Source organism: Mytilus californianus, unplaced genomic scaffold, assembly GCF_021869535.1.
Source record: "Mytilus californianus isolate M0D057914Y unplaced genomic scaffold, xbMytCali1.0.p SCAF_5, whole genome shotgun sequence".
Classification (NCBI taxonomy): Eukaryota; Metazoa; Mollusca; class Bivalvia; order Mytilida; family Mytilidae; genus Mytilus; species Mytilus californianus.
The window spans coordinates 24,377,985-24,438,932 of NW_026262701.1; the positions used below are offsets into that span (position 1 = coordinate 24,377,985).

The window sequence follows — 60,948 nt, forward strand, 5'->3', positions numbered from 1 at the left end:
GCCATGAACTTGGAAATCCTGAAATAAGCAGTCAAACTTCAATAGATATGGTATATGAAATGCTTGTTCCTACAATCTATTGGTCTACGTATTATATTGCCATCAGCAACCCCGTGTTTGATTCAGGAGAAGGGGAACTTATCCGAGTCTTCACTTCCGGTGACAATACTAATATAATGATAAACACATCCGGAACTCTTGACCAAATAAGTATTAGTACAAAGGCGTCATACCATGAGTTCCACTTACCTTTATCCGAGGCAGCAGTTATAACCTCAGATAAACCAGTTTTAGTTTCTCAGATTACAGCCGCTAAACAAATTGCTGGAAGTTATACAGGTGATGCTAGATTAGTTCTACCTAGCCCAGTGAATGCATGGCTAAGTGAATACAGTTTCAATACACCCGGCGAAAATATGTATAATGGGCTTGTCCTTTTGACTGACAGTAATTCTTTGATCAATATCACTCTAAACGAAAAGAGTCTTAACTCGTCTATTCTATGGAAGAAAATCGAAGGTACAAATTTTATATATACATCTATACAACTTTCTGAAGGTGTACACACTTTGACTTGTATATCAGCTGCTTCAAAATGTTGGGGATATGTATACGGAATTCACAGCTTAGAAGAATATGGTACATCAATTGGCCGCAGTTTTAGTCAGGTAAACTTTTGATATAAATATAGTTATCTAATTTCAAGTTAATGGACTAAAATAGTCGTATTTGTAATTCCTAGTAACAAAAGGACAGTTTTCTTTATTTAAAACACTCAGAGGTATTTTCTACTCACATGCACTAAATAAAAGGCAAGGAGGTGGTCAGACTGCTGATATGTGTTTATTATTTATTCGCCGATGTTGATTGTTTTGTTTTATGATTTTATTTTATGTAGTTGATACTTATACTCGAATACTGTTGATGTATTTCTTTTGTAAATCGTACCACAAGTCCCTGTACTTTGTTGGTTGGTTTGTTTGTGTCAACTCATGGTTAAATTCAATTATTCACATTTCTTCTGTTTCCTGTAAGCAAAAATTGCAAATAGACGATATTCCTTGTGAATAATTGTGATTGAAGCCATTTATGTTTTATTCACATATTAAATAATCGCATTGACACTCGTATTTGTCATACATATAAACGATTTTTATGATCTGTTACAGTATCTAAATATGACACCATGTCATATTGCACATTTTACAAGTATACGTTAATTAAACTTGATGTATATATGTTTTATTTTAGAAAACGGCAGACAGTTCGAACTTCAATCGTAAGTGTTAACAATAACACAAAAATTAAATACGTATGTTTTTTACGTATATATTATTCTTATGAAATATCACTAAGCAATGGCAAGAAAGATCAAAATTACAGATGAGTTGTTTTAAACATAATTTTTTTTTTTTAAACACTAAAATGTGATGCCATACTTTGCACTTGGTCAAGTATATATCCTTCTATGATATAGGTGACCATCATCATGCCATACTTTGCACTTGGTCAAGTATATATCCTTCTGTGATATAGTTGACCATCATCATGCCATACTTTGCACTTGGTCAAGTATATATCCTTCTGTGATATAGTTGACCATCATCATAAACGTTAGACTAATTTACATCAATACACAATTCGCCAAGCAAAGTCTATGTATTAACTAATGAATTAATGACCGAATGACCTTTATGCTTGGATTTTCATGATTTGGTAAAATGAGAATCAAGTTAGATGGCGAGACCAATGATGAACTAAATGTATTGCAATTTTATCGTTTCAAACTGTTTAAAATAGAAAAAAAACAGTTGAAACATTTACCTTAATTAGCTATATAGATTTTGGTTGTTACATTCTTCTTGTTTGACATTGATTTCCAGATTTTACAAAGAGTAAGATTAATTATTTATTCCAATACCTGTGTGATTTGAGACGGACCTCTAACTTTTGTATCTTTATAACATGCGTCAAACTTAATATCTTAACAACAGTTTCTATAACTTGTATCATTTCTGAAACTTTCATTAAATCAAAATCGATTATAGATGCCAAAAAACTGCAATCCTAATCGATATAAGTAAATATGAAGAATTTGCAATTGGCGAATTGAATTGCAAGAATGCATTCGGGACACTGTGAATACACCCAATGAACAAATTAAATGCCATTAGTGATAACTGTGCAAGCTTAGTTTATCGACGACGTCACCTGTTCTCATAAATAAAGTATCTTATTTCTTATGATTCTTTTTTGGGTTAACTACCCGGTTGTAAGTAACATCCCAGGCCCAGCTAAGCTATTGACACCTGGGTATGTTAAAATGCTAACAACATTTTTTTTGGCCAAAAATAAAAGAAAATACAAAATTTACAAAAAAGGAAAATTTGCAAAGTCCAATTATTTTCCAAAATCAAAAGAAAAAAAAAAAGAAAAATTGCCAAAATTCCAACAACAAAAAATTCGCCAAGATTCCAAAAAATATATTTATATAAAAAAATATTAAGTAATATTTGACAGCGCACAGCAACATCGGTGTTGAAAAAATGTGAAGTTGAAGTTCTTAATAAGAATTTTTTCAAATATACTTCATGGTATAAAAATGAGTAAAGGAACGCTTCATACGAAATGAATTCGTTATCTTGGTATAATCAGTGGTGTACGAAATTTTACACAGGTGTAAAATTCCGTACACCCTGATTACATCAAGATAACTATTCAAATCATCTACATAGTTATACGTTATCTTTCACGCCATAAAAATGTTCTCTTACACGTTCCTGTTTCTGTTTAAAGTTTTACTATTTTACCCAAAACCCTCCTTTTTCACAAAGTAGAATATAAAGATTGGTCAATCCTCAGCTACTTAACAGAGCAAATCATTTTACACAGTATTTAAAATGTAAATTAGCAAAACATGCAATTCAAATGACTGGGGTCCGTGTACACCTTGAGATGACCCATTCTGAAAGAGGTTGCTTGTCGCACTAGCCATATCTGTAAGCGTCATTAGCGATTAGTTTTCGAAAATGTCTAATTAGACAACTATCCATCAGATATCACATGGAGTGGATATAAGCAATCATAAGTTTTAATTTGTCTTCAACAATGAGAAAACCACACATAAAATGTATAAAGGCCCCAACATGAAAAATATCACCGATGGATGCCATATTTAGAATAGGATCTGCTTACCCTTCCGGAGCACCTGAGATTAACCCCAGTTTTTGGTGGGGTTCGTGTTCCTCAGTCTTTAGTTTTCTATGTTGTGTTTTGTATATTGTTGTTTGTTTTTTATTCGTTTTTTTGGCAGGGCATTGTCAGTTTGTTTTCGATCAGCATACCCTTCCATAGCACATAAAATCAAGCCCGGTTTTTGGTGAGGTTCTCAGTCTTTAGTTTAATATGCTGTGTTTTGTATATTGGTGTTTTGATTAGTTTTTGCCATGGCATTGTCAGTCTGTATTCGACTTATGAGTTTGAATATTCGTTTGGTATCTTTTGCTTCTCTTGTACACGAACCACTCTTCTATTTGCCAATTTTTAACAAATGTTTTAAATCTGTTAGCGACAGATTATCTTCCGAAAATCACCTACTTCTAAAAGAGCACTTCGGTTTTTTTGAACACATGTAATGAGAATACAGTGTAGCACAACACATCTACCCTAAGATTTCAATACAAAAGCATGGACAAGTAAATTGGCTTTAAAGTTTTCCGAACTTTTGTTCTTTCAACAAAACTTTCATTTTTGCAAATCTGTTAGTTTTAGTATAAAAGCACTATGTTTTGACAGAGTAGGCTTACTTGTTCATTTATTTGTCCTTAATACTGATAAGTTGAATTGGGGTGTTATTGTTCTGATCACATTTTACCAACATATATATATTTAACTTTAACATGGTTTCTTTTTAGAAATAAAGAGTTCTGTATTGGAGTTTAAAGATAATGGACTGTTATTTGACACACCTATATTTAACACAGTATCAAGGTCACTCGTTGGGTGTATAAAATTGTGCAGAATATATTCTTGTTCTATTGTTTCATTCCGATCAGCTGATGGCTCATGCTTTTTGTACACAGATGAAGATAGATGCGGTTCAATAAAACTGTCTTCTGATTTCAAACTGTATTTTGTTCGGAAAAGCAATTTTTAAAAGACAAATTAAAGTAATTAAAACAATGCATTACTTGATGTGTTTACCTTGGTTTAGACATGTCTCTATGAAAAGTTTTATGCACAATATATTGTTTGAACAAGGCCCCAGATAGCTTCAACTGGTTTGAAAAAAGTTGTGTAATTTAAGAACTTATCCGGATTGGCATGAATAGCGATAAGGTGTTTTGTTTGCATTAATCATAGTACTATACAAAACTCATCTGTATTTGTAAAGAGTTAAAAGTCAAAGTACTGAAGTACTGAACATCGGATGACTGCAAGTTCTTGTGGATGGTCACAAGCACTTGTCTCAGAAAAAAAATCACATCTCCATACCTGAAAGTGAGGTTAATATACAGATTTTTTTTTCTTAGACAAGTTCGTGCGTGGATGATATATAAATGACAGGGAATTCAACCTCACCGTAATAAAAATGATATTGAAGTGATACAAATCAGTATACTCTGGTTTGTTGTTATATATTATATTAATATTTGTATATTACTGTTGCATGTATATATAATTTTTATCCATTTGTATATCATTCTATTCTACTATATAAATAATAGTGCAGTGCAAGTGCATGGTGGACACTCTTCTGTAATAATTCGATTTTTCTAATAGATTCGATTTGAGTAGGCATTCATATTTTCCCGCCAAACTTTCAATCTCCCATGCAGAGTTATCGGTCCATGAGAGAGAGCGAGGACCGATAACTCTGCATAGGAGATTGCAAATGTTCTTGAGATATTCTTCCGCATGCGTTAACACACATTTTCTGTACGTGTGCATAGATATTAAGGATTTTTTACTTATATATATATATATTTCTAACGACAAAACATTTTCATATTATTAATGTATGTTCTAAAAAAAATATTTTTAGGAGTATACATTGAAAAAATTAATTTATAACAAGCAATAAGGAATGTTATTTTGCACTCGATAATGTCCGCGTATTTATCATGTTTATAGATCGGTTACAATCCCAATACGAAAGATACGTAATGGAAATCTAGGCGACAGCAATACACCGGAATGCCCTCACGGTCATCCGATGTAAAAATGTTATTGAACAGGGATAAAGCATAACAACTATTAAATATTTAACAGAATGTGATGATTTTCTTTTAATCTGTTACCTACAATATTGCACATATAATATATAACAAGATAATCTTCCATATTCTCAGATTATTAATAGACATATACAATACATGCAAACAGAGACACAAACAGCAAATATATATCAATAAACAAGCATTATTAGGCAGAACTAAAGCTAAATAATGAGCCCTTCTATAATACATAAACCTTGTAAAGCTGAAAAAGAAAATATAAGCTTTCTGGACATAAATAAACAAAAGAATAAAACATGATTCCATCAAGACCTGTAGTAGCAACATTTTCATGACATGAGTCAACATTCCATTTGCTTATTTAGATTTTAAACAAGTTCAAGCTGGAGTGGTCTAAGTAATTCATTTTATCAAAATTAAAAAAGGTTCATCTTCTGTATCACTAGCCCGTCAATACTGAGTTTGAGAGTTAAACCACGCACGTGAAAGATGCTTGCGACTCCAATCTTACTTCACTAGGATTGCCAGTTTTCCTACCGATGGTCGGTGATTATCGCCGGGCACCCTGACAACCTCCATAAATAAAACCTGGCCGCCACGATATAGCCAACAGTACTGAAAGTGGCGTTAAACACCAACAATCAATCAATAGTATAAACTGGATGTATTCCTACAATTGATGGGTATCTCATTCATGAGTGTGACAATCGCATATCTAAAGGAATTCAAGCCATCATGGTAGTTGTGTTCTTACCTGAGGTACTTCCACATTACTTTCCCTCCTAAAAGAGTAAAAACCATATTTTAAACAGAATGGATATGTAAAAGCAAAGGCCTTTTTACAATTATAATTTTTGAAACTTTTCATGCTAAAGCTATGAGCCTACCTATTTTTAATAACTATTTGTTATCTCACATTAAAAAGACAGAAACTCATCAATATATGCCACCTAATAGCTCTCTTCCACAGAGTACCTTTAAAAGTATCACTGTGGGAGAAACTATACTGCACATTAGAAAAAATAATAATGAAATTGATTTGAACAAGCACCTAGTTAACCTTGAACTAAAACTAGTAGCCAGAGGATGTAATGAACGCATAACTAGAGATCTGATTTCAGACACCCGCAACAAAGTTAAACGTTGCAATACATTAACATAAAAGACCACCAAGAAAGATATACCTTTGACTCTTATAACTAAATATAACCCGGCAGTTAAAGGGCTGGGCAGAGCATTAAGAAAGATAATTTACATTCAAATGAGGTATGCAGACAAATATTTAAAAGAGTGCCTATATAAACGCAGAAGAAATCTTTAAAGAATATTTTGCCGAAACTCGGTATTGGTTCGGAGACTTTTGGAAAGAGACCCAAGGTAGGCCTCTTATAGAGTGAGCCAATCTAAAAATCCCGAAACACCGTTATTTTAAAAGAATTCATACCTTAGGCAATCAGAAATAAAGAAAGACGGTGTAAAGTCTTGAGTTTAGCTATGTATGTTGGTTGAGGGAACTCTTGTTTAAAGGTTGCACTTTGTAAATACAGCTGTTTCTCAAACCACGCCTCTTTTGGGGAGATATAGAATATTCATAGATAATTAATTTTGTTTACATACTGGTTCCCAGTTATAATCTCTAGGTTTCATCTCATAGAGACATAACTTGGGAATGTTACCAGTAAATATACATATATTAGGAAGTACACCACTAATTCATGGCCCCATTGCTTTTTGTGTTAAATTCCTCAATTTCAAGCAGACACAGCTCTTTTGTTTCAAGTTCAAATAAAATGACAATCATTGCATGTCAAAGCAACACTTTATGGTGTCTTGTACTGGAAAAATCAACATACCTTTAATGGCATATAAGAAAGAACTGGTTCCCGGAACTTCGGATGTACCGAAACAGGTACTTCAGATCTGACATACAGGCAAAAAGTACCCTCTTTATAAAATTTGGTGCAGTTTTTTTAATATTCAAAATTATAAGTCAAAAAGTGTTCTACAATGATCACCAGTCATTCAGCTTTCATTTGATACCAACAATACCTAAATATTCTACATATTTTGAAAGTAACACTCATGCGTAGGAACTATTTTGTGTTAAATATGTACTACTTTCTATTATGTGCTTTCTGGCCGGGCCGAATTAGTGGTGTTACACCTCCATATTATCCATATAGAAATCTGTGGTAATCCTACAGTCAAGGTAGGGATAGTTAAGAAACTTAGTGTTAGTTTAAACTCTTAGAGGTTCGGGGCATATAAACGTTGAAAATATGCCGCACAGCCCTATATTTTGACCTTAGAAAAAAATTGTAGTGCATATGAACTTTCCATTCTAGGATATGATTTTTTTCAAAACTTCATAGTAAAAGTGGTACAGTTTTAGCCGTAAAAGAAGTTCCTATGGGAAATTGCATTGTCAATATTTACAGAAATGCAACCTATAACATCTTTATTACGTTGGTGATAATCATATATAAATAAAAGTGCTCTTTCTTGATTAAAAATATTTGTATTGTTCTCCCCACAAAAATTACAGACTACAGGACAATTTAGTAAAAATTATTAAGGAAAAATAAAAAGTAACTTTTACAAGTTTAGATAAATTCTAGTAAATTCTTATCAACACATTTAATATTCGAGATGCTGTTTAAGATATGCTTGAGAAATGGCGAGCTCACACTCTCATTGGTCACTACCAGAAGTTTGACTTTATTTTCACATTTCATAATATTTCAATATGAATTAAAACTGATGCCCTCTTTTGAAGTTTTAGACCAAATGGCAAGTGCGTGGAAATTATCAGGGTTCGATTTCATTTGATTGTGATGAAAACAATGTAAACTCTCTGCTTCCAAAACTTCCACAACCATGTTCAGGTCATTGGTTGGATATGAACAAGAGTTGTCGTCAGCATAATTATATGGATCACTATAGTTTACAAAGTTAACCATATCATTTAAGAAATATTAAAATGTAATGCTCCGGGGAAAGATAATTCGGTATTTACTCCCTTATATATATTTTCCCATGCACTTAAATTAATTCCAACCCTCGCACATAGTTTTCTATAGCATAATCAACTATCAATGAGCGTTAAGGCAGACTCTGATAAGCCATGAGCTTTCAACACAAGAATCAAAAAATCATGTGGCAGGTAGTCAAAGGCTTTCTAGAGGTCTAAGAAAAAGAGTCAATATATGTACTACTATCAATTGCAAACGTCCAGTCTTCCGCGGGAAAAATATAAGCATGAGTAGCAAATGCAACAGATGAAAATAATTTTTTGAATTCAGAAAAAAAAGTCTTCTCCCCCATAGGTCCTCTTTATGAAAAACTTTCAAATACTGCTAATTGAGCATTATAGCATATTCTTAATTAAGTTCTCGTTTTTATTTAAAGGAATATAATTCTGAAAAAGGTCAAACGTCTTTAACTTTATGTTGCTTCAAAACAAAAAGATAATTGCAGGTTTCCAATTCAGTGCACACGATATGCATTTCTTGAATAATCTTCATCTGGCATGCTCTTGACTAAAAGCATAGAAGCCAAATACGAAACCAAAAAAGTAAAACGCTTAAAACTAAACTAAAAGTGTGGAAAGTCAAATGGGAAACCCAAACGTTGCGACAATCAAATACGAGACCAAAAGTGGGAAAGTCAAAACATAAAACATTAAAGAGCACTTTACCAAAAATGACCAACAGAATATTCGATATCGGCTAATTCACTTTACCTAGGGAAATGGGACCTTGAGTAATGAGTAAAATAATATTATTGAGAAAGGAAAATTTACAAAGGGAATGGATCGTGTAAATCATAAACCTAAGCACTGACTATATGACGCACTGTTCACGAGATAGAAATAATGACGTATGGGATCGAATTCAGTGCAGAGGACAAGAGGTAGTGAAACAACGTTCAATGTACTAGATCAAAAGTTTGTAAAGTCAAATTAGAAAATCACTGCAGGTCAAATTTTCAATAATGTGTGATTGTCTATTGGGCTTAACATATTGTTTTAAACTTTCATGTTATTTTGAGAAGCATGAAATTTCCATTTACTAGTATATATAAAATATTTACCTGGTTATTGTTAAATGACAAACGTTCCAGACAAATACAAATAAAATGTTTTGACGAATGATCATAAAGGTACAACATGCTAAGTTGAACCTATAGATAGGTCAATTAAAAATAAAGAGATGTGACATAATTGTAAAAGAGGATCTATCAATTAAAGATCAGAGGACAAGAATGTGAACAAATACGATTCAATGTACGGCCTTCAACCATGAGTAAAACCCATACCGTATAATTAAGCTATACAAAGACCCTAGGATGACACAAATTTACTGTACTGAGTTGCTTCCTGACCTTTTTTTTATCACTGGAAGTAGAAGGAAGAAAAACAAACAGAATTTTAAAAGCATCAATTATATAGTTGTAATGGTCTATTGATACACGTGCTTATACTTTTAATTAAGTCAAAATCAATAACCATCCATTACATTCATAATTATTTTAACTTCACGGTGTTTACATTACAATGTTGAAAACGTTGAAATCGCTTTAGAACAATCCAAATAGATAAAAACTTTAAAAAGTAAATTACAGAATACAGAATGAATTGACGTAAACTATCTTTGTGGTCAATTATTTCAGACGAAATGATATAACAAATAACCTGTCTTCGATACGGCCGATCTAGAATCGGAATAGATAATTCATTATTTATATGTTTATTTATACAATGTATCATTTGTAATTTTTAGAATAAGTGTTTATAGATGATTATAGATAGTCTCCTTTTGATTAATTCTTAACTTTTAAAAATACTAAATATAAACATCTGTCTGTAGTTGAAGATCGTATGTCGACCTCTAGATCAACAAAATATATATAAGCAATTATAGATCATTGTACGGCGATCAACAATGAAAAAAACAAAAAAACCATACCGTATAGCCAGTTTATAAAGGTCCTCCTGACATGAAAATGTGAAACAATTTAAACGATAAAACAAACGGCGTAATTGATAACAAGACAATTTACACAAATATGCTAGACATTAACCAACTACAACTACTGAATTTCTGGCTCCTTACTTGGGACGTGTACATAAAGTCTAAGAATGTGGCGAGATTAAACTTCTTTGTGAGCGCTCGACCCCATAACCTAGGACAGTGGTGAAACAGCATAACATAAGAACAAACTGTAAAAATCAGTTTCGGATGTCTTGACTCAATAGATTGGTACGAAGCACAAAAAAAAAACCCCAAAACAAGTAACATAACGACAATAACACAAAGCACAGATATAAGAGTATTCGCAATTACGAAAAATTAGTTCAAAGCCAATTCCAACTAGTAAACTTAATAATTCACCAGTTATACATAAATTACTACTGACACGGGCATATCGATCAAGTTGTGAAAAATAAACATCGAAGGACGGTGTAAAAAACTATATCGTCCAAAAAGGGGAAATTAACAACAGGGAACGAAAAATCGTCTCCTTTGTCGTAAATTCTTGTGTATACTTTACAATGGGAAACTGAATATCCAAATCTAGAAAAGGACAATTATTGCTAAATGTTTTATAAATAAACTATTGATTTTCCATCCAGTTTACTCAGGGTAGTAAGAGGTGACATTATGTATCTTGTCATGAGCAACATAACGTGTGCATATAGTGGAGTAGGAACAGGTCCCACATCCATGACACCTAAAAAAAAACCGAGCTTTTGGAGAGCTCGAAAAGAAACTCATCAAAGATACCAGGCTGACAATTTGGTACACCATATGCGCGTTTCGTCTACAAACTCACCAGTGACGCTCGCATAAAAAAAAGGCAAAAGGCAAAAAAAACGACGAAGTTGAGTAGCATTGAGGGCTAAACATTCCGAAAGATTTTACCAAATACGAAGCTCGTGTTGCTCATTATTTATTTTAATGTTGTACATGCTTATCCAAACGGAATCTGAGAGGGAATAGAACATAGTAACATCAACTGCAATTCGATTAAACTGTTTATAAGAAATATGTTTGTAGGTTTAGTTTATGAAAATGGGTAAAATATGAGTTGTATTAAGTATAGTTACAGATAAAACTGTCAGTGAACTTAAACATAAATCATATTCAACGATATGAGTGACATCTCTATTCGTTTCGAATCGTATTTACTTTATACAACTAAAAAGTGAATAGATTTGTAGTAACAAGTACATACATACAGTCAGATGACGTATTTTAGGACAATAAATAAAGCGCTTTTTGGAGAAAAAATAAACAAATAAAAAGCCTATTGAAAATATCTAGATAAGTAATATTCCATTTTTTTTTTATTGTAACTGGGTTTAACAAGTAAAACTGGAAACTGAGTATTTGAAAAGCACGATAAGAGTTAATCAGAAGTGTTCCGACGTGATTTAACATGCATAAACAATAAATAAAATTGAGAATGGAAATGGGGAATATGTCAAAGAGACAACAACCCGACCAAAGAGCAGATAACAGCCGAAGGCCACCAATGGGTCTTCAACGCAGCGAGAAAATCCCGCACCCGGAGGTGGTCCTCAGCTGGCCCCTCAATAAAATTGTGTACTGGTTCAGTGAAAATGTATATCACACTAAACTCCAAAACATATAAAGGAACTGAAATTAAAAAAAAACATACAAGACTAACAAAGGCCAGAGGCTCATGACTTGGAACAGGCGCAAAAATGCAGCGGGGTTAAACATGTTTTGTGAGATCTCAACCCTCCCCCTATACCTCTAGCCAATGTAGAATAAAGAAACACATAGCAATACGCACAGTAAAACTCAGTTTAAAAGAAATCCGAGTCCGATGTCAGAATAGGTAAAAAAAAGAAACTAAGCAAAATGACAATGATACATAAACTAACAAAGGACTACTAGCAGTTACTGACATGCCAGCTCCAGACCTTAATTAAACTGATTGAAAGATTATGTCTGCATCATATGAAAATCAGGTACAATCCCTCCCGTTAGGGGTTTAGTATCATACCATCATAAAATATATGAGAAGAACATAACCCGTATCATGCCAACAACTTATTTCCGATGCAAAGACCCTACGAGTGAATCAATATTAATAACAAAATATGCAATCCTCAATGATCTGACAACAGTATCGTAACTATATCCCTTCCGAATAAGTCTGTTTAAAGGTTTGGTTAGCTTTTGAGGTGAATGCCGACATTTTTGTGCTTTGTAAAGAATATTACCATAAAATATTGGATGTGAAATACCTGAACGTATAAGATTTCTGCATGTTGGTGATTTATATTTACGAATGATGTCCTTGTACCGATGATTAAATTTAGTAAATGTTTTGACTAGTTTGTGATATCGAAAACCCTGGCGTAATAACTTTTCAGTAATACAGAGATTTCTTTCGTTGAAATCAAATACGTTGTTACATACACGAGCGAATCGAACAAGTTGAGATATATAAACACCATTAGATGAGGACAAGAGAACGTCACCATCTAAAAATGGATAATTAACAATAGGAAATGAAAAATCATATCTTTTATCATAAATTTTGGTATTAAGCTTCCCGTTAAAGATATAGATATCAAGATCCAGGAAAGGACAGCGTTCATTGTTAGTATTAGCTTTATTTAAAGTCAGTTCGGCAGGGTAAATCTCTTTAGTGTACATACTGAGGTCGTCATTATTGAGAGCCAATATATCATCTAAATATCTAAAAGTGTTATTAAATTTTTGAATCAGATGTTGTTTCGATGGGTCTTTGCTGATTTTAGTCATAAATTGTAACTCATAACAATACAGAAACAGTTCCGCAATATGTGGTGCACAGTTAGTTCCCATGGGAATTCCGATAACTGACGATATACAGATTCTACATAGCGAACAATAGCGAACGATAGCGAACAATAAAGTATGATTTATACAGAAATATTGAACACTAATATTCTACAAATATCATTTTCTTAAGAAATTTATTCATACTTTTTATAATGGCATTATGCTTGAAAATTTTGAGAAAATTTAAAGATAAAAATTATCACATTATGCACTAACTTTTCAATAATCACTTTCTCTCACGTCAGAGAGGGTTGCGCTCCCGCAGACATGTTTAACCCTGTCACATTCTGTATTTGCATGTTTGCTTGCTATGGGATATGGGTTTTGCTCATTGTTGAAGGAGAAAGATGATTAACATTTTGCTAACTTCTACGTCATTTGGTCTCTGATGGAAAGTTGTCTTATTGGCAATCATATAACATTTTCTTATTTTTACAGCTTGACGCCAACTTTATTATCAATTTATTCTTGCTTAAAATATTTATCAAGCAAACTACACATAGGAATAATGCTTTTATTTTGCACCAAATAATGATTTAAAACATTCCTTAAGTTTGAACTAAATTAAGATTTATGACATTTTCTAAAGTTTGAACCAAATAATGATTCGGAAATATGTTTGTGTTTGTTTTTGGCAAAACACCAAAATCCTATCTGCGACCAAACTAAATAAATAGAAGGGGGAAAAACACAACTTTGGCCTAGTTATTTAATTTTGAAGTCCAAAATTACCTGCTCCTTATCAAATTCTCTTCATTAATTCATTTCATGTTAAAACACTATACTTTAAATTTTGGTCGCTAATCAATGGATATTTCAACTCATACAAATATAACCTTCTCCTAAAAAAAACCCTTCTCCTTACAAAAAGTCTATATTCTAGTTTATGTTCACCCTTGTGCTCATGCAACCATGAGGAATATTCAAATTAAAACTTAAATCTATATCTAGTTGAAATAACTTGAATAGACGTTTCTAAAAATTGTAACTTTAGGATATGGCATCCGCCTCAGAAGAAGCCACAAATAAGATTTAACACAGGATATTTCAACGTCAACTTAAATTAAGCATTAAAATGTTTTCAATGTTTTTGATTAAGCAGTTAAATCAATAATTAAACGATCTAAAAGGTCAATATAATAATTACATTTTTTTTGTAAAGCCCATAGATGTACAGAAGGTTCCCAACAATGTTATCTATACCTTATGTTTTTAACAGAACTATAGAGAGCAGTCATAGTTCATAATCGAAGAACGGTTAGTCGATTTACCTGAGATTTTTCTAATTGGAATAAAATACCAGTATTGTACATATATTATACCTGACTCTTTTATGTGAAGTTGTTCTGCCTCTAATAATCATAATGTACATGCGTGATATTTTCCGCCTTTTTCTGACGGAAATTTCTCGATTGTTTTCCTTTCCATATAAGCATTTGACTTGACATCTAAGTTTCTAATAATGTATTTTATACTATACAGATTGCATGGCATTAATTTCTTAATAAGAAATACCTCTACCCTGCACCAGGCCTTGCCGTGGTCTAAACCGTCAGACGGTCGAGATCTGAGTTAGAACTGATGGAAAAGGCGGTGGCGGGCAACATACGGTTTAAGTCGTCGCAGTGGAATATCTGTTGACAGTTGACGATGAGCCTAAGCTTATAACACAAATCAATATATACAAAATAAATATCAAGTTTTAAATACCTTTTGTCTACAAAAAGCCAATACAATACGGGATGCCTAGGAATGTTTTTGAATAGTTAAGGAATATTTTTATTTTTTTCCCCAATTTATTCAGATAACATCTGACAGCAAAAGGACCACATGTTAGCCATTAACATCAAAATAAAAAGATTTGGTATGATTGCCGATGAGACAACTATCTACTATCGAATTTAAGTTCATATATGCAAAGTTCTTTTGCACTAGAAAGCCTCTATCAATGTATGTATCAATTTGATTAAAATACTGATCCTGTGTCCATGCTTTGTTGGCAAGGATCTAGAAACATCCTGTTCTACTGTCTGTTCTTGACATTATTACAACAGCCAATGAAATTTCCGCCTCCAAAGTTTTGAAGGTGTGTATCATTACGACAAAACCAGAGGTCCCAACATGTCTTTAAAACATAAAGTAGAACGAAGCGTTTTCTGATCCGTGTAAGCAAAGCGTGGACACAGGATCTGTAATTTAATCAGATTATTATAAATGACTTATCGGTACGATCAAAAGTTCTGGTGGAACAGATTCGATTATTTAGGAAAATCTGGTTGTAGGAAATCTGTTCTGTAAAGTGTTAATAACAAACAGCTACAGGGTAAAACATATTGTCGTTTGTCTGTTAGCTTTCCGAACATATCTTTTAACATGACCCCTTCCCTCACTTTTGTAGAAGTGTCAAGCTCTGAATATGATTTTAGAGGATATCATATCTGTTGCATGCCCACCGAGACTATATTTTTAACGTCATGGATATTCGCTTCTAACATTGTTAGTTTTTCCTCGATATTTTGCAATCCCCCGAACATGGTCATTACATTAAACATTAATGCACAGTAACCATTATATTTTTCAATAATGTTAAAACTCAATTATATCGAATACATGTTTTTTTGTTTGTTTTCTTTTTATAAAGTTTTGTAATTTCTACTTCAGATTTCGTATGATTTGACATTTATTCCCCCCTTTAATTTCTTTAAAATCTAGAGATAACCTGTCGCATTTTTTTTAAACGCTTATATCTCAAAAACAATCAAACATGCTTATCTATATGTTTTGATAATTTTGATGTAATGATAATTTTGTATTGAAAACATTTCCTTATATAAATTGTTGTTATTCTAATTAATTTCAGCAGCCACAGCCAAACAAGCTGCAATGTTTCAGTGATCTTTTGGCTGAAGTCATGAATACTTATTCATTATCATATTTGTCCATGAAGACAACGGCGCTGTCTATAGATATAAGAAGATGTGGTATGCGTGCCAATGAGACAACTCTCCATCCAAGTCACAATTTGTAAAAGTAAACCATTATAGGTCAAAGTACGGCCTTCAACACGGAGCCTTGGCTCACATCGAACATTAAGCTATAAAGGGCCCCAAAAATGACTAGTGTAAAACCATCCAAACAGGAAAACCAGCGATCTAATCTATATAAAAAAAAAGAGAAACGAGAAACACTTATGAACCACATCAACAATCGACAAACACTAAACATCAGGTTCTGTCTGGTTGTGTAGTGTCTACTTCTGAACAAGTCTACCGCTACCTAAGTAGGTTACACGGTGTAGGACAGATGGTGATTTATTTAAGTCGTTCGGAATGTCTTCATTTATTTAGTTGCAAAAATCTTGCTTTATTTTGAATAATCTATCAAAGTTTTAAAGATTATTTTACAATATTACATAATCTGTTTATCTCGGCTAGGAGAAACAGTAAAAACCTGTAGATCAGGTTTTTTTTCTGTTTCTGTTAGATTAAGTGCAGAGTTATGTAAATTATTGTTTTCTCTTGAATCCATCATTCTGGAATTTTTGGCAGTTAAATGACTGGGAGCTAAGATGGTCAATCTTAATTAATTTATGAGAAAACAAGATGGATTTGTTATTTTGGATGAATTGCATAAGTGCCGAGATCTGTAATTTGTGTAGAATATGTGATTACATAATCAACATATTACGTAGTTTTAGTTTGTTTGTTTTCATTGCCGCAATTTTTCTCTGTAAACCTTTGCATTTTTTGAGTTAGGTTTGTTTTTGGTAATTTCTAATCATTAAATTGAAGGTATTTTCTAATTTGGCTTTTATTGCTCGTGTATGCATTTATCTTCTGTATTTCCCTTGATAGAGCTAATACAGAAGACGATAACTTATTAGACCTCATCACTTGTCCATGGGCACGACTCATTGACTCGAAGTCAGATTGTATCTGATAGAGATAATACAGAAGGTGACAACTTATTAGACCCCATCACATATCCATGAGCACGACTCATTGACTCGAAGTCAGATTGTGTCTTATAAGCATGACAAGTTTTCCTGCCGAAGATGCTATTAGAGTAAGCATGTTAGAAAACTGACTCAGCATCTCGGTTCCAAACCAGTATACATTCATATCAAATAAACATGTAATCATCCTGTAAAATGCATGACATATTTGTAAGCTGTGTGGAATATTTTATCGTAGCTGTTGAATTATATAACACCTTGTATAGACTCGGGGACCTATTATCCTTCTTAGAAAACTAAATGGTTATTTCTATGAGGCTATTTCGAATAGCTTGTATTGGTCTTTGGTTGGATTCGTGTTGCTGAATCTTTAGTTTTCTGTGTTGTTTTTTTTTGGACTGTTATTTGTCTTTTTCGTCGCTTTTCTTTCGGTCATGTTTTTATCTGTTTTATCTTCGACGTATGTTTTATGATATATTTTTACCTGCTGTTTGTATTATGAAATTGCTGTCTCGGAGGAAATAATTACAATGTTATATCAATCATGATTTAACAATAGGCGCAGAAAAATAGAGTTGTGAGTACTTGTTTCGATCATTTGAAAAACAACTACAGATGATTCCATTATAAACAACAAAATAAGGTAAGCAGATCCTGATCCAAATGTTGTACCCATTGTGTTGCTCATATAAGTACAAACCCAGTGTAAAGTCTAATTCGGTAGGACACATTCAAAGAAAAAAGGACGGGATTGTGGTTACAACAATTGGAACATATCCGTCGTCATCTGTGAAAAAGATATTCCATAACGGGCAACTCTCTATCAAGGAAATCATATTAGGAAATAGAGCTCTGGAATATCGTAACTTGGAGATATATACACCATATGCAGACGTTGCTGGAATTTTGCTACATAGAAATGGAAGGTTCACAATTGGGAAGCTGAAATCATCTCTTTTGTTGTAAAGTTTTGTTCTCAATCGACCCTTAAAATGCCAATAAAAATCTACTGAGAAGAAGCACGTGTGTAATTTGAAAATAAAAATGAAATTGGTATTTCTAATGATTCCTAGATATGCCTACCACTGTCATTCAACCGATTTGGAAAGTCATTATAAACACAGGAATAAGAAACTGCAGAAATCCAAAAGCAAACAATAGTGTAAAAGAATTCCACAAAGTCATCAATATAACTGGAAGACATTGCAAGTATAACAGAAAACCAAAACTCACATATTACAACAGAAGAAAATATTAATGTTACAGCAAACTAAAAGTCACCTTCAACAAGAGAAGAAAATACAAGTGTAACAGAAAACATAAAGTCATCAACAACAACAGAAGAAAATGCTAGTGTAACAGAAAACAAAAAGTCACAAACAACAACAGAAGAAAATGCAAGTGTAACAGAAAGCCAAAAATCACCAACAACAACAGAAGAATATATTATAAAACACAGTGAGAACATATTAGAACATGATGTATTACAGACAGATTGAAGAACAAGAGATTATTTATTGAGACGAAGGAAAAACAGATTAGACCAGGAAAACATACAAAAATCATAAAATTTTAAAGATACAGAGACAGGGCAATACAGTATCGATTTTTATAAACTTTAATGATTGACAAGTGTTATATAATGATTTCAGATTTTATTTGTTGTTGTTGTCTTTCATCATAATGTCTATCCAACCTTTAAATCATCATGATACAGTAGTGCTTGATATGTGTAGATATACATCTTTACATTAAAAGACCATTTTGATCTTCGTATTACCTGAAATGTCTGACACTACAACATTAAGACTTATAGAGAGTTTTAATTATTTTTTTCTGATATTTTCTTGTAGTAAATTTAGAACTATTCAGACAATTTGTTTGCAACCAATCCAGTACTGTTCAGTACCTTTTCAGACAATTCCGATTGTTATTGCTGTGTACAGGTAAATAACAGCTACTGAACAATGACTGCAAGCGAATTGTCTGAACAGTGCTGAAGTTTTTGATGTGGATAAGTCTAAGTCTAAAAATTGACTGGGAGATTGAAAATGAATTAACAATTCATTCTTCAGTCTTTTAGTGCTGTTCAGTTTAAAATGACCGTTTCAGTTAAAAACTGCTTTACTAGTGCTAGTTAGGTCAACAAAAACATTTATGTTTTGTTTTTTGTTTTCATTTTGTATTTTGTGTTTTATGTTTTGCTTTATTTTGTTGTATTGTATCGTGTTGTGTCGTATTTCGTTTTGTTGTTTTACTGTAATTTTGTTGTTGTTGTTTGTTTGTTTTTGTATTTGTATTTGTCTTTTGTTTGTATATGTATATTAAATATTTTATTATCAACGGTGGTGTTCATGGGTGGAAATGTCAATTGAAATAAGAATTTTAAGCGCCGACTGTGCATCATTCTATCCTGATTAAGAGCTTGTAGTTTTTATATATATGTAAGACTCAGATCGACGTCCGGTCTCTAATCGACGTCCAAATATGATGTCATAATGAAATAAGATTCTCTAATTAACGTCCCTTCACTGATTTGCAGCAATGAATTCACAACTTCATTTAAAGAAAACAACTGTCCTTTTCCTGATTTGATAAAGGCATTTTCCGAATACAAATGGTTGGTTCAACCTTAAAACTCAGGTTTAAAAATGTTGTTTACAAAGATCCCGCAGAGTCCAAATGATAATACTTTTCAACAATTGGCTATACTTATTATTTTTGAGACTGTATATTGCCCCTAGATATGTCTTTCGGGTATCTTTATGTTTGGGTTTCTGTCTCATTGTCTTATATGCACTTGTCATTTATTTATATGAATATGCAAGGAATTAAACAACGTAGATCGACTGGATTAATTTTTTTCGCCAATATATTAATATGCATGTCGCGTAATATGATGTCGGTGTATGTCTTATTGTCATTTATAAATTTTTGTCCTTTGATGTTTATGAAGTTGATTATTTTGGACCGGATGTTGCTTACTTTGTTGTTCCTTCTTTTATACGTCAATTAAGTCTGTATGATTTGTCAAGTATATAAAGATATATGAAAACAGTTATTTTCTTTAAGCAGCTTTAGACAAAACGATAAAGATAATATAAAAAAGATCAAACTCAGAACAAATAATAAACTGATATATATATGACATCGATGAGAGGAGATTCCAATCGATCGGACTTCGTTTTTTGAAATACATGACGTCACATTGAACGTCGATAAGAGGGTAAAAATATTGGACACTGATTTGAGAACGTGACTTTACATTGGACGTCGACTTGAGGAACGGACGTCGATTAGAGATCGGACGTCGATCAGAGTCTAACATATATGTTAATATTTTCTTAATTGTTCAAAACGTGCATCTATTGAAGTATTATTAAAATATCAACCTTCAACCATTGATCTAAATTGTTAGCAGTTTCTAAGTTCTCCTGCCAAAGGAGTAGGTCCAAGAAGGTTTTAGATTTGCACCAAATTAGAAGTTATGATGTTTAAATATGGACGTGTTCAGTAAAATCACACCCTATTGTTTCTTACAGTTCAAAATGTCTATTTAGCAGTTTCTCTCCGAAACCAGTAACTAACTGATTCAAAATATGTTTCGTCATTTCATGTTATTGTACTGTCAATTTCAAACAATATCATGTTTTAAAATTTATTTGTAGAGTGAAATGCGCATATACATTACGCAATTGCCAGTAAAAGCATGAACATAAAAAATGAGAAATAAATTATAATGTATATATATTTTCCATGTAAATGGATTGATGATTTGAATTATAGAGTTTGCACGTTTTTCTGCACCTGCAAACATGTTTTACATTCTGTATATGTCTGTCTGAAGTCGGAAGCCTGTAATTCAGTGGTTGTCGTTTTTTGCTGTATATCAAATTTGTTTTTCGTTAATTGTTGTTTTTTTTTTTTACATAAGTCATGTTTTTCTCGTTTGAATTGTTTTACATTTTGTCATGTCGGGTACTTTCAGTAACTTCGAGTACTCTTAGATCGGCACTTCGTGTTTTTTGTCCTTATGTTAGTTATTTTTGTGCTTCGTGCCTATCAAATCAGTCAAGCCATTCCCAACTGATTTTCGCTGGTTGTTCTTATGTTATGCTGTAAGACCACTGTCCCAGGCAAGAGAGAGGGTTCAGCTCTAACACACATGTTTAAACTTGCTCAATTTAATATGTGACTATCGCAAGTCAGAAACCAGTATTCAGTGGTTGTCATTTGTTAGTTTAACAATATTTTATTGTTTAAAAGGACAAATCGATCAAACACAAGTTTTTCCACTTAGTCACGTCTTCTCCAAGTAGAAAAATAGTTAAATTACATATGTTAGTTATAAAAAGAAAAAATATAACATTGTGTCTTTTTTTCATAAATGCTGCAATTTTGAATCTTTGATATCTAGAGTTTTGCGGCCATCTAGAAGTTTTAGTAGAATATTTTGAAAAAAAAGATAAAAAAAAGGAAAATAATAATTAAAAAAAAAACAACACAAACGATTGCATACAAAACATTACATAGGGAAACAAGACGATGTTACAATACAAGAACCAAGATGGAACTGATGTCCCGGAACGAAGTAGAGTTTATAATTTGAAGACTTCCTCTCTTGATATATTGATCAGTACCCATCAACAAAGATAGACAGGAAGTGCCCAAATTCACTAACATGGAATGTGATAATGAGAATGAATAAAAGGAAATAAAAAGACATCTAGAGGTCAAAATACGGTCTTTAACATTTGACAGGTGTCTATTCATAGTACCAAGCTCTAAATCGCGTCGTGTATAAAAGGTTGCGAATTGATTTCATAGTCTATCAAAGATCTGCCATCAAAAATAAATTCAGCGAAACACAAACCATTTAGATTCAAATAAAGACAGCCACTAACAGGGTTCCTGATTAAGCGTAGGCACATGCACATATATATGGATTAAACTAGTTTCTTGAGATCTCAACCTTTCATCCTTTAGTGTCAATGAGTGGATTGACAGATGGTGCAAAGATCATACAATAAACATCCGTACAGGAAAAGCTATATGACAACGATGTACTAGATAACAAAACACACGATAAGGTCAATCCAGAAAAGCGCCTCAGGCGCACAAAAATCATAAAGTCTAGGTTTGATTACAAGCTAAACATTAAGAATCAACACCGTATCAAAGAATGCTCGCAGTTACTGAAAGGAAGGTCAAAGTAATGATCGTGCTGCTATCCTATATATTTACACTTTTAATAAAAACATGAAAAAGTTTTAAACAAAACTGAGACAAACGATTTTGTGCAAAGTTCAGAACAATCGTGTACAGAACAATCGTGTACAGAACAATCGTGTACAGAACAATCGTGTACAGAACAATCATGTATAGAACAATCGTGTACAGAACAATCGTGTACAGAACAATCGTGTACAGGACAATCGTGTACAGAACAATCGTGTACAGGACAATCGTGTACAGAACAATCGTGTACAGAACAATCGTGTACAGAACAATCGTGTACAGAACAATCGTGTACAGAACAAGAACAATCGTGTACAGAAACAATACAGAAACAATACAGATAGAAACATTTCAGTCTTAGCTTCAAACTAGAAATTAGCGAATTGATTTTTCAGCAATTATTACTAGTCGCAATGTTTGAACAGCAACAATATAATTATATCCTTTACGAATATGTCTATTACTTTAAATGTTTGAATATCACTTCAATGATAAATCTCTATATTTGTGAAAACTTATAGTAAAATTGTTTACCTTTTTAAAATATATGTATCGCTGCTTTCAAAAAAATAAGTAATTGAAATATTAGGTTTGTTGAAATCTAAGACATGACTGTGAACACACGCATATCGATTCACTTGAAAAATTTAAATGTCACACGAAAGAAGCAATAGAATACCATCATCAAAAGGAAAAGATAAATAAAAAAAAAACAAATTGTCATAAAGTTTGGTTTAAAATTTCTATAAAAAACTCTTTTGTTAATATTCAAAAAGAACAACGGTACCTATTAACCTTGGATTAAGGATAAGTGAGTGGAATTAGATCAATTGTTTTTATAGGCAAATCTAAATTGTTTACAGAGGATACAGTTTCATGTCAAATGGAATATCTTTTGCGTATATCGTTATTTCGTATGAAAGAATTTTATGAGGTTCCTTATTTCTTCTCTTAACTTTGAAAGTTAATAGAGCGTTTGCCTTGAATGAAGAAGAAGAGAGATTCCAACCTGGAAACACCTATTCAATGTTTCCGCCCTGATTGGAATCTGATTTTTACTGCAATAATACATGTATGTTTGTGATATAATCTATTGCTTTTTTCAGACTTCGGCCAATAACTTTCGTAACCTCGGCTAAGTACGTACCACATGTCTTTTATACATAAACTTTGGCTTAAACTGATTTTAGGGATACTACTTGCATGACCTCGGCTAAGTACGTACCATATGCCTGTTAGAACATAAACCTTTGTTTTAAATGACTTCGGTATTCTACTTTGATAATCACGGCTAAATACGTACTACATGTCTGTTTGTACTGAAACGTTTGCCTTTTCTGACTACGGTATATTACGTTCGTGATCTCGGCTCAGTACGTATAACGTGTCCTTTTGTTCCCAAACGTATGCTTTAACTGCCTTGGGTATACTTGTTCAAATCTCGTCTACTCACATAGCACCTGCTTAACGGTTTAAATGCCACCATCAATTATCTCACTATTGAAAACTGATTTTCTCTTCATTTTCTCCGAAGTAAGCAAACTTTTTCCCTTTTGTATGTCATGCAATTTAACTATTGTACCTATCAGCATATGGTTTAGTTAACTATTTAGCTGTAAAATAGTAAGAAGTTTCGATAAAATCATTGAAATCTCACAACGTCCAAACAATTTCTTTATAATTTCTCTTTGAAGTCCTTGCATCTTTTGTGTCCTTTGTTTTTATTTATGAATTACCAAACTGTAATCAATATTTTATATCTTTAATTAAATCAATAACTTGTGTAGATACTTTTTACAACTACTTATGCATTAATTTTATACAATTAAATCATGGTATCACATTAAAAAATATCTGCATTTTTATATATCATTACCAAGAAATAAACGAAATTTGGAACGAAATTTTCTTTTTGTTAAATGCAGATAAGTGATTATCCTTTGTCACCACACAACAAATTTGTTATTCAGATGTTCACCTGTGTTTCTATATACAATAGAAGTCTGTGATCGAATTCAATATTTTTAAAAATTTCCATTTGTCATGAATATAGTATTAATGTGTTTAAAAATTATAGCAAATGAGCTATACAGTGTTTTGAAATTATTGCAATAGGAATACTTTTATAGTGCAATGTTTAAAAACCAAAGCAATGCTATGATTCGTATTTTGTTTGTTAAAAAGGTTATTTTATAGAAACATTTCATACGTATTAATTCCGATTTTCCCAGTAAAAGAACAATAATCTAACTGTGACTTCTACTCGAGAATTCACTTTCCGTAAATTCATACATTAACAAGTAAATTCTTTTCGTGAAGTTTCTGTTGGAACTGTTAAACTTTATTTGAATAAATATACAAAAGAATATTATTGTTTTATAATCTAAAATATTTCTAGGACTTTTTTTTTACATTTTGTTAAAAGATGATATTGCAAATAATAGAAAGTCTTTTAAAAAAAAACAGAATTTAGCCTTGAATAGAAGGGATTAACATACTTATGCATTGCTTTGGTTATACATACGATAGCTGGGAAATTCCTGTAAGTACATAGTATATTGAAAATGAAAACAATACTAATTTCAAAATATTTGATTGTTTTCACCATCAATTTTCTTATATAAATTAACTATGTACTGACTAATTGAAAAGAACAATCCAAAAAGATGGGGAAATGGGACTTCCTTTTTGGATTATGTTATATGCAAATATTAAATAAAATAAAGACTGATGTTTGGGTATTAGCTTTGCCAAGTAAGCTAAGCCAGAAATTTGGAGATGGCTTTAGCAAATAAGGCATGTATTATTTGTTTATTTTTTAAAATTGTATGTAACTGTAAGTACTGCTACGTTAGTTTCGAAGTTTGAAAAATGTTAACGCTAGTAAGGAGTGATTTTGAGATAGGAAATTAGAAATTCAATATTCTGAAGGTTGAAATAATTAAGATTCGGAATGTAAAGTTTCAGACCATTGATAAAGAACTGAGCGTATAGAAATATACGACTACAAAACCATACACAAAAGAAATTATTTTTAAATCGGTTGCAAAATTTTAAGCAACATAGTATTATGATTTATTAATGTGTCTCCTCTCAAAATATTCTGTTTTCTTTTTTCTTTTATCCCCTCCATTTTTAATACTAGTACCATATCCATGCTATTGTATAGGCAGCTAAATAACTTTCCTATAAAATTTACTAATTTATTCTTTAAGTATCGATTATCAAATTTGGTAATACATTTGGATATTTATAATCAGAAATGACCCTGCAGGTTTTTTGGTAATGGATAAGGTATACACGGTGAATATCTGATATAACGTTTTATCATCATTTCACCAATGAAAACAAAGCAAAAAAGGGTAAAGAAAAGTGAAGAAGAAAAACTTTAGAACTGACAACAAGATATGAAATTTATATGCAAGGTATTGTTCATATGCATTTGTAATAAAACTATTCAATTGTCAATAATAATTGTATATTTGATATTTGAACAGCAATCGTGACAATGTCTTATTTTTTTTATTTCGGCATTGGTATATCTATTCTATAATACACCGATTTGCAAAAAAAAAAAAAAAAAAAAAAAAAAATGATAATATACAAGCATCCCTTACGTCACAATTAAAAAGTGTTCAACAATGTGGAAAAAAGCCGATACAATTTGTATTTTTTTTAACCATCTCATGGTCAACAAAACACAATAAAAATATAGTAAATGAGCATACCACGTATTAAAATGTTAACAAGATGCTCCTCCTTTCCAGGTTGACATTTTAACAATTAATAGCACTTTTCATTTGTCTCTTAATGCATTGGCTGCTTTCATATGTCTATTTCGAACCGACAACTTTTGTAATTAATTCTGTTCTTAATATGAATTTTTTTGCCATTTCATGGAAAACTTGAATCTCCTTTAAAAATATTTCTACTAATTCCATTTTAAACGAAAAAAAAATCGTTTTGCTTCCAAAAGAAAAAAAAAATGAATGGCACCATTTCCTTTAATGTAATATGCTGATTATTTGCCAAATACTTGGTTCGCGATACCATTTCGTTGCCACCATTGCTGACGTACAGTTCGTTGCGGGGCTACAGTTCTTCCCATAATCAAAGGCAAACACTGGCGGTTGTTCCAATTGCATCTAAGATACTGTGATCCACAATGATTGGTGCCCTGTACGCACGTTGGTCTTTTCTCACATTTGTATATACGGCGTGTAAAGATATCATTGATTCCATCAATGACTAGAAGTCTTCCAAGTCCCATTGGTACAAGAGGCTGATGTTGATTGTCACCTACAATACGAGGGTAATCTCTTCCAGGGTTAATGCCTCTCTGTCGTTGTCTTTCCCTAAATTCTTCCCATAGGCAGTCGATAAATGTGTGATGGGTAAAAAACGCCGGATCATATGATGCCGATTCTATTCTGCTCATTTGTTCGCCTACGTAAACATGAACATGATTGTGCAGCAATTCAATGTTATACTGATCCGAGGCACTTGGATTGGTAATTTCCCATAACCAACGTCGTGACAATATCAAGCCTAAATCTGTTGATGACATGAGTCTTCTGTCTGAACCGACGTTTCTACGAAGAGCTCCATAGGGTGTATTCCATCCAGCAAACGGTCCTGTTCGAACAACTCCTGTCGAGGATCCCAAAAATAGAGGGGACCACGTAATGCTTAGTCTTGGATCCGGTAGGTTGGCATCAAGAGTATTATCCCAGTATGGCAATGTCACGTTTGGTACCTTTTCTCTCAGTGCATTTTCAATCCTAAAAAAAGAAATATATTTGTAAATGATATATATCATAATTCAGGTTGACTATGCTCAGTTGATGAAAAAAAATACAAATCCAAATACAATTACATATTCTGTTAAAACAGTTTATATTCTATACAGAATTGTTTTCTACTTTACGATCGGGTTGTTGTTTCTTTGACACATTTCCCGTTTCCATTCTCTATTCTAAATGAAGATTTCTTTCATGAACATCGATTTCATGCGATTGTCCTAATAATACATATCATTTTTTTATGAGACTAAATAAAGTTCATGGATCACATATTCATGCATTACGTTAGTTTATGCATAAAGTATAGTATAAAAGAGTAAACATATTGATTATCATTATGATTTTCTTAACTTTTTACATTGGATCAATTGATCTTCGTGAAGTTTGCATTTGATACAAAAAGGTTGGTCTTGAATTTTTACAGTGTACGTTATGTTTGTTCAACCCTTTCTCACTTACAATTACCCATCTGTGTTCTAAAGGCATGTATTACAAGGATTATAGGAAATCAAGATATACCAAATCCTAAACATTGGAACATATGAACAAATAAGTACATGAGAATTGCGCAGTTTCCAGAAGTCCCATTTTATAGCATATAGATTTTATTTGCAATGAAGCAGGGACATGGCATAAAATATTCCTTAAAATGCAAAATAGTTTATAATTTTCATTCACACATGCAGAAATATATTGTGTGACGAGATTTTTTAAGTGTATGAATATCCTCCTAAGCACACAAAACCAATACTGGAGTAGGATTTATTGAATTTTTCTATGGATTAAGGTTCGGTGTTACATTTTAATATTCTATCAGTAATAAAACTTACAAGACAAGGTAAACTCTATGCCAACCAGGGAAATTTGGTCCTCCGTGAGCGCCAGCAGCTGTGTTAAGATGATGCAGTGAAGCTAAGGCGTCATATTTATTTGGCAATATGGACTGAAAAGAACAAGAGATTAATGTCAATTTTCATAATATTCTTTACAAATAATATTATTTATTCACATAGTTTACTTTGCAAAATTTGTCTGAGAGCATATATTTCGCCGTTGATATCATTGCTTTTATTTTCATGATTGAAAACATGTTAACATGAAGTAATGCTATCATGGTTATCAAATATTTGATGTAATATGATGAATCTTTTGTAGACGAAACACGCGTTTGGCGTACACAGTTTTAAGCCTGGTATCCATGATGGGTTTATTCTAACATAGTAAATAATTATTTAAAGCATCAATATTGATAAATGTTAGAAAGATCTTTAAGTTTTTAAAACCGATATAATAAAAAGAAGCCCGGACATAAGTTACCTCCATTTTAATTCAATACCGATATTGTAAATTCAATAAATTTATATTTTTGTCTGCCGTTGAAAACTAAACTGATTCTGATTCACTCCATTTTATATTATTGTGGTCCTGCATTTTAGGACTTGGGGCGCCATTTTTACGTTTTCCTGTTCTAAAAACAATAGGCGGAAGATGATAAAAGGTCATTCAAAGACGAAGAGAAACTGACAACTCCACGTGTGAAAAAACCGAAACACGACAGAGACATACAAGTCCACAAAAAAGTATATTGAAAACTGAAGACTGAGCAACACGAACCCAACTAAAAACTGGGGTGATCTCAGGTATTCCAGAATGGTGAACAGATCCTGCACCACATGTTGCATCCTTCATTTCGCTCTTGGTAAGTAAAAACTTGGTGATAAGCGGTGTTATTCTGTGATGTCACATTCGAAGAAAGAGGACGGGATTGTAGTAACGCCAATTAAAACATATCAATGGTCATCTGTGACACAGATATTCATAACGGTCAACCAACTCGTGATGGCGTCTGTAAAACTTTCGAAGGGATTGATTCAACTATACCCTTGGAACCCTTGGTTTATAATCTATCTTTAAAGCAACAACACTCTTTGTTAGAGAGGATAGTCTGTATAGGCTTCCGGGTATCATATCAACTGCGAAATATATACCTTATATGCAGGCGCTTTTGAAGCGTTGCTACCTAGAAATGGTAAGTTGACAATTAGAAAGTTAAAATCCTTTTTATCGTAAAGTTTTGTTCTCGACCGACCTCCATTGTCAATTTCTAGATGTAAGTCAATATATAAGACAGACCTAACTGGATTTATGGTATCCTTTTTAAATTCCGAACTTAAAAAACGTGAAATTAAAGGATAATTCTAGCTTCTTTTCATTCTTCCTGTGAAACTCCTGCATAAAGTATGCATCATAAGGATAAAAGAACAAGTTGACAAGAAGGGAAACACAGTTGGTCCCCATAGGAATGCTGTTTTGTTTGTTGAAAAAAAGTCCCAAAACGTAACAAATACTTGTTAATAAAAATAAAAACTCAAAAATCTTAATTATGCTAGTTTGGGAGCACCTGAGATCATACGTATTTTTTGGTGGGGTTCGTACTTCTCTGTAGACTTTAGTTTTCTATATAGCGTTTTACGAACTTTATTGTCTTTTCTGTTTTTTATTTACCATGGCATTTTCAGTTAATCACCACTCATGAGTTCTAACTGTCCTCTTGGTATCTTCTTCCTCTTTTTCATAGAATTTATTGTTTGAATCAATGTTTTTTACAAACGTGATAGTGTGATTTATCCCTTAGCTTCATACTAAAGTTTGTTTTTATATTTTGTAATGTTTGAATCAAAATATATAGGATAGAGTTCAACATGCAAACGTATTTAATTTTTTTCTTTTTTAAATGTCATTCTAAAATATTTATGTTTTTTGTAATGATTAGGTTGAATATGTATGGCTATTATTTCAAATAGCAATATGCAGATTGCAATTTCTTAACAGATGAGAGGTTTTTTAAAGGGACTCATACATTTATACAATTCTGACATGTATGCTTAACCGAATTAGTTATACAGGCAAAAAGAATTAGTAGGGCAAAACTTGCACCATGCATATGAATAACTGAGAAGCGAAAGATACCAAAGGAATGTTCAAACTCATAAGTCGAAAACAGACTGACAATGCCATGGCAAAACACGAAAAACGATATACGTCAACGAGATAACAACCTAACGACTCAAAAATCCAAGACAATTTGAGATTTGATCAAACATTAGATTCAACTTGAAAGTTAAAAAAGAAAGGACATAAATTGGACGAACGAGTCAGACAATGTCGACTAATGTACTTTAATGTAAAGGGTTACAGGCTACATCTTCCTGTCGTTTTTATTCCATGAAAGACCGCAATTAACAATGGTGATTTTGACAAGATCTTTTATTGATATATATATACAACTGTTTGACAAGTCATGCAAGAGTAATAAAGGGTGTCAACTCACAGGTTAAGAGATATGTTAATTAGACATGCTTTAATTATCTCACCAACTGCGGTTTCAATAGAGATATGTGTACCTCTTTCAAAACCGTTTCATTTTAAGAAAGTACATCAAATTTCAACCAAGTGTAAGGACTGCTTAAATACCAACTAACAAAGGCATTTTTCTTGTCAATATAATATACTTATGTCTTGTACCTGGTTATCTTTGAAAAGTTAAGAGTGTCTAAAAAATTCATTGTGATATCATTTTACAAAAGTAACTGATATTTAATGGAAAACACACTTTATTTATTGTGTGTGGTCGAAACACTTTTCTGGATTTACCTTCATCAGGAACGATCAACCCAAACATATGACGATTTGTGTCTATAGAAAATGTGTTCGTTATCTAGTATCTATATATTAGGATAAATAATCTCTTTTGCTATGGGATTTACTCCGAAATATTTTTTATGCAAACAATATTTATTTAAAAGCTGTTGTTATTTTCCTTATATGTATTTAAAATGTTTTCCTTATATGTATTTAAAACTTTACATTTAATAAAGCTGTAAAAACAATTTCGGAAAGTAAATTAAATCAAGCAGTTTGTACAGCTGAACCGATTAAACAAAATTACCCTGTTAATGACACTATACATAACCGGATTAGAAATATATAAAAATATATGAAACAAATTTTTCTGACGTCGAAAGCAGGAAACAAAAAGACAGTGGAGGTTGTGGTTTGTTATGTTTGTTGTACCGTCATTATATATGTTTAACATTTTGTTATTGGATATATTTTCAGCCTTATTTACATGATATTTCACACATGATCAGGGGGAAACATCATAAAGGTAAACGCCCAATAACAGATGATAAAGACTCCAGATTTGACCTTTTTGATTTCTAAAAGATTTTAAGATTTGTTTAATAAACTTTTGTACGCGTTTATTATATCAGTCCGGTTTCATTTTAATGTTGTCAGGTTTTCAATTGCATTTTTTCCGAGCCGATAATTGAGCAAATAAATGGACAAACTCCAAAAGAGGAAACAGCATGCTAGAATTTTACCAACCTACCAGAACAGATAGAGAGAAGTCAAACGCTGCTAGCTATAGTAAATTGTATCTAAATTTACAGGTCATTCAACGCCAAAGAGAAAAAACACCTTTGGAATAAAGCAGGTTTAAATAGCATAAGGTAAATTTAGGCAATGACATTGAGAGATTCATTAACACACATCTTTTTCTAATTTTTTTTGTATTTTTTGTGTTTTTTTTTTTTTGGCTGTACATATACTAGTTTTGTGTCATGGATAGATACCCCATATCCTTAGTTTTTCTACTATCTTTTTGATATTAACACCATGAACGCATCATTAAAACAGATCATTAAATAATCCATGGAAAATATGTACAAACAAAAAAGAGCCCAAACTAGAAAAAGCTACCAATGGTTGACCACACAACTTAAATGAGCAGATGGGAACAAAAAACCGACACCGAAGCAAAACACAACAGGAAAGGATACATGAATATCAAAGCAGAATTACAACGCATAAGTGAAGACCTACACAAAAATCCCAAAATATGTTGGACATGTGTATAGAGCCAGAAACAGGATTCTTACAACATGCCAGGTAAAGGATATACCCAACCATGAAACAAACAAGGTCAACCAGAACTGGGTCACCAACCCACTCAGACCATTTAAAGCTACACAACTAGATAATATACCCGCCTTTCACCTTACCTGACCAAACTAACCAACTGTTATTGAATAAGGGATCCGTACCTGATAATTGGATGACAGAAAGGGTAAAAAGCACACCACAGCTTACTATCGTTCTATCTCCCTGACATTTATCTCATGTCAGCTACTGGAGCACATAGTCTACAGCACTCATCAATTTCTTTGGTCAGAACAAGATGGTCTGCGGTGAGCAACATGGGTTCAGAGCTAAACGAGTATGCGAGTCCCTGCTACTAATAACTATGCACGGCATAGTAGGGAATATTGAGAATGACGACCAGACAGACATAACTTAGCTAGACTTCGCAAAGGCATTTGGTAAGGTTCGATTTGCCAAACTGTCATTCAAAAATGACTACTACGGATAGCGAGATATCAAATTTGAATAGACGAGACAGGGCCTGTCCAACAGAACACAGTTCGTACAACTGGAAAACTAAAAGTCTTAATGTCTTAATGTGGAATCAAGAGCAATGTACATCAAGAACCCGACTATTTACAGTCTCTTGTCCCGTTGCACTAAGAGACGTGAAGCTGATTTCTGGTTGCAGATATATCATATAGTTGGAAGAATGGGATAGGAAGTCAAAAATTTGTTTCCATCCACAGCATACTCTACCCTAGTGAAAACCACCATAGAATAGGCTTCTCACGTATGGTACCCTCACCAAATCTCTATCACAAGAAACATCGAACAAGTACAGAGACAACGATCCCTTTGTCTACCACTGCTATCAGAACAACAGTCCAGGTTGTGTTACAAAGTTACTGTGCCAAGTTTAATGGGAATGGCTACAGCACAGAAAACCCAAACGGAATCGTGTGATGTGTTACAAGATTCAACACCAGTTGATTACCATTGATCTAGCTAAGTGCTACACATCTTAGGACAGAAGAAACAGTCATAAATTTATGCAGACTAGTCTAAATTAAAGACAGATGCCTCTATTATATCTACTTGTTGGGAACAACAAGAGAATGGAACAGATTACCAGAATCTCTAGTGGAGTCTGGATCATTTGAGGACTTGAGGGAAAGAGTGAACATCATCCCCAGGACCAAGCAACATCTCAACTAGGTACTGATTTTACTGTATTTATCATATAGTTTTGGTCTTTTACTAGTTTATTTGGCTAATTGAGTGGCACTCTTCCTGTTTGAGATGCACCCGACTACATTTTTATTCTTTTAAGAGGTAAACAAATGACAAAAAAGGCAAATAATCATTGATGGGCTTATCCAATGAGGTCCGATGTGACCCCTTCTGGCCGAAAACTTGCCTTTATAAATACATTTTCTTATTTTCGACTGCCAATTCACTCTATTTCCCCATTCTGATTGTCCTGTAAGTGAGGAACAAGTGTTGTCCCCAAATTTGAGATGAAATACACAATCAGGATTTCAATTTTCGATTTGATATCCGTGATCATTTTCATTTTTAGTAAGAAGAAAAGGAAATTCAACAGCAAAGACAAAAATTTATATTTAAATGACATAATTAAGCAAGGAGTTCCCTAATATAACGATTATGCAATGCATATAAAAGATAAAAGAAACAAATATGCAAAAAGTTTTCTAAATATATAAAACATATTCATTTTGGTAGATAACAGAACACAGACCAGGACAAAAAATACAAAAAAAATCATCTGAATATCTGAACAATACTTCCACAGCTGATAAACCCGATGAAAACTAAACAGTGTTAGAAAAAAAAATAAGTACTATTTGTTATATAACTTTTATTTGTTATTATATAACAAATGACAAAATTGAAAATGTTAGCCCATTTTATTTGTTGTTCCTTTAGTATGTAAACTAAACATTCCCAAGAAAAAGTCACACAATGGCAGTATTTAACATTATTGACGAAAACTATCAATAAGATTGTCACATTTTGTTTTTCTTAAACAAAAACAGATGATTCGTATCAGTAGCGAATGAAGTCAACAATGATAAGTGCACAACTATTTATGAGCAGTTCATTCACCTATAGCCGCCGTAAAAGTAATACCTATCAATGAACTGTTATTTGCATGTCTCCAACTGAATTAAATGAAGATAGTTTCGTTAATCATGTTAATTGTATAAATACTTGACTGCAAATTATTAATAGAACTATTAATTAGCCATTTATGCAAAGGAATGAAGTGTAAACTCATAAAATATTCAGCAATGTTTTTGTCTGTCATGAACAACAATACGTGTCCTTCTTAAAGAACTAGTACATTAAACTACATTTACTAGTATTTCGAATCAACACTTTTTCTTAGGTGATCTTAGATATGCACAGGAGTTGGGAAAAAATTATTATTTGTATCAAAAACGTTCTTTTTTGTTGTGAATTACATAATATAAAAGTAAAATAACAAAAAAACCGAACTCCAAGGAAAATTCAAAACGGAAAGTCCTTTATCAAATGGCAAAATCAAAAGCTCAAACACATCAAACGAATGGAAAACAACTGTCATATTCCTAACATGGTACAAGCATTTCCTTATGTAGAAATTGGTGAATTAAACCTGGTTTTATAGCTAGCTAAATCTCTCATTTGTTTGACAGTCGCATAAAATTCCATCATATTGACAACAATGTGTGAAAAAAACAAACAGACATAATAGGTAAAAATGTCAAAAATAGGGGTACAGCAGTCAACATTGTGTTATAATCTTAATCACTATAAAAACAAACAAATATGTCAACAAAGAAAAACAAAATGGCATATAGACAAAGCACATAAGCAAAAATTAAAGACAGGAATACAAAAAATTACCATTGCACAATAACACAGTGACGGGATGTATAAGTACCGAGCCATGCTAAAAGGATATTACCAAAAATGGACTGAACAGTAAAGGTTAATAATTTACAAGGACAAATAAAAAGAACACTATAACACGTAATTAAGATGATAAACAACGTCAGTACCTAGAATCTATACTTCAAGACCATCATGGATTATTTGTGAAGTTGATACGGAATATTTATCAACAAGGTCCTAGTATCTTTTTTAGAAAAAGAACGCGACGTTCTTTGACATAACCCCATAACAGCACAAAGTACAATACTGAAAACTAAACCAACAGCAACAACACGAACCCTTTTAAAACAAAACTAGGGGTAAAATATCCTGCTCCACATGTGACACATGTTGTGTTACTTATGCAAGTATAAATTAGGTGATTAGGCGCATTCGGTAATATCGTAATCAAGGTAAAAACGTGATTGTAGTTACAATTAGAAAATATTTGTGGTATTATGTGACTTAAATGTTCAATAACCCTTAACCAAATCTAAATGGCGTCTGTAAAAAAAATCGAAGAAATGACTTCAACTTTACAACTAGGTAGCCCTTGCTGAAATTTCTCCTTTGTAAGTAGTAACCCTTTATAAAGAAAACCATGGTAGAAAACGCCAGCTCTGGACTATCGCATCAACTGAGAGAAATACTCCATGTGCAGGCGTTGCTGGAATGAAATTTCTTGATGGAAAATTTGACACAGTCTTTACCTACTCGGAAAGAGTATCCATGTCTTCTTTTTCATGTTTTGTCCATAATGTTTCCAGTTTATGGATTTTGGTTCCCTGTATTTAGGTTCTTTTGCTTACAAATGTTGTAGAGAATCATTTGTGACAATTTAAAGGTCATCAGTGATAATGTGAACAGTCGGATTATATATGAATAGGGAATATGCAAATGTGCAATCAGGTAGTTTAGATAGGATCGGTAAAGTTATAAGTGATGATTGGTAGTTACGATTGTTTGAAGTAGGATAGTATTTTAGATTTCACTGAAGCCAATGAATAGAATGATTGCTTCCTTTAAAAAATAGGGGCGAAAGATACCAGAGGGACAGTCAAACTCACAGATCGAAAATGAACTGACAACGCCATGACTAAAAAATAAAAAGACAAACAGACAAACAGACAAATAATAATACACAAGACACAACATAGAAAACTAAAGACTAAACAAAACGAACCCCACTAAAAACTGGGGGTGATCTTATGTGCTCCGGAAGGGTAAGCAGATCCTGCTCCACATGTGGCACCCGTCGTGTTGTTCATGTTATTACAAATCCGGTAAAAAGTCTAATTCGGTAGGTCACATTCGTGGTGAAAAGGAAGTGGATTGTAATTACGACATAAGGAACATATCCGATATCATCTGTGAAACGGTTATTCCATAAAGGTCAACCAACTCGTGATGGGGTCCGTAAAATTTACGAAGGGGTGATTTCAACTTCACCATTTGGAACTCTTGGTTTAATAGCTTCCTTGTGAGCAGCAACCCTCTATCAAGTAAATCATGATAGGAAATACAAGCCCGGGAATATCGTATCAATTGGGAGATATATACTCCGTATGCAGGCGCTGCTGGAATGTTGCTTCATAGAAATGGAAAGTTCACAATTGGGAAGCTGAAATCATCTCTGTTGCCGTAAAGTTTTTTTGTCAACCGACCTTCATTGTCAATTTCTAGATGTAAGTCAAGATATGAGACAGACTTAACTGTATCTGTTGTATCCTTTATCTCTAGTTCTATGGGATAGATGCGTTAAACAAGTCACCAAATGTTGAGTTATTTAGTAAGAGAACATCATCTATATAGCGGAAAGTAAAGTTAAAAAGATATTGCTTCTTATCTTTCCTCCTAAGAAGTTCCAATATGAAGTCAGAAAACAGAAAACAATCATAAAAATGGTATATATTAGATTTGATTTCACCAGAAAAGACCACATGCTAGACAAAAATGTGTCCCCTTTAACGAAAAATAGAAGGCCACAAAAATGACAACAATGGATTTTTCCATGTAATATCATGAGTTGGTTGACAGGTATATAATATATGTGTTACAGATGTCCACGGATATGTTCCAATTGTCATTACTCAATCCTTTCCTCTTTTCCTCAATTATGACATCACCGAATGAGACTCATCACCGAATTTGTACATACCACTGAGTAAGACAACGGATCTAACTAGTGGAGCAGTATCTGTGTACCTTCCGGAGTACCTGAGATTACTCCCAGTTGTTTGGTGGGCCCGGGTTTGTGTTGTTTAGTCTTAAGTTTTTTAATTACTATTTTGTGAACTTGTTTGTCTATTCGTCGTGTTTTTTTTTTTTTTGCTATGTCGTCAGTTTCTCTTGACTTCTGAGTTCTGAATTTCCCATTGGTTCTTCCGCCTTTTCCCCCCGAAGAAATGCAGTATACATATGGCCTAACATACATTGTTTCTAGAGATAAAAACTAAACTGGGATACGAAACAGTTCAGAAGTTACATTTCTTTCCGTTTAAAAGCCTTATTCTTATTTTATCAAGAATATTCTACATTTCTAAATTTCGAAGTCGGGATTGAAAATTTACAGTATCTACCAAAAATTGCTGTCTGTAAAAGTAATTCTTATTATCTAAGTAATTTCAGTAGTTTCTTTGAATCTGAACGACCTTACACCTCTTTATCTGTTCGTTCGCTTTATTTTTAGGACACAGGAATTTCTTTTATTATACTATTATAACCACAGATATCATGATATTATTGATATTTTATGATCTATCAGTAAAACTTGGCGGAAACAGCAAACATTTCGGAAGCATTAAAGTCTACTAGACGAAAATAAACAATCAGTCCAAATCAGACGATAGTAATAATCCGATACATAAAAACTACAAAAATATAATAATTTTCACTTCCAATGTTGACTTTAATATTGCAATGTTTGGTCAGTAGGCCGATCATGTATCATGATCGTTAAGCACTTCTGTGTTGGCATGAATTATCATTGATATGGTCATAATTATGAATGAACTATTTACAAAACTTTTTTCGAAAGACTAAGGATTTCAACCCTAGGAATGGAGAACCTTTGCAGTATCTGACAAAACCTTTCGGAATTTCGGGTCATTAATGATCTTCAACTTCGTACTTTATTTGACCTTTTAATTTTATTATACGAGCGTCACTGAGGGAGGAATCTTTTGTAGACAAAACGCGCGTCTGGCGTACAAAATTTTAAGCCCGGTATCTATAATGAGAGTATTTACATTTTCGTTCGACGTCTGGAACCTTGTATTAATATTGTATAGATTTTTTATTGCTATATATACGTATCATATAAGTTTAAACGGTATAAAAATTTGTTAAAACAGAATAAACTTTCTTTCTCTGGTAGTTTTGTTATCACGTGATCAATCATTCTGACCGACATGTTTATTTACCAGACATTTCCAACAAGTAACGGTATGTTTGTTGAGTCGTTAAAACGCTCAAAAGAATTGTGGCCTAAAGATAACACTGGACTTGATCACGTCCTCTTTACGATGAGTTCGTATGATAATTTCCCTTTCACAAGGTTTATTCGAAATAGTTACAAAAATTTGCCGCCGACACATCAAATTAGATGATTTTCGTATGACCTTACCAGTTTTACAGGGTTCGTGGGAAGCATTATTTATCCCAATTTACCGTCTTCTAAACCTACACGGGCGTAAGGTACGATCAATCGCTTTCAGGAAACAACTTTTTTGGGGAGGAGGCATTTTTTTTTTAAAGATTTATCACCTTCATGGAATAGAAAGACCTTTTTAATGTGAGGAGGCGTTATTTAGATGAATCGTTTTCAGAAATAAAAAGATAAATTGAGCACCCATTCTCCATTTTTTTTTCACAATATATGAAAACTTTTGTTGTTTTGCAGTGATATTCAGTTTAATTATCCCCCTTGGCTGACTTTATGCTTAAAATGATCTTTCTTTAAAAGGAACATCTGGTATAGTTTATTGTATATTTGCCCTTGGATAATATTTTGACTTATTCTTTAAAAGTACATGGTAAGTTTCTTTAATCTGTCATCATATACTTACTCTGTCTCGTTTTAACAAAACAAGAGCTCTGTGAAAATCATTACGTTCTGTGTCTGTTAAAGTTCTATATTCCTTTCGTACACGTAATTGTCCATCTGGTGGTAGATAAAATAGTCCATTCATCCATTGCACAAATCTAGCATTTAGATTATTATTGGAATTTGTAGATCTAAACTGTAGTCGACATAATGGAAAAAGTCCCAGTAGTAAAAATAAGATTTTATAAAGTGAAGGCATCGTCTGTAAAATAAAATGAACACATTCTTAATGATATTAAATTTTTTGACACACACATATTTATTATTGTGTATTGTAAAGATACCTGTCGTACGTCAAGTGTGTGCAAATCAAAACTTTTTTTTTGCTATAAAGCAACCAAACAGTTCAAATCTTGAGACCCGTATTTGGCAAACAATGGAAGCCGATTCTCATTTTCGATTGTTTTTGTGTTTTATATATAGTGTACTGAATACAGAACAAAACAAAATGTAAGGTCTTCATAGCATTTTTTCTAGTTTCAATGAATTTGACATAAGTCTCAAAATTTTGTTGTTTTACGTCTTCAATGAATATAATGAAGTCTTTAAAAGTTTCGTAATTTATAAACTCAATAGATGAAAGTATAGAATCGTTCATTAGTGAACAGTATGTAAAAGAGGGACGAAAGATACCAGAGGGACAGTCAAACTCATAGATCGAAAACAAACTGACAACGCCATGGCCAAAAATAAAAAGACAAACAGACAAATAATAGTACAGATGACACAACATAGAAAACTAAAGACTAAGCAACACGAACCCCACCAAAAACTGGGGGTGATCTCAGGTGCTCCGGAAGGGTAAGCAGATGTAATGTAGACTTGTATGACATAAACATTCATTAATTTTTCAGCCTTACAAAAGCTATTATCAATATTTCATTTGCCAAGGATGTGTCAAGTAGTTGTTCATATCAATAATGCAAGCAATACTTACATTCAACATAGCGAGGGCAAAGCTCATTCATTTTTAACTTTCCAAAGACAAATTTGAACATACTCTAGTAGTCTACGCCAAATCGACTGAGGGGATTCTCTTCAAAGCATGCGGTCTAAATGTTATTATTGATTGGAAAATAACTAACCACGGACACGAAATAATAAATCGTGCAAAATTAGCAACGCATTATATAATATATCAAAAATTACAGTTTATTGTCCTACAAAAACTGACCACACGCCTTGAAGACAAAGTACGGTATGTAAAGATGTATCGGGAAATTTACCACATTTCAAAGGGGAATTTTAAGGATAAGTCCATGTCATCATGACTCCAGGAATAAGGTAATGACACTGCAAAATAACATTGAAAGGAGAGGTATTTGCATGAGGTGTTGGTTTGTGATTTTTTTTTTAAATCCAACAAATTCATAAAATGTTTATGAAGTCAACAGTTCCCGGAATGAAAACTATTATTTTCATTATTGATTTCTACTATCAATGTCGTAACCCAATATATATCTTAAGAAAACAGTTGGTGTGCAACAGAAAATACTATACATAAATAATATAAATACATAAACTAGATATTGTCACGGGAAAGTAAAAATCAAGATGAAATGAAAATTTTAAAAGGTGAAATACAGTTAGAATCAAAACACCAATTCTAAACTAGTAGAAATAGTCGTTTCTACATAGCGATGTCTTTTTAAATCTGTGTCTAATGTTTACGTCAGAATGTTTAAATATTAAAAAAAACAAAAAGAAGGACTCATGACACTGAATTCAGATATATATTGTAAAATCAGACTAAAAACAGTAACAAATGAAATTGAAAATGACAATATCAAAGCAAATGAGAATGTGTTCAAAACTAATACACAGTGACGTATTTTTGTTAAATTCAGATTTTCTTTCTTCAACCAGGTTACAAGGGGCTTCAGCTTGATGAAAGCCAACCTTAGGTAGGTGTGCTTATTAAACGAATACAGTTTTCAATCACGGGGGATGGCATGTGTAGCAATACACCATATGAAAGAAATACAAGTGTACCTAAATAATTTCGCATCTGTGTAAACACACGGAAATGTTGGAGAAACAAGAATATATGACCATTGACCCAATGCCCCGCTCGCACTACATAAATCACATTTCCATAATCTTGATCCGTGCAATCTTGGTCAAAACCTAAAATGAGCATTTGTACTAAGTTTCAAGATGATGTGATACAAAACTATCTTAACATACCTTAAAAAAAATTCTGAACCTGATATGGGACGGACGGACGGACGGACGCACATACTGTAAAATATAGTGACCCTCTTCTTTCGTAGATTGCGCATAAAAACTTTGGTAAGCAGCATGTGATAATTAAAAAAGTGCCTCCTTACTTTCAAAAAATAGAATGATATAACTATAATCTCTTTGGCTTAGGTGGTGTAAAGCAAGCGTCAATCAACGAATTAGTTGCGTAAACACTCTGTCGATTGTATGTATTAAAGTTGACTTTTTGCATACGTGCACTGCAGGTATTATAGTCTGTTAAGTCATCTATCATAACACCAGGTATAATTGTGGGATATTTATTGTCTTTTGTTTTGATGACATCATTGATCTTTCATATACCACACATTAATTACAAAGATAGGTGTCATGTGATACAACATAAATTATACATGAATAACTTTTGGGATGTATACTCTTTAACAGAAAAAAAAACATACAAACATACTGATAGGAAATATCAATGTATTTCTTGTGCACATTCGAAAACAATTGTAATAAATAGGTTTTATGTTATATAATTTATTATATGTTTACGATGGTACGTAGACATGACTACAAAAAGAATGCTCCGAAAGGAAAATTCAAACAAAACAATAATTATTATTACTGTTGCACATTGTATTTATAGATTATGATGATGCAATCACGAATGTTACCAAATTCATATTTTAATAATTGTTCGAATGCATATTTTATGTCAAAATTCTTCAGTAACAATAGTTGTATACTTATATTGTAGATAAACTTTTCTTCTCTTAGAATAACGAAGTACTTTACAGAACAAACATTTCTTTAATTAACAAAAGTATACCGAATAATTATAAAATATGCTTGTTCGTATTAGACAATTTTGTAAACTTTAACTTACAAGTGGTTGTAACGTATCTCTTTTCTAATAGTGTATTCATTACTGTTATGAATTTATGTGGCTTTCATAGCCTTTTGTATTAGCATGTTGTTAGTATATTAACACGTTATAAATCACAATCTACCAAGTCGTACTAATTAATAGGAATTTTTCACCCAGGCTAAATTTACAGGTAACTGTGAAAAAAGTGTACACATATGTATGCAAAGTACTTTTATAAATTTAGTCTGCTAGTATAAACATATGTGCTTTATTTCAATTAACCTTTGTATTAACAATGGCATACAGTTGATTTTGTAGTGTGGTTTCATTCAGTTATAACCACATGTTTTAATTAGTTTGACATGTCCACATATATGTATATATGAAATCCCACATTCTTGAAAATGTTTACTTAATAATTCAAGTAGAGTGAATAGTTGTCTCTGCATGGTCTTAGTCGCTTCACCAAACTATATGTTACGTAGCATACATTTAAACCTGGAGCGTACCTGGTGAAGGTCATTCCAGAAACATGTGTTGTGTACTGAAACTTATCCTTACTTTTATTGTTTTCAATGAGATGCCAAGCGGCATTTAAAATCATAGGTCGAAGAAGGACACGTAAAAAGACTGACAAGACTCTACAGAACATTGAAGAGAAAGGCAAATATTAAGGTACACGAACACCATGTAAAATGTTCAGACATTAAAAAGATAAACACAAAACATATAACAGAATAGGTATTGAAAGTACCGGTGAACTCTGCTTATGATTTATGGCTTATTTTCGTAATTGCTATTGACAAACATTATATAATGATTTACACGAATAAAAAGAAATATAAAGTTGTATAACATAAATAATTTGACAAACTTAGAAATACATCGTATTCATACAACAAGAATGTTGTTTTAATTTTTTCTGTAACCCATCAAACAAGGGTACCAGAAAATTCCCTTTTACTGTACCAAGTTAAAAAGTTAGTACCTAAAACTCATTTTATGTACCTTTATCTTACGTCCTTCAATATATTAATGTGTCCCCTTACTAACGGCTACATGCATCTTCAATAAATGAGATGCATTTCATAATTATTTATCAAAACTATTTTATGGAGGCTTCGTATGTATTGATTTACTAGAAATGTCATGTTCCAATAGTGAGTGACGTCAGTGTTATCTAATTCCGACATACAATATCAGCAAAATAACATTTATTAGCTGCGAACACCTATTTTGATCTTACGATATAATATGAATCATTTCTCCTAAAAAATATCTATTTTTTTTTTGTTTTGGGGGAAATAACAATAGAGTTTATTCAAATACACACTGCAAGTCAAAATACAACGGGAAATGCAGAATGAAAATATGACAATGAATAAAAAAACCACCCAAATTACAACCTTAGATAAAGCATCAATTGTTCATTGTGACGTAAAAATGCAATTTATTTATTTTTTTTATTTTTCGTTTGATTTGATTGCAAACATTATTCGCTTCCGCCTCGATGATGTTTATTGATATTGAATTATATGTATTCAAGGTTGATTAGCTATTTATGACAAGACGTTTTGCTGAATCATTCTAAATTTAATTTAGTCTGCCACACTTCTTTTACCAAAAGGTAAGAAGAAAAAAATCAGTGTAGCATAAACTAAAGTATGACACAGAAATATTAATTTTAGTATTTAACAAGTCTGGCCTTAAACAAAATACAAGGTAAAATTGATGTTACGAGAAATGAAATACATTCTTGTTAAAATCGTGATGGATTAACAAAACTGTCCAAAATAAAAGAACGATGTCTGTATTTGTATTCAAGTAACGTAATTGTTTATCATCATTTATAATAATTATTATTTGATAGATAACAAAACACTTCAAAAGTTACAAGTTCTTTCAGTTTATTTTTATTAAGTTTAGCATAAAGTTATAAATAAGTTTGCTTCATGCATGCATTGCAAGCTAGTAGTATAAAGGTCAAGATTTGACCTATAATTGCTGATATCTTCTTAATTTGAACTCTAGTGGATAATTGTCTCATTGACAATCATACCACATCTTTTTTTTAAATTCTATTTGGCCCATCTTGTTAATTATGACATGTCTATTAATGTTGAAGTGAATGAAGAATTATACATTTCATTAGATTTTGAATAATGAAGTTCTAATTAACCTCAGACTTCCCAAATCCGTAAATAGAGAATCTGACATTCTCTGACTATTTTACTTACAACCAAGGCTGTAATATATAAATACATGTATGTAATTGAATAAAAAACAAAAAAAGTAAAACGGAATTATGTATAACAATAGAACAAATTTTTCTGTTTCGTAGAAAAGTTTTCATAAAATAGGAAGAACAATTACAACATAACATATGTATTACAAAAATGTAATGATCTGGTGTTTGACATTGACTTTACATACCATACAACACTACATTTCCTTTCGGAATCGTGATAAATCTCGCATAGTTAACTATAGCATGTACTAGAAAACACATTTTCCGTATAATTTGTTTATTAAAGAAAAGGATGAATTGATTGGTACACCAGTATTTTTCAAATATTTGTCTTATATAAATTGCATTTGCAGTAAATATGAAAAAAGAAGATGTGGGAACTATAGGTCAATGAGACAGCAACTCAAGGATATTAACATCAACCATAAGACTAGACTAGAACGGCAACTTCCAGTCTTCAACAATGACAGGTATAAAGTATCAACAAAAGAAATGAATGCAAGAAATGTTCTACGACATGAACCTGGTCAGTGGTTGTTTTAGTTGTTGTATCTAAAGGATTTAGTCCATCGATGAATGGGGTTTTGGTTAAAATATTTCTAATAATTCACAATTGCGAGGTTGACATATGCTATGCACAATTATCTGTCATTTAGAATAGTATATTAACGTCTAGATGCTTACGTCATGATAAGTTTTATTATCTATACAATTTAATGATGCTTTACCATTTTGTGAACAGACCTCTAATGTATACAGTTCACATAAGACTAAGATTCAGCAAAAGAAAACGAACCTCAACAAAAACTAGTAAATACATAATATATTGCAATGCTGTTGTAGCTTTCTTCAACAAAAATGCATGTATTTCGTTGTTCCAAGTGGTCGACGATGACAGCGGGTTTAACGACATTGACTACCAACGAAGAATTCCAATTCGGTTTCTATTGCTCTGTTTCTTTTCGTGTTATTTTTGCAAACGTGTCCGTTTCTATGATTTTGTTTATATAAACGATTAATTTATTATTTCAAATGATGTGTTTTTTAATTGATGAATCATTGATTGTCAAAAGGCTTTTAGTTTTTTTTGTATTAATTGAAGTAAAATTTAAATGAATTTTACCATTAACCTTGAACTTCTGTGTTATTTTAGTATTCTAGCTTTAATTTTAACACCTTGTGTGTCATATTTTATAAAATGCTTGTGAAGGTTTATTAATTAAACCTTGCTAACAAGAGTAAGTTATGACATATATATATATATATATTTATAGTTTAACTTTAAGAATTCTTACTGATAAAAACATATTCAAGAATAAAGCTTTCTATTTGCATGATTACTTTTTCAATAAAAAGATTTTTCAATAAGTGAAGAAAGATTTACACATATCTTTTCCATAACATAACGATTTTTAGTCCATTACACAATTCCTGGTTTTGACATGAACTTAATGCATATTTAACTATTCATGTGGAAAGGGGAAAAGATAACAGGAGGAGAAGATAACAGGAGGAAGGGGAAGAAGATAACAGGAGAAAGGGGGAGAAGATAACAGGAGGAAAGGGGAGAATATAACAGGAGGAAGGGGAGGAGATAACAGGAGGAAGGGGGAGAAGTTACCAGGAGGACAATCAAAAACCATAAGACGAAGAAAAACGGACAACACCATAGCCAAAATGAATACAATGATACAACCATTAACAGTCCACAAATGACTGCATAGACAACTTTAGATTGAGCAAACACTAATTCCACTTTAAACATGGGGCAGGGAGGAGAGTTAGGTACTCCGAAATAGGATAAGCTGTAAAATCGTATTAGGTGAAGTCACATTCAATGAAAGAGAGATTGGTCGACTTTATTATTAACTGTGTTATATTATCAAAGTCCCTATTGTGGATGTCACTACTTGAGAACTAAACCAGCTATGAAATGCATTAATTATACTCAAGTGATACAGTTACATATATATCTTTATTTGGATGCCCTCCTGTTTAAGTAGTGACCTTAATTTTTTTTAGCTCACTGGAATAAATGACATGTATATTTAATTGAATAGTAAATACTACAAGTACTTGATACGACTTATGAATTAAAATTTTGCCAAATATTTGTGTATCATTATTATTCAGTCACTGAGAGGGTTTTGTTTTAGGTGTTTTATATTTGACAAAATCTTTTTAAACCATATTATACTAGTTGACATTTAGCGTCGAACATACTGCATTTGGCACGTTTGAAGTGTAATTCAACCTTTTTATACCATAAAGATTATTGAAATGTACCATTTTGAAGTTATACAAAATGTTTGACATACTTGTCAATAAGGGTGAAATACGTTTTATTTTCACATCTTGTCATTGAGATAAACGTCTTCTATACAGGGTTGTCCGCTATCTCCCTCATTATTAAAGTTACAGGTAAAGGAAATATTAATAAAAAGAGATGCGAGTAAATATCAGCAACTAATTTGCTTTGATAAGAGAGTAAAACATATTGTAAAATAAAGATGTATATATATGATGATATTGATTACTAATGGTATCTCCTTACTTTTATATTGAACATAATAGGAAATATAAATAAATGAAAAATGGTTGTACTTAATTGTTAACATCTTATCCGCTTAAACAACAAAATGTGTGATGCCATTACGAAGACGCCCCAAGATAAAGTATAACCATCAATCACATTGAAAGATTAATCTTCTTTTAATTACACTCTTTTCATTGGTAAAGACATTTTTTGTTGTCAATAACTGTAAGATTGCTTATTTATCACAATTTTTAAGTATCATGTGAACTACTTGCATTTTTATTTTTATTTTCATTTGACTTTCCTTCGTCAATTAATTCTAACGTAAGAAGATAATAATACGAAGTTTCTGTTACGTTTATAAGAGGTTAAACGCACGTTTAGTTTTAAAGAATTTGTAGGTCATAACCAACCAAGTGTAATAAATATTAAGACTGCACTTAAGATAACAGGAAACCACTGAAGGGATTGCAAATATAAGACAAAAGATTTGCTATTCTATAGCATTCTTGGAACTTAAATTAAATAATGAAATTGCATTAATTGCATTGATGCTTCCCAATGTTCTATGTTTTGGCGTCTTAAACTTTCAGTCAGTGTAATCATTGAAGATTATTCCACAATTTTCATGGTTTCACACCCTAAACGTTCAGCCAGTGTAATCATTGAAGATTATTCTACAATGTTTCGTGTTTTTACACCCTTAACTTTAGCCAGTGTAATCATTGAAGATTATTCTACAATGTTTCATGTTTTCACACCCTAAACTTTCAGCCAGTGTAATCATTGAAGATTATTCCACAATGTTTCATGTTTTGACACCCTAAACTCTCAGCCAGTGTAATCATTGAAGATTATTTCACAATGCTTCATGTTTTGATACACTAAACTTTCAGCCTGAGTGTAATTTATAAAATATTATTTCACAATGTTTTATATTTTGGTGTCGTTAACTTTCCACCAGAACCGTTAACAGAGATGTTTTATGTTTTGATGTCTTTCAGCAAAACTGCAATTATTGAAGGTTATTCCGCAATGCTTGTTCACACTGAAAAAACACCATACGTTTATATAAAACACGCAGATTGTCATGCAAAATATATTATTACGCACGAAATGTCAGTCGATGGCGTAAGAACTAATGTTATTGATAGAATGGTAATATGGGGGTTAGAGGTTCCTTTGAATGTTACTTATATTATTTTGAAATTCAATGTTTTTGTATTTTAAAAGTTAAAAAGATTTTTTCTCTATGCTTGCATTTTTTGTTTAAAAATTTGGAAAACTTATAGGACCGTCAACGCCTACATTAATCTTGTTATTTTTAAAGATATAAACAATAGCAAATAAATTATTAATCACACAAATACATATATTTACAATAATACTAGACAAAAAAATGCAAAAAACTCAAAGTGTTACACTACTAACATTTCTCTTTATAACGATGATTTAGCAAGGACAGGTTATAATGAGTGATGAAGTATTTTTTGCTACATTCCGTACTAGTAGGTAAATCTCCTCTATGTCTAACTATAATCAAAATATGAAATACTCATCAAATTGTCTTTGGTGTGTCAATTGATCTGAGTTTGATATATTTTCGTCGCTTAGACTATTTATTATCTTTAATGGAAATAAGAAAATATATCAATTTGTGTGAGAATTTGCTTTTAGAATAATAATTGTGGCCATGTGGTTTTACTAAGGTGTGCCTGAGAAAAGCTTTTTGGCAAAGTTGGCAAAGGGGAGTCCTTTTCAAACACATCTATTTTTTCCGTTATTTTTTTTCACTAAATCTATCGTTTGATGTTATAAAAAAAGAAAATAGAAATTAGAAAATAAAACCGTTTTAGAAGATCACCATGATATACCATTCATAATTTCAACAATTGATATTTTGTCATTTTGGCAAATCTCCTTAAACCAATACATGAAACCACTTTTATGTAGGTTGCATCATGATGTTAGAAAACGGGTATATAAGTTCGGCTTGTGAATAAACATATAGTTGTTAATTTCTGTGTCATTTGGTCTCTTGTGGAGAGTTGTCTCATTGGCAATCATACCACATCTTCTTATATATATATATATATATATATATAAAAAAAAACCAGAAAAGATAAGGATGAAAGTCCTTTGCTTTTCAGAATGCTAAACACAAATCCTCAATATGAACTTTAAATGATTATGATGAATTAAATTAAACACTCCTTTATATTTATGATGATCCAACCATTTGTTCTCATTTTTCCATCCACAGCGGAACGAATTGTGACTAACCGTTAACCGTTAGTCTGGTGTGAACATCTGACGTGCATACTCAAAAATGCCTAATGAATTTACTTTTAACTTATGAAAATAGTTATCTGAGGGTCTTCGTGCGTTTTGGCTATGATTATTAAGTTGAAGAAGTTTTTTTTATACTTTAATCAGTCAAATCTTCAATCACAATTCATAAGTCTAAGAGAAACCGACAATGTAATGGCGGAAACGAAATACAATAGAAGTAAAAGTAATCATAGTACAAAGAGAATCTAAAGATGCGCTTTGGTTATTGGTGCCTTTTTGTTGCTTTCTCATTGATGAACTAAACATGTCCTTTTATTCAGGATATTTTCAAAAATTATATATATATTATTCAATGAATAAAGAACCATAAGTCTCCAACCAAAACTTTTAATCTTTAGTATTTCATGATCTTTTTTAAAGTTTCAAAATACAAAGGATCTATCTTTTCTTAGATTAGCCAAGTAACATTGCAGTGTGTGATATGAATACTGAAAAAATGATGTAGATTAAACACAAATAAAACAGCAACCCAACAATATAAAACATAAAACAAAATATCTAGACGTTATCATACGACTCATAAGCTGCAAAATTCATTGTATTGCAATTGCGAAGGGAACAACGAAATGGCGCAAAGGGGACGGCCAGACTACAATCTGCTGTACACGATATACATGTATATATATTTTTTATTGTGAAACTACCCCTTTACAACGGGGACAAGCGCCAGCGGGGTACTGACACCTGCGTCATCAAAACATAGTATTTACAAACAACATTATATGATTGCAGTAAAGCATGGTACAAGACACGTGTAAATATTTAAAAGTCTAATGATTACATTAACGCTAAAATAACATAATACATTTGTTATTTCGTAAAAGTACATTACAGTAACAAGTTCATATTTATATATTATTTAAAACTATCTGTCGTCCATAAAAGAAATAAGAACTCAAACCTTGAAACTAAAAACGTTCGCACACAGTTCAAGATATTATACATTGAGATTTATCAAGTTAAAAAGAACGTTCATTCATAACGTCTGTAAGAGATTTTCCCCCGATCTTATCTAAGCTATTACCTAAGTCTGGAGAATACAAGTAACCCAAATCACCTATCATGCACTGTATTTGTGCTAAGGGCGGCAACTCTGAAAAGTAGATATCCATTTTTAAAATATCGAAACATGCGTGTATGTCAGTAATTGTTCTTTTTCTGATAGACGAGAAAGAAGGACAATCTAACATAACGTGAAAAATATTTTCAGTTGCATTTGAGGAACATAACTGACACTCATTGTTTGTTATAAGATTCATTCGTTGGAGCGTGGCATTTATAGGCAGACAATTCGTTCTTGCCAAAATGTTTAGCCTTGTTGAGCGAAAGTCTTCAACGTTTGATAAATACAACTGCTTACGTTTCACAACCACAAATGATTGGTACAGGTTTACACTTCTCTTTTCTAAAATATTGGATAGTTAAGTATTTGTCGTTTCGTTACCATAAAGTTTATTAAAATTATTAACGTTTATGTTTCCATTTGCATAATGGTCAAGGCCCGCAGTCTGTAGAATAATTTCGATATTTTCTATATATTTCCATTCATTACATTTTAGAATAATAATTTCATTAAGGATAATTTTAGACAATCGATTATCAGGCAGGATTTTTAATCTAGCGTAGTATGCAATTCTTTGCCTATCCATAAATCTATTTATTGATTCCCAGCCAAATTCAGCTAGTAGCGCACATTTAGGGATATTCATTTTTGTGTTTATGATAATTTTTCCTACTTTATATTGAAAACTTTCTAGTAATTCGATACATGTCTGGGATGACGGGAACCATACCGAACACCCGTACGTCAGTGATGGTCGAATAGCAGACATCCACAGGGAATGTCCAAAATTTATACGATTAAAATCCCCATGTTCACCTAAAATACGAATTGCATGATTTATTTTCCGTTGAAAATTTTCTTTCACGATAGCAAAGTTCATTATATTTAATTTGTATAGGAAACGGCCGACTGCAATCTGCTGTACATGTACAAGATAGCAAAACTCATTGTATTGTAATTGCGAAGGGAACGGCGGACAACAATCTGCTGTACACGATACCAAATTAATTGGATTGTAATTGCAAAGGGAACGACAGACAACAATCTGTTGTACACGATAGCAAAGTTAATTGTATTGGAATTGCAAAGGGAACGGCGGACAACAATCTGCTCTACACGATAGCAAAAACTCATTGTATTGTAATTGCAAATGGAAGGGCGGACATTCTAATATGACGTTCTTCAAACGCTTTGTGTACACACCCGTGGTAAAATATGAATATATTGTATGTCAGCTGATCGGCAACGTCATGATTTGTTTGGGCTGTTCCGATCATACTCATATGTCATATGTTTTTTTTATGAATGAGCTACCCGATGTCAATCTGTGTAAATGACGTCATTGAACGATGACGGAAGAATATAAGCATTTTACAGGAAAATGCACGGTGGTAAAAATTGAAAGTCATCAAAACAAAGAAACATAAACAAACGATGATAAAATTTGTTAAAATATAATTTTTTTTTACAGATAAGTATGATGAACATTTAAATTCATCCAAACCTATCTAAGTACGTTATTGTAAATAGTTTAAGCATGTCACTAGTTCAGTTTTCTGTGTTCTTTTACGTCAATATTAATAGAGTGTTTAATTACGGGAACGGCAATTGTTTGCCTTCACCTAGAGCGCTTCGAACAAAAAGAATTGCTGTGTTTCTCCTACTAGAATAGAAATAATTAATGTGGGCTTGAATTTATACCAATTTTACCACGGGTTTGCCTTTTTTGTCGATATTTTACCCCCTCGCTATCGCTCGTGGTAAAATAACAAGCATAAAGGGCCAACCCGTGGTAAAATCAGTATAAATTCAAGCCCCATGAATTATTTCTTAAACAATCTGCTGTAGACGATAGCAAAACTCATTGTATTGTAATTGCAAAGAGAACGACGGACAACAATCTGCTGTACACGATAGCAAAGTTCATTGTTTTTAATGGTAATCGAGATCATATATCCTGTTGTATCTGCTGTAGTGATAGACGGTAATCGAGTGATTAGGGCGTATCAAAACATTTAAATATTTTTCTACATCCCAGCACTTTTTATATGATGTAATATAAAACCACTTTAAAATTAAAGACATCGCTTCTTTTCCTGAATAAACTAGAAGTCCAGTGTTTAGTGTTTTGATTTCACTATGTAAAAGATTTGCTATCTTTAAGGGATGACTTATTTCTTTTTTGTCTCAATAAGCAGAAAAATAAAGATAGCTTAAATGCATTGTTTTGCTTTATATTTGAGTAAATACGTTTATTTGACAAGACAGCATGAAAGTGAACAAAGTGGAAATTTCCGATTTTAAGGAGTGAACTTTTCTTTTCTGAGTATGAGTACTGCATCTCCTTCGTATACTGTTTATATTGATAGTTGTCTCACTAAAAGTTTGAGACGTGTTTTTTTTTAAATGATTCCTACTGTCTGCTCATAATTGACTCATTACTGGTTTTATATTAAACAAAATGTTAATGACCAGGTAGAACAATGAAGTACATGAATGTTATTATCTCCTAGCGTTATTCAATTCCATAAGCCCAATGTTATGGTTTTGCTTGGACTTTACTATGAGGATTACGCACGACAATACCATAATCTTTTCATCTAATTGATTATTGCACAGTGCCATGTCACAACGTATCTACGTCATGCAAACGCTTTGACTGGTTTAAACAAGCTCGTACTGCATTTTGGATTGTTGAAACCGTTAATTCATTATTGCACTGTGCCATATTTTAACATTCAAACGCTTTGGCTGGTTGTAACAAACCCTTACTGCATTTTACAATGGTTGAAACAGTTAATTCGTTCAACCATTTCATAACTTATATATAATATGCCATAATCACATCTATTATTATGCTGGTGCATAATTTATACATAATTATACATTATACATCTTTCTCAGAAATAATAATATATCATCCATAGTCAAATAGAAGAAAAACTAATATAATAAGCATCATTTTATAATACATTAAAAATGTATGCCATTCAAGTCCTTAACCTAGTTTTTACGAAAAAATTTACGGCGGCACTAGTTTACCAGAGATTTTACCCAGGGTTTCATAGTTTATCAATGATTGCATTTAAAGTTGAAACTTTCGCAAACAATACATTGCCCGTGTTTAAATCCAAAATTGAATTCTTTATTAAAGAGTTTATTCGATATCATATCGAGCAACTCCATAGAAATGACCATTTTGTTCTCCAACTTGGTTTAAAATACATTCAGTTGTGCATTAAGCAAGACTACGGTATGTTTTGTTGGAATAAGGACACGGTTTTATTTGCAAAGCGAAAGAAGAGCGTCATATTATAAATAATAAAAGAAAAAGTAATGTTTTGAAATGTATTTCGACTTGTGATCTAAAAAAAATCATAATAGTCGGACCTTAAAAAAAAGTTTAATTCTTCTTGCGTTTATTTCAAAATTAGATTTTAACTCACAAGAAAATATTTTGTCCAATGTTTATCGTAACACTATGTATATGGCTGTATTTTTTGGCACAAACATCATACCAACATATCCCCAGTAAATCTCGCATTTTGTAGTGATAGTTTTACAGAATCATAATAGTTCAAGGGTTAAAATGACATGGAATTTCAAAGATCATCTATTATTGAAGCTTTATGGGCAATGAATAAGATTTAAAATTTCCCTACCTCTTATATTCCTCGATGAAATAGCAGGTCAGATGTTTAATTTCGTGCTTTTTCAAACCTGAATTGCATGTTAAATTGTAATGATGTATGCATTTCCGTGGTGTAAAAACCAAAAAGAGACAACATCAATCAGAAAAAAGAAAGGCAAACAATTACATATTTCTTCATCTATATCAGAAGTGTTTTTTTCAGTTGAACAGTTTTTAGTATCTAATTAGATATCTAATATAGCGCTTTGATATTTCCCCCTTTTTCTCACGTTTTTAAGACGAACATTTGTTAGTATCTAATTAGATATCCAATATAATGCCTTGACATTTCCCCCTATTTTCTCACGTTTTGTACCTGCCTGTCCGATACAATTAAGGTTTGCTAATTAATTACTTTCTTGTTTATATCAGGATATGATACAATTATAATATATCTTTGACCTTTCAATAGTTGAAGTCTCTTTCCGATTATAATAAAAATCCACACCCTATAAATCACTAACTCTATCTAAGACTTTCAAATTTTAAGTACATTGTCCGATTAATTATACACAACCTCGACCCACTCCCCCTCCCCCCCCCCCCCCCAAAAAAAAAGAAAAAAGGAATAAAAAGATAGTTTCTGGAAGAACGACCACCATTAAATACAACTAAAATTGTCATTTTGTTATTTATTTTTCCTCGGGATCGTTTTGGATTGACGAAGTGGTAGTGTGACGATACTGTAACGGATTTTGAATGACTTAACTTAAAAATGAGGAGATAATATTAGAGAATCATGAAAGGCCATAAGCAGTCATTATTGTGTCAAAATTTCAGTCAAGAATAAAATCAAACTTCAACACAGTTTTCTATATAATAAGACATAAAAAGGAAAACGATTAATCAAACAGTAGTTTTTCGAAATTCAAATCTCGTAAATCCATTTTGAATATACACATCAAGACAAAAGACCCTGTGGAAATCGGATGAAACCAATATGAAAGCGATAACGAGTGCAACGATAGGGTAAGAGTCTCCTGCTATTCGTGCACTCCCTTCCATTCGAATCCCGACTCAAACTGTTACCATACTGTATAGCTTTACAGATCAGACAACTATTCTGAAGAAACTTAGGTTCTAACGCCTTTAGTCTTAGTTGATCATATATGGGTTTGGCTTTACTTTTTATGTGCCCCTTTGCTCATTTTACATTTATACACATCCTTGGCATTCAAACATTTCGTTTTGATCCTTTCCGATGACGGTTAAACAAGAAAAGTGCTTCGAATGTACCAAATCTCTGATCCTCGTCGGTACGAACAGTGAGCTTGGGAGGGATCTAAAGCCAAAGCACATATGACCATTTTCGATATTGGATACGAAAACACACGAGATAGATTCATTCATTTAGCAGAGAAATGTCCTTTACTAAGTGCAGAAACTTATTTAATGGTTTACATAAAACATCAAGTGACTTTTAATTTATGACATAAATCAGAAAACACATGTTAATGTTACATATACATCTTCCAATCTTTTCATGTAAAAATAACATGAAAATAAAAAAGCAGACTGAAACTTTTAAAGTATACAATCTTTTATATGCGTTTATTATTTCAAACTAAAAAAACAAAATGATAAATATTAAAAACTATTAATCATTACTTGTGTACCAAGAGCTTTTGCATATTCAGGCAAAAAAAATGTCTTCAAACTTATTTATTTAATTGAACATAAGTAAGTTCCTTTCACTTAAACAATCTATTAAATGATAATTTGGGTGGTCATGTGTTTATCTGAGTTCCTACGTGCGAATTTTGAATTACAATTTTACAGATAGCACTCTTTCAAAATCCATAGATTTCCAGATATTAATCGTTACTTGTGTATCATGCACTTGTGCATATTCAGCCAAATAAAATGTTTTAAAACTTTACCATTTATTTAAACATTTCAACGGTTTTTTTTTAATCGAAAATAAGTAAGTTCTTTACATTTAAAAATGACTTATCAAATGATTATGATAATTTGGATGGTTATGTGTTAATCTGAATCTGAATACGAATTTTGTAGATTGAAGTTCCTATGGGCGGGTTTTTATTTACACTTTAACAAATATTCAATAAACAATAGATTAATTATCACAGTATTGGGAAACAATGAGATGTTGAACGAATGAACAGGAGCTGTCATTCCTGTATTTTGCAACAAATAATACAATGTCATTAACGGTCGTCTTAAAAGCGCTATTTGATTTTTGCTTATTAACAAGGCAATATATTTCAATATGACCAAGTATTCTTTACACGACACTTTACATATGTTTTGCATGTAAATCTAGTTGTTCCTGTTATCAAGAATATCAGTTCATAATGTTTTTATGACCTCTGAACTAAGTCTCTTCCACGTCATTATAGACTGAGTTAAGGATAATTAATGTAATGTTAAAGAATATTTAAGAATATGTAATTGAAGAAAAATACATAGAAGTAATTATAGCATACCGTCAGGTTTGGGCCATTTTTAAATTCGGTTTTGATCTATGTTCACAGATTTGTTTAATTTTCCTACATTTTCTGGAGGGGATTCGAAAAATATGCCATAACGGTCAACCAACTCATGATGCCGTCCGTAAAATTTTCGAAGGGAAGATTTCAACTTCACCATTTGAAACTCTTGGTTTTATAGCTTCCTTGTGAGCAGCAACTCTCTATCAAGGAAATCATGATAGGAAACGCAAGCCCTGGAATATCGTAATAACTGGGAGATATACTTCATATACAGGCGCTGCTAGAATGTTGCTACATAAAAATGGAAAGTTCACAATCGGGAAGCTGAAATCATCTCTTTTGTCGTAAAGTTTTGTTCTCGACCTACCCTTATATCTTGACTTACATCTAGAAATTGACAATGAGGGTCGGTTGAGAACATATAAGTTCGAGTAAGTTTGCTTCTTTGAAAATTTGTTCGAAAAAAGAATAGTTTCTTGAGGATGTTGTCATTTAAGGTTTAGGAATTTTTGTCAGATGTTCGGACTCCTTGGTTTTTTCCTACGATACAAAGGTGAAATAGTTTGTCCCATATCACCCACTTTTCTTTTCATAGAAGGCTCCAATGGCTCATAAAAGGTCATTACCAAAATTAAGCAGAATCTTGATTTCTTTTCTTACGATTTGAGACACAAATAATGCCAATGCTTAATATAAGATAAAAGTCCGAGTCAGCCTTTTCCCGCCATTTTTTCAAAATCAAATATCCCAAAAAGGAGTTCCATCACCGATCAATATTTTTAGATTATTTTGTTCCTTAACTTATGCTTTTTTAAAATATATATATATACTCATATTGGTATAGGTAATTTTTTGGTTCTTTTGGAAATTTTTAGATATGAAAATTAAGGATACCAAATTAGTTTATACAAAATTAAAGTTACATTTGTGAATACGATGCATCAAAAGTGGTCATGATTTACCTTCAGTAGGAGTACTCAACCCCTAATTTTTTAAAGCCAAGGCTGTATGAATACTTAAATACTTTAAGTGCTTAACGCACAAAAAATCAAATTTGTTCAGAGAGTTCTGAATAACTTCTAAATTTGTCAACAGAACATTTAAAAAGGTATAATATAAATCATGTTAGTACCGAATCAATGACTACTAAGCTGACGATACCTTCGAGAACAAGCAGTATGACAGCAGCAGTGTGGACTCATATATAAGATAAGATAAAATAAAAAAAAAAGAATATCTACGTGGAAAACATGTGTATTCTGAAATAACCGTCACATGATAACACCCAGTCGAATCTTTTAAAAAACATTTACACATAACCATTCTAAACATCAAATACAAAGTGCCAAATATTAATGAACACGTCCCTGAAACAGAAGTCACAAATCTCAAGAGGAAAGGACAGCTTCGATATGAAATAGTAGAAATGAAATTTATTTCGCAAGGAAAACATGTAATCAAGTGTTCATTTTATTAGCATTGTTTGATACAAATTTTTTGTTTTAGGCAATGAAAAATCTTACTGTTTTTACCGCACTAATTCCGAAAACAAATACACTCGATAATGATATCATAACGCTGGACTTTTTATCGGCAACTTATTTGTTAAGTGTGTTTGATTAATATTAAACAGAAAGTCGATATTGCAATGTATTCTGAGTGTGCATCCTTTTTGGCCGACTTATTATTGTACTCATAAGAAGCAGAATTCATACAAAACCCTTTCAAGGACACAAAGAAAAAACATCTTGCATAGTTCTTTCATTTCACTTTCATGTATATTGATGATGTCCTGTTACTTAATTATGATAAGGGTTCATACAATTATCGTTATGCCAAAGTGTAATAAATATTTAGAAGTATTTTTTCAAAATAGAAATTACTAAATAGTCCTTTAAGGTGTTAATTCGATTTGTTTTGTGGGTAAGTTTATGACCTACGTGACAAACTTAAACAAAAAAATTAAACAAGCACAAAAGGCAGTTTTACACATGTGTACTTTGTATTGATTGATACCAGAAAATGACAAGTTTACATATCTGTATTACATGTGCAACAAATGTCTTATTGTTAACAAACCACCGTGGACATTATCCCTAAGGATATACAAATGACATGCATATTTCTTGTTCATATTGCACTATCATAATTGTCTTTCTTTTGTAGATAATCAGCAAAATAAAAATAAATTTTAATTTGATATTCCCTACTTATTGGTGGAGGTGGTGTTTTCAAATTTTATTTCTGCCATATTTAAAAAAAAATGAATAATATGTGGTTTGTATAGTTGTAAAATAATAATGTTATACTGAATATCAAAATAAGCTCCATCAAAAAAGTAAAAAAAAATGTTATATTCTTAGAGTTTTGAGTTAAATGATCTGACCAATTTCTCCTTTTGGAATTATGTTAACATTGACGTTCCCTTCAATGATCAGAGAGTCAAGATTTGCTATTAATATTAAAAACATTTCTTCAGGTTTTTTTTTTTATAACAGATGGATTTATAAAATGACCGAATACATCTACAATATAAAAATAAGGAGATGTGGTATAATTGCCAATGAGACAGCTATCCACCTTAGTTCAAATGAAGTGGATTTAAGCAATCATAGGCAACCGTACGGCCTTCAACAATGAAAAAAACCCATACCATATAGCCGGCTATAAAAGGTCCCGACAGGAAAAATATGAAACAATTCAACTGAGAAAACTAACGGTCTTATATTTAACAAAACAATTTATTTTTTAATGCCTAACTGAAAATGAAACCAATAGACAACGCGATTAAGTTGTGTGTTTCTTCAAGAAATGAATACTGTTGTTGTATTCTACTTTTAAAACTGGTTTGATGTAAGGTCGAGAAAACAAGTCGACCTTCATGTTAAACAAAACTTTTTATAGATCTAAACTCTATGCCAATGACTAATATCGATACAGCTTACCACGTTAAATTGTCAATGTCAAAATTGTAGACTATATATTCATTTAACAGATAATAAAATCATTAAGTGATTTTATGGTTTACAATGAATTGTGGTTTTGTTTTTAAACATTTATTTTATGCAGTCCTTGCCAATATGTCACGTAGTCATCTATGAAAGATGCATTAATTCAATAAGATGAATTAATTTGTGTTTAATGATAAAAATATTAGTAGTCTTTACAGTTACAATAGGATTTCCATCAATTCAAAATAGTATATATCTGTTGATGAGTTTGTATTGTTTCGGATTTTATTTTGTTATTTATTCATTTTATGTGCTTGTCTGTAACATCAGTATATGAATATGTTGACACAAACAATACATTTTTATGGAATTAAAACAATAAAGTATCAAAATATTGACCTAGATATTAACAAAATTATATGTTATAGAAATAGAGATCATTTACTTTAATGACTTTTCACATTCTAAATTGTCATACGACCTGTTTTAATTACAGAGCTCTTTAATTTCTGTCTAAACCTTGAATAAAAGTATTGATTCGTATATATTGAATATATAAAATGTAAACCTAATGTTTTAGTATATACTAAACTGACAGCAAATGAACATATTGAAAGATATCACTTTGATTTCTAAAACTACTGAAATTAATGGAAGTTATATTTTTTCTACATTATTTTAAAAATAAAGTTTTCTTATGCATGAAATTATTCCTTTTTATCTTATTTCTTCTGTTTTGTGTATCCATACAAATTTTACTCTTCTTTAACCCCGTACACATATCCAGGGGACGCAACTAGTGATACATAATCATGAAGATGTTATACTAATTATCATTACTCTAAATAACACTTACCTAATAAACAGTAACTCCACTAATTAAGTTCCCGTAACTGTTTATAAACCATGTATTTTGGAATTTTTTTAGTAAAAATTCTACTTATTGCATTATGCCTACACTCTACCGGGACAATCGACCAAGACTGTTCCAGGCGCTCACCTGTGACAAAGAACTAATCTATCATCACTCTTGTCAAAGGTAGAGACCGTGGACAAGATTTATTTACATGCATAAACATGAATGTCAACGCTAAAATTACATTTCTGAAACAACTATAAAGAGAATGTATTATGGTATTTAGTTTTAGAGAGAAATACTGATAAGATAAAAATGTGTAACCACAACATTTGAATAAGTCTGGTAAGGGGTTGATCAACGGAAGGAAATCTATATGTAACCATTATTCATTCAAATATGTGTTTACTAGAAATACACGAACATGCCAATTACTTCTCTCTATTTTATAGTTTATGACAGTAAGACACAACTTAGGAAATAACGACTGTTTTTAACACGGATAGATTCATTGGCCATCTGTTGTTTCTTTCACTTCACAGGAAAGTGCAAACATCTCGCATTTTAACAAACATTTTATATTCATTTAAATACATCCTTGGCTTTCAAATATTCGACTTTCATAGTTCCTGATGAAGGTAAATCCAGCAAAACGCT

The 60,948-nt window shown here is 32.0% G+C and overlaps 2 protein-coding genes across 3 annotated transcripts in view; one reads left to right on the forward strand and one right to left on the reverse strand.

The window, feature by feature from the left end:
* LOC127700801 (uncharacterized) overlaps positions 1 to 4,186 on the forward strand; it is a 6,934-nt gene extending 2,748 nt beyond the window's left edge. Inside the window, exons 3-5 of the mRNA XM_052204460.1 lie at positions 1 to 668; positions 1,252 to 1,279; positions 3,915 to 4,186. The exon at positions 1 to 668 is cut by the window's left edge and continues 595 nt beyond it. Of these exons, the coding sequence (XP_052060420.1) occupies positions 1 to 668; positions 1,252 to 1,279; positions 3,915 to 4,156 (938 nt within the window). The 3' untranslated portion in view covers positions 4,157 to 4,186. The remainder of the gene's footprint in view (positions 669 to 1,251; positions 1,280 to 3,914) is intronic.
* A 19,852-nt stretch (positions 4,187 to 24,038) lies between these two features.
* LOC127700806 (putative tyrosinase-like protein tyr-1) lies at positions 24,039 to 60,445 on the reverse strand. Of its 2 annotated transcripts, none has more exons than XM_052204476.1 (4): positions 60,292 to 60,445; positions 39,028 to 39,267; positions 27,925 to 28,037; positions 24,039 to 27,073 (listed from the first exon to the last, which is right to left on the reverse strand). In XM_052204476.1, exons 2-4 carry the CDS (start codon positions 39,262 to 39,264, stop codon positions 26,314 to 26,316), a joined length of 1,110 nt encoding a protein of 369 aa, XP_052060436.1. In that variant the 5' UTR covers positions 39,265 to 39,267; positions 60,292 to 60,445; the 3' UTR covers positions 24,039 to 26,313. The 2 variants fall into 2 exon arrangements, with proteins under 2 accessions (XP_052060436.1, XP_052060437.1); XM_052204477.1 differs by lacking the exon at positions 60,292 to 60,445 and adding an exon at positions 54,003 to 54,065.
* Between the last annotated feature and the right edge of the window lie 503 nt (positions 60,446 to 60,948).

Bases quoted from the DNA above. Each gene is read 5' to 3' on its own strand.
- LOC127700806 (XM_052204476.1), bottom strand. From the start codon at position 39,264: ATGCCTTCACTTTATAAAATCTTATTTTTACTACTGGGACTTTTTCCA. The intron at 28,038-39,027 runs GTAAGTATATGA...TGTTCTTTTCAG, and splicing joins TTTTGTTAAAACGAGACAGA to TCCATATTGCCAAATAAATA. The intron at 27,074-27,924 runs GTAAGTTTTATT...TTCTTTTTTTAG, and splicing joins CATAGAGTTTACCTTGTCTT to GATTGAAAATGCACTGAGAG.